Here is a 72,089-nt window from a genome sequence, read left to right on the forward strand (position 1 = left end):
AACGAGATGGTACTGACCTCGACCTACTAACATTACTGACCGACATAAACATTAATGTCAGCCACTACTTCAGATACTGTTTGATAGCTTCCTATCCCGTTAGGACTTTCTAATCACATTTATAGATTGTTTCATTACAGGAAAATTGCTTCTAGTTCTTTTATTTCGAAAATGCTAGGATTTAAAAAATAAGGAAATAAAATAAAAAAGTAGAACCTGATATTTAGAGTGATGTCTCATTCGTTTTACTCAATATCATAATAAATACTGTTGTTATATTGACATTACTATTTTTACAGACACCTCGTGATCAAGACAGTAAATACCGAATCAAATGCGACTTGTGAAAACACTAGCTAGGAAATCAAGTATGTTGCTATTCAGAAATGCGAATAATCCAACCTCTGAAACCATGAGTCGCGTGGGTTTCCGATGATGGCAATGATCATGCATACAGTTACGTTGCGTGTAAAGATTGAGGTAAGTAAATTCGTGTTTGTTTTGACATTTAAAAGTAAATGATTCTCACGGAATATCCATAAAATACAATGCACCTTACAAAAACTCTGTGTATGTTAAGTCTGTGTAACGCATTAAAAAAATTACGACGACGATGATAATGATGATGATGATGATGATGATGATGATGATGACGTTGTTGTTGTTGTTGTTGGTGTTGTTGTTGTTGTTGTTGTTGCTGTTGTTGCTGTTGTTGTTGCTGGTGTTGCTGTTGTTGTTGTTGTTGTTGTTGTTGATGCTGGAAAATTGATATCTGTACAGATACAATGTACCTTACAAATCTGTACAGATACAATGTACCTTACAAAAAAGAGTTATGTCCCTTCGCATACGTTACCATCCTATTAACCAGATACTACAGATACCTGTACATCCTAAAATCAAAATAGCTTTAAATCAAAGTCGGATCAAGACACATGAATGCCTCTAATGAAATTGCTTAAGAAAGAAAACAACTATGAAATCCATGTCCTGTACATCAGTTATTACGACTAAGTCCTAAAATAACCTCCAATCTCTGAGCTAATATTAACAGGACATATTTTCTCTGGTATGGTTTCTTTCTTCCAGTCGTAGTTAGTCTTCTTGCATCTCAATTTTTGACACGTTTGTTGTATTCTCCATACCCAGTTACCTTTTTCTGTATATCCTCCATCCTCCATACCCAGTTACCTTTTTCCTGTATATCCTCCATACCCAGTTACCTTTTTTCTGTATGTCCTCCATCCTCCATACCCAGTTACCTTTTTCTGTATATCCTCCATCCTTATACCATACCAGTACTTTTCTATACCTCATACCAGTCCTTTTGCTGTAACCTCCTTAACAGTACCTTTTAACCTCATCCCAGTTACACTTTTCTGTATCTCCATACCAGTTACTTTTCTAGTAATCTAATACTTTACTTTTCTGTATTCCACCATACCCAGTTACCTTTTCTGTAATCCTCCATACCAGTACTTTCTGTATATCTCCATACCCAGTTACCTTTTTTCTGTATATCCTCCATACCCAGTTACCTTTTTCTGTATATCCTCCATACCCAGTTACCTTTTTGTATATCCTCCATACCCAGTTACCTTTTTCTGTAATCTCCATACCAGTTACCTTTTTCTGTATATCTCCATTCACCAGTTACTTTTTCTGTATCCTCATCCAGTACCTTTTTTGTATACCTCATACCGTTACCTTTTTCTGTATATCCTCCATACCCAGTTACCTTTTTCTGTATATCTCCATACCCAGTTACCTTTTTCTGTATATCCTCATACCCAGTTACCTTTTTCTGTACATCCTCCATCCTCCATACCCAGTTACCTTTTTCTGTATATCCTCCATACCCAGTTACCTTTTTTCTGTATATCCTCCATACCCAGTTACCTTTTTTCTGTATATCCTCCATACCCAGTTACCTTTTTTCTGTATATCCTCCATACCCAGTTACCTTTTTCTGTATATCCTCCATACCCAGTTACCTTTTTCTGTATATCCTCCATACCCAGTTACCTTTTTCTGTATATCCTCCATACCCAGTTACCTTTTTTCTGTATATCCTCCATACCCAGTTACCTTTTTCTGTATATCCTCCATACCCAGTTACCTTTTTCTGTATATCCTCCATACCCAGTTACCTTTTTTCTGTATATCCTCCATACCCAGTTACCTTTTTCTGTATATCCTCCATACCCAGTTACCTTTTTTCTGTATATCCTCCATACCCAGTTACCTTTTTTCTGTATATCCTCCATACCCAGTTACCTTTTTTCTGTATATCCTCCATACCCAGTTACCTTTTTTCTGTATATCCTCCATACCCAGTTACCTTTTTCTGTATATCCTCCATACCCAGTTACCTTTTTTCTGTATATCCTCCATACCCAGTTACCTTTTTCTGTATATCCTCCATACCCAGTTACCTTTTTTCTGTATATCCTCCATACCCAGTTACCTTTTTCTGTATATCCTCCATACCCAGTTACCTTTTTTCTGTATATCCTCCATACCCAGTTACCTTTTTTCTGTATATCCTCCATACCCAGTTACCTTTTTCTGTATATCCTCCATACCCAGTTACCTTTTTCTGTATATCCTCCATACCCAGTTACCTTTTTTCTGTATATCCTCCATACCCAGTTACCTTTTTCTGTATATCCTCCATACCCAGTTACCTTTTTTCTGTATATCCTCCATACCCAGTTACCTTTTTCTGTATATCCTCCATACCCAGTTACCTTTTTTCTGTATATCCTCCATACCCAGTTACCTTTTCTGTATATCCTCCATACCCAGTTACCTTTTTTCTGTACATCCTCCATACCCAGTTACCTTTTTTCTGTATATCCTCCATACCCAGTTACCTTTTTCTGTATATCCTCCATACCCAGTTACCTTTTTCTGTATATCCTCCATCCTCCATACCCAGTTACCTTTTTTCTGTATATCCTCCATACCCAGTTACCTTTTTTCTGTATATCCTCCATACCCAGTTACCTTTTTCTGTATATCCTCCATACCCAGTTACCTTTTTTCTGTATATCCTCCATACCCAGTTACCTTTTTCTGTATATCCTCCATACCCAGTTACCTTTTTTCTGTATCATCCACTACCCAGTTACTTTTTCTGTATATCCTCCTACCAGTACCTTTTTCTGTATATCCTCCATACCCAGTTACCTTTTTCTGTATATCCTCCATACCCAGTTACCTTTTTCTGTATATCCTCCATACCCAGTTACCTTTTTTCTGTATATCCTCCATACCCAGTTACCTTTTTCTGTATATCCTCCATCCTCCATACCCAGTTACCTTTTTCTGTATATCCTCCATCCTCAATACCCAGTAACCTTTTTCTGTATATCCTCCATACCCAGTTACCTTTTTCTGTATATCCTCCATACCCAGTTACCTTTTTTCTGTATATCCTCCATACCATTACCTTTTTTCTGTATATCCTCCATACCCAGTTACCTTTTTCTGTATATCCTCCATACCCAGTTACCTTTTTTCTGTATATCCTCCATACCCAGTTACCTTTTTCTGTATATCCTCCATACCCAGTTACCTTTTTTCTGTATATCCTCCATACCCAGTTTACCTTTTCTGTACGTCCTCCATACCCATCGTTACCTTTTTTCTGTATATCCTCCATACGCAGTTACCTTTTCTGTATATCCTCCATACCCAGTTACCTTTTCTGTATATCCTCCATACCCAGTACCTTTTCTGTACATCCTCCATACCCAGTTACCTTTTTCTGTATATCCTCCATACCCAGTTACCTTTTTTCTGTATATCCTCCATACCCAGTTACCTTTTTTCTGTATATCCTCCATACCCAGTTACCTTTTTCTGTATATCCTCCATACCCAGTTACCTTTTTCTGTATATCCTCCATACCCAGTTACCTTTTTCTGTATATCCATCCTCCATACCCAGTTACCTTTTTCTGTATATCCTCCATACCCAGTTACCTTTTTCTGTATATCCTCCATACCCAGTTACCTTTTTCTGTATATCCTCCATACCCAGTTACCTTTTTTCTGTATATCCTCCATACCCAGTTACCTTTTTCTGTATATCCTCCATACCCAGTTACCTTTTTCTGTATATCCTCCATACCCAGTTACCTTTTTTCTGTATATCCTCCATACCCAGTTACCTTTTTCCTGTATATCCTCCATACCCAGTTACCTTTTTTCTGTATATCCTCCATACCCAGTTACCTTTTTCTGTATATCCTCCATACCCAGTTACCTTTTTCTGTATATCCTCCATACCCAGTTACCTTTTTTCTGTATATCCTCCATACCCAGTTACCTTTTTCTGTATATCCTCCATACCCAGTTACCTTTTTCTGTACATCCATACCCATTACCTTTTCTGTATATCCTCCATACCCAGTTACCTTTTTTCGGTATATCCTCCATACCCAGTTACCTTTTTCTGTATACTCCTCCATACCCAGTTACCTTTTTCTGTATATCCTCCTCCATACCCAGTACCTTTTCTGGTATATCCCTCCATACCCAGTTACCTTTTTCTGTATATCCTCCATACCCAGTTACCTTTTTTCTGTATATCCTCCATACCCAGTTACCTTTTTTCTGTATATCCTCCATACCCAGTTACCTTTTTTTCTGTATATCCTCCATACCCAGTTACCTTTTTCTGTATATCCTCCATACCCAGTTACCTTTTTTCTGTATATCCTCCATACCCAGTTACCTTTTTTCTGTATATCCTCCATACCCAGTTACCTTTTTTCTGTATATCCTCCATACCCAGTTACCTTTTTCTGTATATCCTCCATACCCAGTTACCTTTTTCTGTATATCCTCCATACCCAGTTACCTTTTTTCTGTATATCCTCCATACCCAGTTACCTTTTTCTGTATATCCTCCATACCCAGTTACCTTTTTTCTGTATATCCTCCATACCCAGTTACCTTTTTTCTGTATATCCTCCATACCCAGTTACCTTTTTCTGTATATCCTCCATCCTCCATACCCAGTTACCTTTTTTCTGTATATCCTCCATACCCAGTTACCTTTTTCTGTATATCCTCCATACCCAGTTACCTTTTTCTGTATATCCTCCATACCCAGTTACCTTTTTTCTGTATATCCTCCATACCCAGTTACCTTTTTTCTGTATATCCTCCATACCCAGTTACCTTTTTTCTGTATATCCTCCATACCCAGTTACCTTTTTTCTGTATATCCTCCATACCCAGTTACCTTTTTTCTGTATATCCTCCATACCCAGTTACCTTTTTTCTGTATATCCTCCATACCCAGTTACCTTTTTTCTGTATATCCTTCATACCCAGTTACCTTTTTTCTGTATATCCTCCATACCCAGTTACCTTTTTTCTGTATATCCTCCATACCCAGTTACCTTTTTTCTGTATATCCTCCATCCTCCATACCCAGTTACCTTTTTTCAGTATATCCTCCATACCCAGTTACCTTTTTTTCTGTATATCCTCCATCCTCCATACCCAGTTACCTTTTTCTGTACATCCTCCATACCCAGTTACCTTTTTTCTGTATATCCTCCATACTCAGTTACCTTTTTCTGTATATCCTCCATACCCAGTTACCTTTTTTCTGTACATCCTCCATACCCAGTTACCTTTTTTCTGTATATCCTCCATCCTCCATACTCAGTTACCTTTTTTCTGTATATCCTCCATCCTCCATACCCAGTTACCTTTTTTCTGTATATCCTCCATACCCAGTTACCTTTTTCTGTATATCCTCCATACCCAGTTACCTTTTTCTGTACATCCTCCATACCCAGTTACCTTTTTCTGTATATCCTCCATACCCAGTTACCTTTTCCTGTATATCCTCCATACCCAGTTACCTTTTTCTGTATATCCTCCATACCCAATTACCTTTTTTCTGTATATCCTCCATACTCAGTTACCTTTTTCTGTACATCCTCCATACCCAGTTACCTTTTTCTGTATATCCTCCATACCCAGTTACCTTTTCCTGTATATCCTCCATACCAAGTTACCTTTTCCTGTATATCCTCCATACCCAGTTACCTTTTTTCTGTATATCCTCCATACTCAGTTACCTTTTTCTGTACATCCTCCATACCCAGTTACCCTTTTCTGTACATCCTCCATACCCAATTACCTTTTTTTCTGTATATCCTCCATACCCAGTTACCTTTTTTCTGTATATCCTCCATACCCAGTTACCTTTTTTTCTGTATATCCTCCATACCCAGCTACCTTTTTTCTGTATATCCTCCATACCCAGTTACCTTTTTTCTGTATACCCTCCATACCCAATTACCTTTTTCTGTATATCCTCCATACCCAGTTACCTTTTTCTGTATACACTCCATACCCAGTTACCTTTTTCTGTACATCCTCCATACCCAATTACCTTTTTTTCTGTATATCCTCCATACCCAGCTACCTTTTTTCTGTATATCCTCCATACCCAGTTACCTTTTTTCTGTATATCCTCCATACCCAGCTACCTTTTTTCTGTATATCCTCCATACCCAGTTACCTTTTTTCTGTATACCCTCCATACCCAATTACCTTTTTCTGTATATCCTCCATACCCAGCTACCTTTTTTCTGTACATCCTCCATACTCAGTTACCTTTTTCTGTATATCCTCCATACCCAATTACCTTTTTTTCTGTATATCCTCCATACCCAGCTACCTTTTTTCTGTACATCCTCCATACTCAGTTACCTTTTTCTGTACATCCTCCATACCCAATTACCTTTTTTTCTGTATATCCTCCATACCCAGTTACCTTTTTCTGTATATCCTCCATACCAAGTTACCTTTTTCTGTATACACTCCATACCCAGTTACCTTTTTCTGTATACCCTCCATACCCAGTTACCTTTTTCTGTATATCCTCCATCCTCCATACCCAGTTACCTTTTTCTGTACATCCTCCATACCCAGTTACCTTTTTTCTGTATATCCTCCATACCCAGTTACCTTTTTCTGTATATCCTCCATACCCAGTTACCTTTTTTCCTGTATATCCTCCATACCCAATTACCTTTTTCTGTATATCCTCCATACCCAATTACCTTTTTCTGTATATCCTCCATACCCAGTTACCTTTTTTCTGTATATCCTCCATACCCAGTTACCTTTTTTTCTGTATATCCTCCATACCCAGTTACCTTTTTTCTGTATATCCTCCATACCCAGTTACCTTTTTTCTGTATATCCTCCATACCCAGTTACCTTTTTCTGTATATCCTCCATACCCAGTTACCTTTTTCTGTATATCCTCCATACCCAGTTACCTTTTTCTGTATATCCTCCATACCCAGTTACCTTTTTCTGTATATCCTCCATACCCAGTTACCTTTTTCTGTATATCCTCCATACCCAGTTACCTTTTTTCTGTATATCCTCCATACCCAGTTACCTTTTTCTGTATATCCTCCATACCCAGTTACCTTTTTTCTGTATATCCTCCATACCCAGTTACCTTTTTCTGTATATCCTCCATACCCAGTTACCTTTTTCTGTATATCCTCCATACCCAGTTACCTTTTTCTGTATATCCTCCATACCCAGTTACCTTTTTTTTCTGTATATCATCCATACCCAGTTACCTTTTTTCTGTATATCCTCCATTCCATGGTACCTTGTAACCCCTATTTGTTGCATCATTCTCCATTCCCGGAGTGTTTTGTTGTAACCCCTATATCTATAACTAGTTTTTTTATTGATTATTTTTGCTCGTGTTTCCGCCAATCTCAGGATATGTTGTAAAATCCTCCATCCGCAAGATTTTTTTTTTCTGTATCCTCCATTCCCAAGATTATTTTCTGTATCCTTTCCAATAATGTCTTTTTTTGCTGCATCCTCCATTCCTAGTAAGGTTTTTTTTACTGCATCCTCCATTCCTAGTAGGTTTTTTGACTGTATCCTCCATTCCAAAGATCATTTTATTGATATCATTAATTCCAAGGATTGCTTTTTGCTGTATCATCCGCTTTTGCTGTATCCGTCGTTTTTGTTGTATCCACCATTTTTGTTGTAACCATTGCTGAATTTTCCATTTTTGTTGTATCCACTATTTTTGTTGTATCCACCATTTTTGTTGTAACCACCATTTGCTGAATTTTCCATTTTTGTTGTAGCCATCATTTTTGTTATCACCATTTTTGTTGCATCAACTATTTTTGCTGTATCACGTTTATTTGGATTGGAAAATATGTTTAGTTTAGTCTATGTAACGCAAATACAAATGTCGTTGAATCAAAGTCGGTTCCAGACACATATATCCCTCTAATGACATCGCCTAAGAGAGAAATAATATATAATCCATGGCCCTGTAAATCAGTAACTACGAGTAAATTTCCAATCCTGAAATAACCATCAATTTCAGAGTTAATATTAACAGAAGATATATATTCTCTAGTATGGTTTCTTTCTTTCAGTCTTAGCTAGTCTTTTTAACACGTTTGCTGCAACCTTATTATTTCGGTTTTTTTTCTCTGCATCCTCCGTTCCAAAGATACGTTTGCTATGATTTACATTCCCAGAATGTTTTATTGGATCCTCCCTCAACAAGACACGCTTGCTGTATCCTTTATTTCAAGGACTGGTTTTGCTATATCCCACATTTCCAAGATTGTTCTGCTGTATCTTATATATTCATAGAAATTGTTTTTGCTATATCCGTAATTCTCAGAAAGTCTTTGTTTGCTGTATCCTCAACCCAAGTATTATTTAGCTGTATCCTCTATCCCAGTAATATTTTAGCTGTATCCTCTATCCCATTATTATTTTAGCTGTATCCTCTATCCCAGTATTATTTTAGCTGTATCCTCTATCCCATTATTATTTTAGCTGTATCCTCTATCCCAGTATTATTTTAGCTGTATCATCTATTCCAGTATTATTTTAGCTGTATCCTCTACGCCAGTATTATTTTAGCTGTATCCTCTACGCCAGTATTATTTTAGCTGTATCCTCTATCCCAGTATTATTTTATCTGTATCCTCTATCCCAGTATTATTTTAGCTGAATCCTCTATCCCAGTATTATTTAGCTGTATCCTCTACCCCAGTATTATTTTAGCTGTATCCTCTATCCAAGTATTATTTAGCTGTATCCTCTATCCCAGTATTATTTTAGCTGTATCCTCTATCCCAGTATTATTTTAGCTGTATCCTCTATCCAAGTATTATTTTAGCTGTATCCTCTACCCCAGTATTATTTTAGCTGTATCCTCTATCCCAGTATTAATTTAGTTGTATCCTCTATCCCAGTATTATTTTAGCTGTATCCTCTATCCCAGTATTATTTTAGCTGTATCCTCTATCCCAGTATTATTTTAGCTGTATCATCTATCCCAGTATTATTTAAGCTGTATCCTCTATCCCATTATTATTTTAGCTGTATCCTCTATCCCAGTATTATTTTAGCTGTATCCTCTATCCCAGTATTATTTTAGCTGTATCCTCTATCCCAGTATTATTTTAGCTGTATCATCTATCCCAGCATTATTTTAGCTGTATCCTCTATCCCATTATTATTTTAGCTGTATCCTCTATCCCAGTATTATTTAAGCTGTATCCTCGATCCCAGTATTATTTTAGTTGTATCCTCTATCCCAGTATTATTTTAGCTGTATCCTCTACCCCAGTATTATTTTAGCTGTATCATCTATCCCAGTATTATTTAGCTGTATCATCTATCCCAGTATTATTTTAGCTGTATCCTCTACCCCCGTATTATTTAGCTGTATCCTCTATCCCAGTATTATTTTAGCGGTATCCTCTACCCCAGTATTATTTTAGCTGTATCCTCTATCCCAGTATTATTTTAGCTGTATCATCTATCCCAGTATTATTTTAGCTGTATCCTCTATCCCAGTATTATTTTAGCTGTATCCTCTATCCCAGTATTATTTTATCTGTATCCTCTATCCCAGTATTATTTAAGCTGTATCCTCTATCCCAGTATTATTTAGCTGTATCCTCTATCCTAGTATTATTTTAGCTGTATCCTCTATCCCAGTATTATTTAAGCTGTATCCTCTATCCCAGTATTATTTAGCTGTATCCTCTATCCCAGGATGCCTTGCTGTTTCCAACATTCCAGGATATCTTTGCTATACCCCCATTTCCAAAATTATTTTGCTATACCCTCCATTTCCAGAATGGGTTTTTTTCTGTATATTCTACTCCACTAGACGTCGACGTCGACGACGACGACGACGACGACGACGACGAGGAGGAGGAGGAGGAGGAGGAGGAGGAGGATTATCAACGTAGAATTTTCTAGAACGAATAAACCAACACAATTGTAGTCATAGGTGTAATGAAGGACCTACGCAGGGGCTAATCAAGAATATAACGAATATTTTACAAGGGTTCACAAAAGAGGAAACACATGTTTTACTACGGGGTTTTACTTCATTCCTGTATTTGTACATGTACATGTATATTAAACTCTGATTACCACATATTAATCGAATTTAAATGAGTGCATTGTTTAAACTAATTGGTCTATAGATTGTTGGATTTTCACAATATACATCGTCGTTATCGCTCGTATGTCATTAGCGATACCCAGCTAATTTTTCGGGATTTCTCGCTAAGCTACGGCATAAGTCTCTCAGTAGTCTATGTCTTCGGAACGTTTGAAAATTGATCCATTTTTAGCCGTCAGGGCCAAAACTGTCAGTAAGGTTTATCAACTTACCTTGGTCCTGACAAACGACTGAACAATTTCAGAAGACCAAATCACGACTTAGCGGGGTTTTTCGTGATCCCATTAAACCATTCAGGCGGAAGGATTTGTTTACAGGGCCGCAGTGTTACCCGTCCTTTCAGGGATTCTTCCGCGCTAGTAGTTGGATCATAGGGCTTAGAGCCCGCGGCCTACTGTGCAGTCGATCTAAAGTATAGCCAGTGCTTTATTGCTTACATTGTCCTATTACATAGCTGCATTTTACTGTGAATGCAGAAGTAAAGGCGGATTAATCTCATATATAGAAGAAGCAAACAGGCGTACTAAGGTGACTAATCCGCGCTAGGGGCTAGTACTTATCACTGTAATGGTCACCGTCTAAGCTGTCAACACTCAGTTCCCTGTCTACACAACAATGGAATCCAACTCCCTTTTATTTACTGCTTGTAAGGCTTTGTCATGCTCCCAACACACTCAGATATCGGAATTCATAATCCATATTTATTTATTATTCAAAATGTAAATAGAAGTCGTAAACTTGGAGTTAACTTTCCCCCCGAACACCGTTTGTCACTTTGATTTCACGTGAATACCTTCTATACTTTTGTTAGTGTCTGTTTCATCATTTCGGAATCCCAGTTAGTGACGTCCTCCAGACATATATCAGTCATATCACATGCTATCTCAGATATATACCATAAACGTTGGTATGTGGTTGGTATCTGTATGATACTGACCGATGCTCTGCTACAGACAGATGATTAGTATTCAGTGATGATATCTACGACGGTTAAAACTTGGTATACAGTAAATAATTTAAGAGTTTTCGAACATTATCAAATATCCATTTAACTAATCCATATGTTCCTTTAAAATGATAACGTTTTGAAGTTGTTTAGTAGTGTGTACTTTCTGCATAATTGAAGTGTGTGCATTTCATATTGGTGATACTGCGTATGTTTCACGCTGACATTCCCATTTCCTGATAGTTGCGTCCTACTTCCAAATGTGTCTTTGGTGTATATATATATGTCACTGTTGATGCATTATCCAGGGGTTTACACCCTACATGTACATCATGACAGACATTGATTCATAACGGAAATATTTTAATGTAATTTCCGGAGATGCAGATTGTTGAAACCTATGGTCGGGAATATATCACGAATTTATATAAATCTCCTGGTACAATATGACGTGTTTGATGTTCATTGATAAGTGGATGGTTCCGTAGTGTCACCAGCCTGGTCACTTTTATGATGTGGCATGTGGCATTGAAACCTGGATTATTTTGATATGTTTTTCCTTTTAAGAAGAATACAGTTTTCGTTAATCACATGTATTCTCTTTTAGTGTATTTAATCATTCATGTTTGTACTAAGATTAATGTTACCAGTCATTGGGTGGATATCGGAATGTGTACCAAAGTCAGTATTATCAGTCATTGGGTGGATATCAGAATGTGTACCAAGGTCAGTATTATCTTCAGTGGGTGGATATCGAGGTGTGTACCAAGGTCAGTATTATCAGTCATTGGGTGGATATCGAGGTGTGTACCAAGGTCAGTATTATCAGTCATTGGGTGGATATCGAGGTGTGTACCAAGGTCAGTATTATCAGTCATTGGGTGGATATCAGAATGTGTACCAAGGTCAGTATTATCAGTCATTGGGTGGATATCAGAATGTGTATCAAGGTCAGTATTATCAGTCATTGGGTGGATATCAGAATGTGTACCAAGGTCAGTATTATCAGTCATTGGGTGGATATCAGAATGTGTATCAAGGTCAGTATTATCAGTCATTGGGTGGATATCAGAATGTGTACCAAGGTCAGTATTATCTGTCAGTGGGTAGATATCGAGGTGTGTACCAAGGTCAGTATTATCAGTCATTGGGTGGATATCAGAATGTGTACCAAGGTCAGTATTATCAGTCATTGGTGGTCATAAAATACTGAAGTTGGTCGAATATCTGGTAGCATGGAATTCGTTCTTAAGATGTTGAAATGAATGGACTAAAGTGATGAATTCAACGCGACTCATGGAATTGATGTCCAGAAGCCAATGTTGTTATGACAACATGAATGTTACACTTAAATAACGTTTTGTCTGAAAGAGACAATTCTCTTGAGAAATATCCCAGATGTTATCGTTTCCGAAACCTTTATCTAACATCTTCTTTCAATTGTTTTAGTTCACTATACATGTTGGCTTCTTTCATTTCCAAACTTTTCATACTTATAGTACATCTTTGCAATATTTATTTTATAAAAAGATGTTGAACAACTACATCACACCATACCGATACAATTCTAGACGGATAGTCAGATCGTCAAACACGACATGTGTTGAAGAGAATGTAAGTAAAGTAAACAGTCACAAACTCTGACCAATCTTCTCCTCCGCCGAGCTTTACAGAAATGGCCATTAAAATACTGTCAGACAGTATATCTAACCGTCCGTCTATACAATGTATAGCCGGTATACAGTGAGGTAAGAGGAGACATTGTCAGACTTTTGTTGTTTGGCGACATCTCTGGTTTCGTAGATAAATCTATTTCCTCCACCTTCCATCCCTCAAATCCATTAAAGTCAGCCCCTTGTAAAGCTGTGTATCATTGATGGAGTCGTGTTTCCCGGGGTGGCGACCTCTCCACATCTATGTACGTTAGAATTACCTATTTCACGACATCCGATAATTATGTCAATGAATATGACGGTGTGTGCGTGACGACTGACACGAGAAGCGACGGTATGGTTGTAGGTTCAAATCACAATGAAAACGTGGAAATGTAAAACCACCGTCCCGACCATAGGCATGTTGGTTAACAGTTTACTAGCCATACACGAGGACAGGAGGAAGAATAATAGTTTAATGTGCACTGTGGAGAACAGTTTTCCAGCTTTCGAAGCTAGTGTAGGATTATATTATCCTAGGTGATATGACTTGTAATTCATTAATAAATTACACAGAACGTCCAGAGATGTACTTTGGTCTGGTTAGAAATATACAACAACACTCTCGTCATATGTTGTAATGATATAACTGTAATGATAGTAATCTTTCTAACCATGGGTGACGTTATATAAATTTAGATAAAACCTTACCCATGGTACAATAGTGCATTTGACGTTATATGTATTTAGATATTATCTTAACCATTGTACAGTTGGGTATTTGACATTATATATATTCAAATTATACCTTACCCATGGTACAGTGGGATATCTAAAGTTATATGAATTTAAATAATACCTTACCCATATTGAAGGTCCTGTCATCAGCTATGGTTTAGTATTATTGAGGGTCCTGTCATCAGCTATGGTTTAGTATTATCGAAGGTCCTGTCATCAGCTATGGTTTAGTATTATTGAAGGTCCTGTCATCAGCTATGGTTTAGTATTATTGAGGGTCCTGTCATCAGCTATGGTTTATTATTATTGAAGGTCCTGTCATCAGCTATGGTTTAATATTATTGAAGGTCCTGTCATCAGCTATGGTTTAGTATTATTGAGGGTCCTGTCATCAGCTATGGTTTAGTATTATTGAAGGTCCTGTCATCAGCTATGGTTTAGTATTATCGAAGGTCCTGTCATCAGCTATGGTTTAGTATTATCGAAGGTCCTGTCATCAGCTATGGTTTAGTATTATTGAAGGTCCTGTCATCAGCTATGGTTTAGTATTATTGAAGGTCCTGTCATCAGCTATGGTTTAGTATTATCGAAGGTCCTGTCATCAGCTATGGTTTAGTATTATTGAAGGTCCTGTCATCAGCTATGGTTTAGTATTGTTAAAGTTCCTGTTGAAAGTCCTAATATCAGTTATAATCATTGATGCTCGAGTTTGAAAAGCGCGTGTTCTTTATTTCGTGATTCAAGAGATGGTGACCTGGTTTTAGTTGTCCTGTACAATATAATCCTGGTGTTAGTTGTCCTGTACAATATAATCCTGGTGACCTGGTGTTAGTTGTCCTGTACAATATAATCCTGGTGACCTGGTTTTAGTTGTCCTGTACAATATAATCCTGGTGTTTGTTGTCCTGTACAATATAATCCTGGTGTTTGTTGTTTTGTACAATATAATCCTTGTGACCTGGTGTTAGTTGTCCTGTACAATATAATCCTGGTGACCTGGTGTTAGTTGTCCTGTACAATATAATCCTGGTGTTAGTTGTCCTGTACAATATAATCCTGGTGACCTGGTTTTAGTTGTCCTGTACAATATAATCCTGGTGACCTGGTGTTAGTTGTCCTGTACAATATAATCCTGGTGACCTGGTGTTAGTTGTCCTGTACAATATAATCCTGGTGACCTGGTGTTAGTTGTCCTGTACAATATAATCCTGGTGTTAGTTGTCCTATACAATATAATCCTGGTGTTAGTTGTCCTGTACAATATAATCCTGGTGACCTGGTTTTAGTTGTCCTGTACAATATAATCCTGGTGTTAGTTGTCCTGTACAATATAATCCTGGTGTTAGTTGTCCTGTACAATATAATCCTGGTGTTAGTTGTCCTGTACAATATAATCATGATGCTAGATGTCCTGTACAATATAATCCTGGTGTTAGTTGTCCTGTACAATATAATCCTGGTGTTAGATGTCCTGTACAATATAATCCTGGTGTTAGTTGTCCTGTACAATATAATCCTGGTGTTTGTTGTCCTGTACAATATAATCCTGGTGTTAGTTGTCCTGTACAATATAATCCTGGTGTTAGTTGTCCTGTACAATATAATCCTGGTGTTTGTTGTCCTGTACAATATAATCCTGGTGTTAGTTGTCCTGTACAATATAATCCTGGTGTTAGTTGTCCTGTACAATATAATCATGATGCTAGATGTCCTGTACAATATAATCCTGGTGTTTGTTGTCCTGTACAATATAATCCTGGTGACCTGGTGTTAGTTGTCCTGTACAATATAATCCTGGTGTTAGTTGTCCTGTACAATATAATCCTGGTGTTTGTTGTCCTGTACAATATAATCCTGGTGACCTGGTGTTAGTTGTCCTGTACAATATAATCCTGGTGTTAGTTGTCCTGTACAATATAATCCTGGTGACCTGGTGTTAGTTGTCCTGTACAATATAATCCTGGTGTTAGTTGTCCTGTACAATATAATCCTGGTGTTAGATGTCCTGTACAATATAATCCTGGTGTTAGTTGTCCTGTACAATATAATCATGATGCTAGATGTCCTGTACAATATAATCCTGGTGTTAGTTGTCCTGTACAATATAATCATGATGCTAGATGTCCTGTACAATATAATCCTGGTGTTAGTTGTCCTGTACAATATAACCCTGGTGTTAGATGTCCTGTACAATATAATCATGATGCTAGATGTACTGTGCAATATAATCCTGGTGTTTGTTGTCCTGTACAATATAATCCTGGTGACCTGGTGATAGTTGTCCTGTACAATATAATCCTGGTGTTAGTTGTCCTGTACAATATAATCCTGGTGACCTGGTGTTAGTTTTCCTGTACAATATAATCCTGGTGTTAGATGTCCTGTACAATATAATCCTGGTGACCTGGTGTTAGTTGTCCTGTACAATATAATCATGATGCTAGATGTCCTGTACAATATAATCCTGGTGTTAGTTGTCCTGTACAATATAATCCTGGTGACCTGGTGTTAGTTGTCCTGTACAATATAATCCTGGTGACCTGGTGTTAGTTGTCCTGTACAATATAATCCTGGTGACCTGGTGTTAGTTGTCCTGTACAATATAATCCTGGTGACCTGGTGTGTAGTTTGTCCTGTTCACAATATAATCCTGGTGACCTGGTGTTAGTTGTCCTGTACAATATAATCCTGGTGACCTGGTGTTAGTTGTCCTGTACAATATAATCCTGGTGACCTGGTGTTAGTTGTCCTGTACAATATAATCCTGGTGTTAGTTGTCATGTACAATACAATCCCGGTGACCTGGTGTTAGTAATTTTGAATTCACGTAACTCGATAATGAGAGACATATTTTCAGGTTCGTCAGGGTTATGGACAAAAGATCCACCTAAGCCGATATTGCTCTTTTAAGAACCTACTTTATGATTTGTGTGTTTCTTGTTTATAATATTTTGTGGTAATCAATGCTGTGTCATACTTATCAACAGCTTGAACAACAATATATTTGTCTGTGCGGGAATGGTTTTTGCTATTGCGTTAGCGTTAGGCGACAATGTAAATAAATTTGTTCAATTTATTTCACATTTAAAGAGATGTCATTCTAAACGCGACAAAATATTAATCTGTCAAAGTTTCGCCAATGTGAAGAAAGCATGACTTGGTAAAACTAGATATTTATTTGACTAGATTATAGTGTGCCTTGCTCAACACATAGGATACACTGTAATCTTGTTTCTATGAGGCGGGTGATTAAAATTCTATTTAATGATATCTGACTCGCTGATTACATCCTCCAACCATTAGTTATCTGTCAGACACGAACTCATATAACAGGCATGTGGTGGAAATTCTAACACATTTATGATAACATGACTACTCGAAAATAACAAATACGTTTAACTTAATCTTATAAAAGCATTACCAATTACTAATTTCTCCTCTCTTGTCCGTGTAGATTTCTCCAGAGTCAAAGTGACATGGCTAGTCCTATGACAATAGTTGCCTGTGTGTGTCATATCCAGGTAAATCCCTCTGGGATAGACACTTACTGAGCGCGGATTTGTAAACGCTCCCTTCAATCGTTTAATGGCCAAGTAAGTTCCTGTTGATCCTTCGTTTTCGGACAGGAGTCTACAGATTTTTTAATTTAAATATCTCTTGTCGATGTGATGTCGTAAATTTTGAGTAAGGTTTATCCCTGTGGATTATATAGCACTGTGTTTGCCCAGCGGTTTGCCAGTTTATAGCTGTGTGCGAGGCGGCCTGTTATCACTATAAACTTGTGCTGGTTGTGGTACACACTGTGTACGGCCATACCTGGGAACTTCTTTGTGAGTACCTGTAACACCAAAACGACGAGCTGTATAGGATACCTTCTCTCTGTCTTAATGGTAAGATCATTTTAGTGTGTACACTGTTTATATTCATATTTGTTGTTTATTCATTTGTGTATTTACTGTCTGTGTAATGACCCTCGAACTGTATTCTGAACCTCGACGACTCATTGAGAGAGGTGCAGTAGACTTTTATATCAGTTATATATTTTCATTCATTTAAGTGTTCCTACCATTTGTCGAATTTTACTCTTTCTAGTTATTCTGAATATTAATTTATTAGTGTTGTACTTTATTTTAAAAACGACGTTAATCATGACAGGTGCACGTTTTCCCTCTGTTGTCCACACATACACAATGTATAAGAAGACATCATAAAGACAACGTTTTCTCGTACATTGACTCTATCTATCTATAGCCAACTATTGCATGGTTACTGTTTGGATTGGTTGTGTGTTTTACAGGGGAGGTTTCTCAAGCTACTACTCACTTCCTCCACATGTGTTCTGTACTTGTTTACACAACTGTAGAGTCCAGACCTCGGTCAGAGACCAGTAACGTACATCTCTGTTGGCGAAGTCTTTAAACATCACATTACAAGACATTTTGGAATGATCACAATCATGTTGGGAACGAGTCAAAATGATTTAAGAACATTTGCTGATTCTAAAATTTACAAATATGTCAGAAAATTGCATTCGGTAACAAACCCGCCCAACTTGAAAAAAACAAACCCTGAAGTCAAGTGGACATGTACTGGTGACGATGGTATATATAAAGTCATAATGGTGAAGATAGAGTTGAATAGATTGTCATGCTTACTTGTACATCATCAACAAAAGTATTCATAGACAGTATAAAAAGTTCTCTGGAAGATTCAGTAGTGGTGTATTGTATCTGTGGTAGATATTAGGAGATTTAGCAGTGGTGTATTGTAGCTGTGGTAGATATTGGGAGATTTGGCAGTAATATATTGTATTTGAGGTAGATATTGGGAGATTTAGCAGTGGTGTATTGTATATGTGGTAGATATTGGGAGATTCAGCAGTGGTATATTGTATCTGTGGTAGATATTGGGAGATTTAGCAGTGGTGTATTGTATCTGTGGTAGATATTGGGAGATTTAGCAGTGGTGGTGTATTGTATCTGTGGTATATATTGGGAGATTTAGCAGTGGTGTATTGTATCTGTGGTAGATATTGGGAGATTTAGCAGTAGTGGTGTATTGTATCTGTGGTAGATATTGGGAGATTTAGCAGTGGTGTATTGTATCTGTGGTAGATATTGGGAGATTTAGCAGTGGTGTATTGTATCTGTGGTAGATATTGGGAGATTTAGCAGGAGTGGTGTATTGTATCTGTGGTAGATATTGGGAGTTTTAGCAGTGGTGTATTGTATCTGTGGTAGATATTGGGAGATTTAGCAGTGGTGTATTGTATATGTGGTAGATATTGGGAGATTTAGCAGTGGTGTATTGCATCTGTGGTAGATATTGTGAGAGTTAGCAGTAGTGGTGTATTGTATCTGTGGTAGATATTGGGAGATTTAGCAGTGGTGTATTGTATCTGTGGTAGATATTGGGAGATTTAGCAGTGGTGTATTGCATCTGTGGTAGATATTGTGAGATTTAGCAGTATTGGTGTATTGTATCTGTGGTAGATATTGGGAGATTTAGCAGTAGTGGTGTATTGTAGCTGTGGTATATATTGGGAGATTTAGCAGTGGTGTATTGTATCTGTGGTAGATATTGGGAGATTTAGCAGTGGTGTATTGCATCTGTGGTAGATATTGTGAGATTTAGCAGTAGTGGTGTATTGTATCTGTGGTAGATATTGGGAGATTTAGCAGTAGTGTATTGTATCTGTGGTAAATGTTGGGAGATTTAGCAGTGGTGTATTGTATCTGTGGTAGATATTGGGAGATTTAGCAGTAGTGGCGTATTGTATCTGTGGTAGATATTGGGAGATTTAGCAGTAGTGGTGTATTGTATCTGTGGTAGATATAGGGAGATTTAGCAGTGGTGTATTGTATCCGTGGTAGATATTGGGAGATTTAGCAGTAGTGGTGTATTGTATCTGTGGTAGATATTGGGAGTTTCAGCAGTGGTGTATTGTTTCTGTGGTAGATATTGGGAGATTTAGCAGTGGTGTATTGTATCTGTGGTAGATATGGGGAGATTTAGCAGTGGTGTATTGCATCTGTGGTAGATATTGTGAGATTTAGCAGTAGTGGTGTATTGTATCTGTGGTAGATATTGGGAGATTTAGCAGTAGTGTATTGTATCTGTGGTAAATGTTGGGAGATTTAGCAGTGGTGTATTGTATCCGTGGTAGATATTGTGAGATTTAGCAGTAGTGGTGTATTGTATCTGTGGTAGATATTGGGAATTTCAGCAGTGGTGTATTGTTTCTGTGGTAGATATTGGGAGATTTAGCAGTGGTGTATTGTATCTGTGGTAGATATTGGGAGATTTAACAGTGGTGTATTGCATCTGTGGTAGATATTGTGAGATTTAGCAGTAGTGGTGTATTGTATCTGTGGTAGATATTGGGAGATTTAGCAGTAGTGTATTGTATCTGTGGTAAATGTTGGGAGATTTAGCAGTGGTGTATTGTATCTGTGGTAGATATTGTGAGATTTAGCAGTAGTGGTGTATTGTATCTGTGGTATATATTGGGAGATTTAGCAGTGGTGTATTGTATCTGTGGTATATATTGGGAGATTTAGCAGTGGTGTATTGTATCTGTGGTAGATATTGGGAGATTTAGCAGTAGTGGTGTATTGTATCTGTGGTAGATATTGGGAGATTTAGCAGTGGTGTATTGTATCTGTGGTAGATATTGGGAGATTTAGCAGTGGTGTATTGTATCTGTGGTAGATATTGGGAGATTTAGCAGGAGTGGTGTATTGTATCTGTGGTAGATATTGGGAGTTTTAGCAGTGGTGTATTGTATCTGTGGTAGATATTGGGAGATTTAGCAGTGGTGTATTGTATATGTGGTAGATATTGGGAGATTTAGCAGTGGTGTATTGCATCTGTGGTAGATATTGTGAGAGTTAGCAGTAGTGGTGTATTGTATCTGTGGTAGATATTGGGAGATTTAGCAGTGGTGTATTGTATCTGTGGTAGATATTGTGAGATTTAGCAGTATTGGTGTATTGTATCTGTGGTAGATATTGGGAGATTTAGCAGTAGTGGTGTATTGTAGCTGTGGTATATATTGGGAGATTTAGCAGTGGTGTATTGTATCTGTGGTAGATATTGGGAGATTTAGCAGTGGTGTATTGCATCTGTGGTAGATATTGTGAGATTTAGCAGTATTGGTGTATTGTATCTGTGGTAGATATTGGGAGATTTAGCAGTAGTGTATTGTATCTGTGGTAAATGTTGGGAGATTTAGCAGTGGTGTATTGTATCTGTGGTAGATATTGGGAGATTTAGCAGTAGTGGCGTATTGTATCTGTGGTAGATATTGGGAGATTTAGCAGTAGTGGTGTATTGTATCTGTGGTAGATATAGGGAGATTTAGCAGTGGTGTATTGTATCCGTGGTAGATATTGGGAGATTTAGCAGTAGTGGTGTATTGTATCTGTGGTAGATATTGGGAGTTTCAGCAGTGGTGTATTGTTTCTGTGGTAGATATTGGGAGATTTAGCAGTGGTGTATTGTATCTGTGGTAGATATGGGGAGATTTAGCAGTGGTGTATTGCATCTGTGGTAGATATTGTGAGATTTAGCAGTAGTGGTGTATTGTATCTGTGGTAGATATTGGGAGATTTAGCAGTAGTGTATTGTATCTGTGGTAAATGTTGGGAGATTTAGCAGTGGTGTATTGTATCCGTGGTAGATATTGTGAGATTTAGCAGTAGTGGTGTATTGTATCTGTGGTAGATATTGGGAGTTTCAGCAGTGGTGTATTGTTTCTGTGGTAGATATTGGGAGATTTAGCAGTGGTGTATTGTATCTGTGGTAGATATTGGGAGATTTAACAGTGGTGTATTGCATCTGTGGTAGATATTGTGAGATTTAGCAGTAGTGGTGTATTGTATCTGTGGTAGATATTGGGAGATTTAGCAGTAGTGTATTGTATCTGTGGTAAATGTTGGGAGATTTAGCAGTGGTGTATTGTATCTGTGGTAGATATTGTGAGATTTAGCAGTAGTGGTGTATTGTATCTGTGGTAGATATTGGGGGATTCAGCAGTGGTGTGTTGTATCTGTGGTAGATATTTGGAGATTCAGCAGTGGTGTATTGTATCTGTGGTAGATATTGGGAGATTTAGCAGTAGTGGTGTATTGTATCTGTGGTAGATATTGGGAGATTTAGCAGTGGTGTATTGCATCTGTGGTAGATATTGGGAGATTCAGCAGTGGCGTATTGTATCTGTGGTAGATATTGGGGATTCAGCAGTGTTGTATTGTATCTGTGGTAGATATTGGGAGATTTAGCAGTAGTGGTGTATTGTATCTGTGGTAGATATTGGGAGATTTAGCAGTGGTGGTGTATTGCATCTGTGGTAGATATTGGGAGATTCAGCAGTGGCGTATTGTATCTGTGGTAGATATAGGGAGATTTAGCAGTGGTGTATTGTATCTGTGGTAGATATTGGGAGATTTAGCAGTAGTGGTGTATTGAATCTGTGGTAGATATTGGGAGATTCAGCAGTGGTGTATTGTATCTGTGGTAGATATTGGGAGATTCAGCAGTGGTGTATTGTATCTGTGGTAAATGTTGGGAGATTTAGGAGTAGTGTATTGCATCTGTGGTAAATATAGTTCTGATACAATTATGGATACATCTGTATTTTATTCTATACTTACCTGTTTCAGTTTTTGAATATATTATAATGTTTACAATCCATTCCTGTAGAAAATAACACCCTGCACTTGCTTTACACCGGAATAGATTATATTTACATAACTAAATCGATTATTGTTTCCATGAATCAATTTAACCTATATCTTATTGTAAATGTCGAGATCAGATTAAATTAAACAAATAATTCACATAAAACTATTTAAAAAAATGCTAACATCTGTTAAAATTAAAATAGATGACATCGAATCCTAATCAAATGGTCGGCATCAGAGCTAGATTCCATGAAGATCAGAGAGATGCCATTTCTATGGTACAATGTATATTTATTCCATAATGCATAAAATAATCATTCCTGCGATTACATACTGTATAAAAACGTATCGTTCTATCATCGTGTAACTTTTGTATCAGATGTGATTTCTTATACGGAGATTTTACAATAGCACTGTTATATCGGCACTAAGTTGGTAAACAAGTGGGTGGAACAAAAGGCTTTTGACTTTCTTGAATTATATCTACAATCTATTGTCAACAATTGCAGTGGGAAAATAGAAATCATACAGCAAATAGTTAATCAGTTTAACTTGTTGTTGATGTTTCCATTTTAATGCATTATGATATTGTTTTAACGATAATAATTTTTTTCTTCGCATGCAATTTTCCTTTATTAATGTCCATCGAGTTATTAACTTATTATCGATTCAATACTAAATAAATGATAAACGAAATGATTTTTTAAACATAATACAATATTTAGCTATAAATAGGACATATTTCACTGATAATGATAAGTGGAATTCCATCATTAAACATTTTGTTTTACATTTATTGTATGTTGCTTTACCACTAAAACAGATATATAGTGTTTGGTTAAACGGATTGCATTGCTTGAATTCTACGTTATCATAGTTGTTTTATCAAAATGTTTAACAGCAGAACAGAATATGTCACTGGTTTTAAAATACTTGATAAAATTTATTTCACATATTTATCATTTATCGTGGTGCTTAAAACTATACCAGAGGTTTGTGTTCTTTTAATACTAAACCAACATTAACTCTAGACATTAAGATGTAATACTCGTATACCGTGCTTTTTTGTTGTTTTTTCTCTCTCGTTGTTGATTCCTTATCTATATTTTATGTTAGATATAAATTATTTTGTCTAAGTGAAGGATTGACACAAAAGTGAAATATATCCAATAGATGCACGCTTAATTGTTTTAACAGTGAATTAAATAGGCGGTAGTCATGATTTTAGGATGATTGCTGGAACATACGTGTTTTCCCCCTTTTTCAAGGAACATTCAGAAACGTTGCTGGTTTTAAGATACCTCAAAAAGTAGGTTTAAAACTTCAGTTTTTCTTTCCATATTTGATTCACACTTCACTTAATTTTTACCATAAAGAAGTTTGTATGCAAACTAAGGACTCCAGTGATGACAAAACAGTCGTAGTTAATCGTTTGCCAGTTTTCAAAGCAGTCGCTGACTATATCAAGTCTGTTAAACGTTCAGTTAAATATCAATTTAATTTCAACATTTAATTAATATATTCTACCGTAAGGATATTCATCTGTTATGCAACATAGCTACATTGTTGTAAGTTACAGTGATAAATTTGGTGGGCTTTTCAATCCGGTAACACGAATTTACGTAAGGTCAAAAATACACTTAATATAGTGACGTCCGACAAAACGACATCATTTAGTGACGTCTAAACCATTGTTTATATCACTATACCAGGTGGAATTTATGAGAAGTATGATAAGATAACTGTCTGTTTTGTTTGGTAAGGTTACATGTATATACAAATGTACAATGTAATAACAATGCAGAACAAATGGAAGCTACACAATGGGCGGAGCCATGCAGGGGGTAAACCATTAACTAAATACTTGTCTAAATACACTGTAATCGTCTAAGATTACTCCATGATGTTTAAAACTCTGTTGGATTTTATAAACACATTCTAGAACAGTAGAGAACCGTGTAGAGAAACGTTTTACATCAGGGCCGTATAAAAGTCTATGGATGTCGTTATACCTCAGGGCCGTATAAATGTCTGTAGGTGTCGTTATACGTCAGGGCCGTATACAAGTCTGTAGGTGTCGTTATACGTCAAGGCCGTATACAAGTATATAGGTGTCGTTATACGTCAGGGCCGTATACAAGTCTGTAGGTGTCGTTATACGTCAAGGCCGTATAATTTAATTTTGTATGAAACACGCATTTTCGTTGGCTGAAATAATTTTGTTATACCTCCATAACAAAATTTTTGACGTTGCGAAATGTAACGCAATTTTTGATTGGCTGATGACGTTGCGTTATAATTTATCACAGAAAAGAGTTCGCCAAAGAAAGTGAAATATCTTGGTGTGTATAAGACAAAATTAAATTATAAGAATTAACATTAATTATTTTTTCTGTTATACAGTCATAACATAAAAAAACTGGAGTGTACTCTCTTCATAAACCGCTTCGCGGTTTATTTATCAGGGCCGTATACAAGTCTGTAGGTGTCGTTATACGTCAAGGCCGTATAAAAGTATATACATGTAGGTGTCGTTATACCTAAGGGCCGTATAAAAGACTAGGTGTCGTTATACATCAGGGCCGTATACAAGTCTGTAGGTGCCGTTATACGTCAAGGCCGTATAAAAGTCTATTGGTGTCGTTATACCTAAGGGCCGTATAAAAGACTGTAGGTGTCGTTATACATCAGGGCCGTATAAAAGTCTGTAGGTGCCGTTATACGTCAAGGCCGTATAAAAGTCTATTGGTGTCGTTATACCTACATGTAAGGGCCGTATACAAGTCTTTAGGTGTCGTTACACATCAGAGCCGTATAAAAGTCTATAGGTGTCGTTATACATCAGGGCCGTATAAAAGTCTGTAGGTGTCGTTATAAATCAAGGCCGTATAAAAGTTTATAGGTGTCGTTATACATCAGGGCCGTATAAAAGTCTGTAGGTGTCGTTATACATCAGGGCCGTATAAAAGTCTATGGATGTCGTTATACATCAGGGCCGTATAGAAGTCTATAGGTGTCGTTTTACATCAGGGCCGTATAAAAGTCTGTAGGTGTCGTTTTACATCAGGGCCGTATAAAAGTCTATAGGTGTCGTTATACATCAGGGCCGTATAAAAGTCTGTAGGTGTCGTTATAAATCAAGGCCGTAAAAAAGTTTATAGGTGTCGTTATACATCAGGGCCGTATAAAAGTCTGTAGGTGTCGTTATAAATCAAGGGCCGTATAAAAGTTTATAGGTGTCGTTATACATCAGGGCCGTATAAAAGTCTGTAGGTGTCGTTATACATCAGGGCCGTATAAAAGTCTATGGATGTCGTTATACATCAGGGCCGTATAGAAGTCTATAGGTGTCGTTATACATCAGGGCCGTATAGAAGTCTATAGGTGTCGTTATACATCAGGGCCGTATAGAAGTCTAGTAGGTGTCGTTATACATCAGGGCCGTATAAAAGTCTATAGGTGTCGTTATACATCAGGGCCGTATAAAAGTCTGTAGGTGTCGTTATACATCAGGGCCGTATAGAAGTCTATAGGTGTCGTTATACATCAGGGCCGTATAAAAGTCTGTAGGTGTCGTTATACATCAGGGCCGTATAAAAGTCTATAGGTGTCGTTATACATCAGGGCCGTATAAAAGTCTATAGGTGTCGTTATACATCAGGGCCGTATAAAAGTCTATAGGTGTCGTTATACATCAGGGCCGTATAAAAGTCTGTAGGTGTCGTTATACATCAGGGCCGTATAAAAGTCTATAGGTGTCGTTATACATCAGGGCCGTATAAAAGTCTGTAGGTGTCGTTATACATCAGGGCCGTATAGAAGTCTATAGGTGTCGTTATACATCAGGGCCGTATAAAAGTCTATAGGTGTCGTTATACATCAGGGCCGTATAAAAGTCTATAGGTGTCGTTATACATCAGGGCCGTATACAAGTCTATAGGTGTCGTTATACATCAGGGCCGTATAAAAGTCTATAGGTGTCGTTATACATCAGGGCCGTATAAAAGTCTATGGATGTCGTTATATATAAAAGTCTAGATAATTTTGAATGGCGTAGTAAAGTTAGATCAGAAAAAAACACCATTCGTTTGATGGCTTTGTCAAACTGAATCATTAAGTTTGTAAAACATATAAAATGCAGCGTTTGTGTAAAGTACGGTAAACTTTGAATAAGTAATTTGTTCCAAAATGCTCGATTCACATTGCTGGTTCCCTTGGTTACATTATAAATGTAGTATGTGAAGGTAATAAAAGTGAGCCGAAATCGTACAAAACATGCATTATACAGAGCAATAGCATGTCAGTCTGGTGTAAAGTTTTAAGCATAGTGACGTTCAAAATGAATACCATCTTGTTTAAATTAGATTTCTTTTGGAGTTGTATATAAATAGGTCACTTTTCCAAACCGGAAGTGTCATATTTCGCCATGCATACAGCGGATCTATCATCTATAAGGAACTAAACCTTCAAATCTCGTCATGGATAATATCCCGCGACATGATACAGTGGGCCTGTCCCACCACATATTTTTATCTGTCTTATAAAACAGCTCGCACGTCTAAGTTTCATAATATGGCCAGGTTTTATGTGTGTAGAATAGCTGCCGCCCTGTGGGCTTCTTATGTTTATAAAACAACGGGAGATAAGGGAGTTGACTTGTCGGAGTACCTGTCTCTACGTGAAAGTTACCCGGACAACTCGGGGTCCGTATACCCGGCTACAACACTACTCACTGGTATTTTGGTTTTAAGTGAACACGAACCGGTTTTTAAGTGTCCCGTTTCCTCACGATTACTGAAGCCTCGTCCTCCCCCGATGTTACCCGGGTTCACATTTCTAAACTACACGTGTGGTAACCTGTTAACTTTATATAATTACATGAACATATATTGCGAAATGAGTAAATGTCTTTTCCTAAATGTTTATACTGGAAGGGCGACCCTTTCATATCCACGAACACTGATAACTTTAGATAGAAATCAATGAAGCTTACTGTTAATAAAATATGAACGTCGCCGACAACGATAATAATTGAGATATTATCCATCACACAAAACTGTCCCACCCCATAAAAACGGGGATATACAGGAGGAGTGTCGCCTGTGTAGACTTTAACCAGTGTCTGGGTAAAATTATATATCATTTCTCACAACCTAGCTATAACATTTACTTTCCTGGAATGCTTAGACTACATAAAGTCTTATTATGTACCGGTATTATATAATGGAATACGCTTATTTGATATATATATTTATATATATTTATTATCGTTGTTAGATGAGTATTGATCACATGATTAAGCGTACCTGCTGCCACCCTGAGATCAACGTCTTCCAGTAATGTGTTAAGTTACTAGATCCCCAGTCGTTTACCAAACATAAAAGACGATTGATTAGGTTAAATACACTACAAAGATATTCATACTTTGGTGTTTGATTGCCTTATACCTTTTATAAACTCCTATTTTATCTATCCGTATACCAAATGTCATCATACTGAAAACGTTTGTGAACAGATTTCCAGCAGAAATATAATGTAATTGAGCTAGTTCTCGGTAACAGACTTAGGCTGGCTAATGTCTACTCGAGGTTGTCTAAAACCTTACACAGACGTAATTTATAGACCCGAGAATGGTGCCTCGCCGCCGGCATGACATATCACCTTATCACTTCATTTTCTGTTGCTTAGAAATAATCTCACCACAATTTTCAAGCAGAATAAAAATCACCGAGCCACATGACATGATTCTAATCTACAGAATAAAATACCTACTTCGTAATATCAAAGTGAGAACTGCAATTTTAATCGTGAAAATTAATTCTGAAGCAACATGTAAATGTTTATACCCTATTAACGCACTAAAGATGTGATGTGATATCAGTATATCATGTCATCATGCCAGCTAATATTGTATTATCAACCTGTTACAAAGTATCTCTACATCTTACTTCGAATATTATATAACTTAATAGGTGTTCCCGGAGAACGTTGCACTGGTATTCTGACACGACTCGAGCTCCCTTAACAGACACCTCGCCACAGAAACAGCGGTAGCTTTTTTCACAGTTAGTTTAAAACAAACTTTTTAAATGAAAACATTTCTTTTCCACGTTAAACGATAAAAAAGATCAACGAATTGTTCGTTGGAAGCATGTAATGGTATTTTGAGCTTTATAACCTTATGATTTGTAGTCATGTCCTCCTAGGATTTGTAGCCATGTCCTCCTAGGAGTTGTAGTCATGTCCTCCTAGGATTTGTTGTCATGTCCTCCTAAGATTTGTAGTCATGTCCTCCTAGGATTTGTAGCCATGTCCTCCTAGGATTTGTAGTCTTGTCCTAGGATTTGTAGCCATGTCCTCCTAGAATTTTTAGTCATGTCTTCCTAGGATTTGTAGTCATGTCCTTCTAAGATTTGTAGTCATGTCCTCCTAGGAGTTGTTGTCATGTCCTTAAAGGATTTGTTGTCATGTCCTCCTAGGATTTACAGTCATGTCCTCCTAGGATTTGTAGTCATGTCCTTAAAGGATTTGTTGTCATGTCCTTAAAGGATTTGTTGTCATGTCCTCCGAGGAGTTGTAGTCATGCTCTCCTAAGATTTGTAGTCATGTCCTCCTAGGATTTTTAGCCATGTCCTCCAAGGATTTGTAGCCATGTCCTAGGAGTTGTAGTCATGTCCTCCAAGGATTTGTAGCCATGTGCTCCAAGGATTTGTAGCCATGTCCTCCTAGGAGTTGTTGTCATGTCCACCTAGGATTTGTAATCATGTCCTCCTAGGATTTGTAGTCATGTCCTCCTAGGATTTGTAATCATGTCCTCCTAGGATTTGTTGTCATGTCCTCATAGGAGTTGTAGTCATGTCCTCCTAGGATTTGTAGCCATGTGCTCCTAGGATTTGTAGCCATGTCCTCCTAGGATTTGTAGTCATGTCCTCCTAGGATTTGTAGCATTGTCCTCCTAGGATTTGTAGCCATGTTCTCCTAGGATTTGTAGTCATGTCCTCCTAGGATTTGTAGCCATGTCCTCCTAGGAGTTGTAGCCATGTCCTCCTAGGATTTGTAGTCATGTCCTCCTAGGAGTTGTAGCCATGTCCTCCTAGGAGTTGTAGCCATGTCCTCCTAGGAGTTGTAGCCATGTCCTCCTAGGAGTTGTAGTCATGTCCTCCTAGGATTTGTAGCCATGTCCTCCTAGGATTTGTAATCATGTCCTCCTAGGATTTGTAGTCATGTCCTCCTAGGATTTGTAATCATGTCCTCCTAGGATTTGTTGTCATGTCCTCATAGGAGTTGTAGTCATGTCCTCCTAGGATTTGTAGCCATGTGCTCCTAGGATTTGTAGCCATGTCCTCCTAGGATTTGTAGCCATGTTCTCCTAGGATTTGTAGTCATGTCCTCCTAGGATTTGTAGCCATGTCCTCCTAGGAGTTGTAGCCATGTCCTCCTAGGATTTGTAGTCATGTCCTCCTAGGAGTTGTAGCCATGTCCTCCTAGGATTTGTAGCCATGTCCTCCTAGGAGTTGTAGCCATGTCCTCCTAGGAGTTGTAGCCATGTCCTCCTAGAAGTTGTAGTCATGTCCTCCTAGGATTTGTAGCCATGTCCTCCTAGGATTTGTAGTCATGTCCTCCTAGGATTTGTAGTCATGTCCTCCTAGGATTTGTAGTCATGTCCTTAAAGATTTGTTGTCATGTCCCCCTAGGAGTTGTAGTCATGCTCTCCTAAGATTTGTAGTCATGTCCTCCTAGGATTTTTAGCCATGTCCTCCAAGGATTTGTAGCCATGTCCTAGGAGTTGTAGTCATGTCCTCCTAGGATTTGTAGCCATGTGCTCCTAGGATTTGTAGCCATGTCCTCCTAGGAGTTGTTGTCATGTCCACCTAGGATTTGTAATCATGTCCTCCTAGGATTTGTAGTCATGTCCTCCTAGGATTTGTAATCATGTCCTCCTAGGATTTGTAGCCATGTCCTCCTAGGATTTGTAATTATGTCTTCCTAGGATTTGTAGCCATGTCCTCATAGGATTTGTAGCCATATCCTTAAAGGATTTCTTGTCATGTCCCCCTTGGAGTTGTAGTCATGTCCTTCTAGGAATTTTAGTCACGTCCTCCTAAGATTTGTAGTCATGTCCTCCTAGGATTTGTAGTCATGTCCTCCTAGGAATTTTAGTCACGTCCTCCTAAGATTTGTAGTCATGTCCTCCTAGGATTTGTAGCCATGTTCTTGGATTTGTAGTCTTTTCCTCTGGGATTTGTAGTCATGTCCTCCTAGGATTTGTAGTCATGTCCTCCTTGGATTTGTAGTCTTTTCCTCTGGGATTTGTAGTCATGTCCTCCTAGGATTTGTTTCTATTTAAAACATAGTAATTGTTCCTGGAATATAACCAACAATAATATTAGTCAAGTGTTAACTCCTGGTTATTATGAATTATTGTGTTATTGAAAGATGTTTTCTTGCTTAATACCACATCACACGTCTTACTTAATACCACATCACACGTCTTACTTAATACCACATCATACGTCTTACTTAATACCACATCATACGTCTTACGTAATACCACATCACACGTCTTACTTAATACCACATCATACGTCTAACTTAATACCACATCATACGTCTAACTTAATACCACATCATACGTCTTACTTTATACCACATCATGCGTCTTACTTAATACCACATCACACGTCTTACTTAATACCACATCATACGTCTAACTTAATACCACATCATACGTCTTACTTAATACCACATCATGCGTCTTACTTTATACCACATCATGCGTCTTACTTAATACCACATCATACGTCTTACTTTATACCACATCATACGTCCTACTTAATACCACATCACACGTCTTACTTAATACCACATCATACGTCTTACTTAATACCACATCATACGTCTTACTTAATACCACATCATACGTCTTACTTTATACCACATCATACGTCTTACTTAATACCACATCATACGTCTTACTTTATACCACATCATACGTCTTACTTAATACCACATCATACGTCTTACTTAATACCACATCATACGTCCTACTTAATACCACATCATACGTCTTACTTAATACCACATCATACGTCTAACTTTGACATCGTTATATCATTATGTGACAGATGATATACAATTTGTAATTAAAATTAAAGCTACATTAACGATCGTTCACCTAAACATCTCTCTTTGCCTTTGTCGATTGTACATCTTTTTTTTCCAAAACATTACCGTTTGGTATTCCGGTAAAGAATAAACTTTAATATGTCTTAAATATATAAAATGTCTTTAGAATATACATGTCATCAATATTCAGTCGCGAAAATAATGACGGAGAAAATTAACTTATCAAAGTATATCTGTATGTAACCCAGTTATTTATCTGTAATTTCTCGTAACCCTCCATGCTTTAATAGGTAAAGCTTTTCTCTCGGTCCTAACATTACTAAAGATCAAAAACAGAATAATTAATCTGGAAGTCTTATACCTAACTTTCCCTATCATAAAAAACATGCGAACCAGTATGCGAGTCTCCCTGTATGCAGTACTACTGCGCATGACCAAACCTGTATCTTCTCGATAAAGGCGTGCATTCAATGATGTTGATTAAATCTACTTCCGGTTGTTGAAAAACATATCTGTAGTTCTTGAAACCCAAAACCCTTAGACTTGGCATGAGTGTATGGATGTCAATGTCTTAGATGTTATCGCGCGGATATAATTCTGTAACGTATGTTGTAATGCTGTTCCTTATTTCTGCATCCATCTAATCTATCGGACTTTATGAATCTCGTCTGGATTACGCATTTATGTTTGAAGAAAAACAGCATTGGAACTTTTAATATCGAAATGTGTGTACATGAAACCTAGCATGTTTAAAAAAAACTCCAACAAGTGAGTCATTTATTACGAGACTTGGAATGTTTAAGAATGCATTCTAGCTTTCTCAACACAACAACTGTTGAGTTGGCGCCCCTCTGTTATCAGCCCCGAACCATCAATTAACATAGCTTGTCTGGTCTTTAATGCAGGTGCAGATTCGTCCCGATCAATCACATAGGTTTGTCACAATTTAAATGCTAAATTAAAGATATTTCTTTGGACCAAACTTTTAGATATTATCTTTTATTCCCAGTTTCTCCAAAAGTTTGTCATTAATTTGTATATCAATTTCCATGTATCTCGACTCGAGTCTGTTTCGCTTTCCAATAGTTCGCCATGGTGATTCAGTATACCAGTTTGGACTCTCTAGCGACACTCACCAGAGTGTTGAGGGTGTTCCTTCTGGTGGGTAAAGTGAAATCAGTGACCGAGGTAGTCTGTGATTATTAACAATAATACAGGGTGATATAACAATCCTATAAAATAGCGTGACACCATTTGATTGGGAGACAAAGTCAACGATGAAAGTAAGTTATATTTCAAATTACATACTGAAATACGCAAAAAGATTTTACAAAGAAAACATACAAGTTTCGTTAATGTAATAGATATGAACTTAGGATCGGATACAGTACCCCGTATATAGCAAATAACGGATACAGTATCATGTATATAACAAATAACGGATACAGTATCATGTATATAACAAATAACGGATACAGTATCATGTATATAACAAATAACGGATACAGTATCATGTATATAACAAATAACGGATACAATATCTCGTATTTAACAAATAACGGATACAGTACCCGTATATAACACATAACAGATACAGTACCCCGTATATAACAAATAACGGATACAGTACCCCGTATATAACAAATAACCGAAACAGTACCCCGTATATAACAAATAACGGATACAGTACCCTGTATATAACAAATAACGGATACAGTACCCCGTATATAACACATAACAGATACAGTACCCCGTATATAACAAATAACGGATACAGTACCCCGTATATAACACATAACCGAAACAGTACCCCGTATATAACAAATAACGGATACAGTACCCTGTATATAACAAATAACGGATACAGTACCCCGTATATAACAAATAACGGATACAGTACCTGTATATAACAAATAACGGATACAGTACCCTGTATATAACAAATAACGGATACAGTACCCCGTATATAACACATAACCGAAACAGTACCCCGTATATAACAAATAACGGATACAGTACCTGTATATAACAAATAACGGATACAGTACCCTGTATATAACAAATAACGGATACAGTACCCCGTATATAACACATAACCGAAACAGTACCCCGTATATAGCAAATAACGGATACAGTACCCTGTATATAACAAATAACGGATACAGTACCCGTATATAACAAATAACGGATACAGTACCCCGTATATAACAAATAACGGATACAGTACCCCGTATATAACAAATAACGGATACAGTACCCCGTATATAAGAAATAACGGATACAGTATCCCGTATATAACTAATAACAGATACAGTTCCCTATATATAACAAATAACGGATACAGTACCCGTATATAACACATAACCGAAACAGTACCCCGTATATAACAAATAACGGATACAGTACCTGTATATAACAAATAACGGATACAGTACCCTGTATATAACAAATAACGGATACAGTACCCCGTATATAACACATAACCGAAACAGTACCCCGTATATAACAAATAACAGATACAGTTCCCTATATATAACAAATAACGGATACAGTATCCCGTATTTAACAAATAACGGATACAGTACCAGTATATAACTAATAACGGATACAGTACCTGTATATAACTAATAACGGATACAGTACCCCGTATATAACAAATAACGGATACAGTACCCCGTATATAACAAATAACGGATACAGTACCCCGTATATAACAAATAACGGATACAGTACCTGTATATAACAAATAACGGATACAGTACCCCGTATATAACAAATAACGGATACAGTACCCGTATATAACAAATAACGGATACAGTACCTGTATATAACAAATAACGGATACAGTACCCTGTATATAACAAATAACGGATACAGTACCCGTATATAACAAATAACGGATACAGTACCCGTATATAACAAATAACGGATACAGTACCCCGTATATAACAAATAACGGATACAGTACCCGTATATAACAAATAACGGATACAGTACCCGTATATAACAAATAACGGATACAGTACCCCGTATATAGCAAATAACGGATACAGTACCCCGTATATAACAAATAACGGATACAGTACCTGTATATAACAAATAACGGATACAGTACCCGTATATAACAAATAACGGATACAGTACCCCGTATATAACAAATAACGGATACAGTACCCCGTATATAACAAATAACGGATACAGTACCCCGTATATAACAAATAACGGATACAGTCGCCGGTACGACTGTTAAAATCGTATACTTCCATTACATACAGCGATACGTTGAATCCACTGAATCCACGTCATACAGTCGATTAAAGTTTTGTCGATGTGTTATGGTACAAATGATACACGGGTACAGTTGCCTACCGCAGCTCGGGGCCAGGTCTGATTCTTATCGGGGAGTCTGTCGGGCTGCCTTGCACTGGAACGAAACAATCACTACCTTCAAATCACTCAAACTTAAATATATACATACGTATAATGTCACGGTAAGAATCCATTTGTGGAAGCTTAATGTTAATTGTGCGCCCGATGACGAGACAATTTGTAGAAAAAATGTCAAAACGATTGCTTTAGAATTAAAAACAAACCAGTGTTATTATGCCATACTCTTTGTTGTTGTCGATGTGTTCTGTTTAACAGTAAGCTAAGCTGACATTGGAAATATCGTTTCTGTCGTGAAAACAAAGTAACGCGCAACAATTGCAATAGAAAAATACCTACGTTGTAAAAATTGTAAATAACGCCGTTATGATGGAACCAAACTTATTAAATAATGAATCAGAGCAATAGATGTGTAAAAACGAATTACAGATAAACATAAGTTATATATCTAGTTTAAAACTGCAATACAATCAAAACATCACTTCTATGGTTTCATAATACTATCCACAAAGGTAATGTAGAATGTTTGTGTAGTCTATTTGTGTAACTTGTGGTTACGCCCATCGCCTGTGAGCCCGTCACCGAATTTCCCATCCCGGGGTCCACTCTGCTGATCAAATGATTGACATGTAAGGTCCATATCAGCAACGCATGCTGAACACTCTCAGATAGCTAAATAGCTTTATCAAAACCAGTATCTAAAAAATCACCCCGGAACGACCCGTACTTATCGGAGCTTGCAATTTACCGACAGAGGAAATTACGCAAGGCGGTAAAATGGATTTGATGGATGCACGAGACGGATTAATGTACGTAAAAAACCGGTAGATAGAAAACAGAAGTGTTGGAGATAAGACACAGGTCGAGATTTCTACAAAATCTACTAAATTCGTCCATAGCCGGGTCAGGTTCATACAGAACAAATAAAGCTGACTCAAACTTGAAACACGATTCACAACAACGCCACTTCTGAACCGTTCGGTTGTAATGTTCTTATCTTGATAAGTTTAGGACACAGATAATTTTTCTTCAGAGTTGCGAAACAATATATTGTTCAGTGTTTAATGATCAGAGTTCATTATGTTTGCGATAAAAAAATGCATGGTTCATGTTTGTCTGATGTATATTTTGCCATTTATTATCCCAGTTAAACACCCAGGTGTATCCTTGCAATGATCAGTTGTCAGACTGGGTAACACTGTTCAACATTTAGGTGAATATTTGGAGGGTTCAATGTGACATTATTGATTCAAACGCCTCTTGAATGAATTCAAATTGCTTGCGGATATAACTTTTTCAATCAAACTGTTCTATACCAACTGTTGTTGAATAATTTAGTATTACTCAGTGGTCATGATAAATTAGCGATACAAAGCAATGCTTTGGAAAATGTTTATGAAATTTTGCGATTTAAAGAGTTGTTCAGTGTTAACGATACTCTGAGTTTGCGATGTAAAGATTTGGGCAATGTTCATGATAAATCAGACAGACAGACAGACAGACTATGTCAGTAGAGAGTTCGTCTGTGTCAAGTAGTAGATGTTGTAGTCTTCGTGAGAGTTGACCTATTTGTTTCGTCTAATGCATCGTCGCTCTTCTCCTCTCTCTATACCTGATACTTGTTTTTGGTTTCGTCATTTGGTAATATCAGTGTGTATTAGCTAGTATGTATATGTACATATGAAGGTATTGGTCTCATGCATCACGAGATGACGGTTCTCATTGGAGATGAAATACCATGACGTATAATTTGTCCAGGTTAAGTTATCGTTATCCTAGCCGAAGGTCACGAATTCCTCATATAATTGATATGAGCAACATAGACGTTAGTTTGTCGAATATATATACGGCATTGTACTTTAGTGAGATAATCCCCAAGTATTACGGATCTATCTGGCGAGTACGTATGTAGAAAAATAGCCGGAGGGATCGGTTTTTGTTTGATCTCTCACCAATACACTGACTTTATTCTCTTTAAGATTAAATTTAAGTACTGTGATGGGGCAGCTATAAATCTCCGTGTCGCCAATTCTAATTGGATGTCCTACCCTGATAGCCCATTTGTACCTCAATACAGCACATTGCACGACCAGTTGTAATCCCCGCCCGTCACTCTCGCTGCCTTTTACAAATATACACTGTTGTACATAGCAGACGCCCAGCCCGGCTTTGTCATCAGGCTACGTTAAATGGCGTCGGAACAAAAACACCTTGTCGCTTTAAGACTAACACTTGAACTAAAATCTTTGTCAAAAGCATTCATCACGGCGCTGTCAAGACGCTATAAGAAGCTAGAAAAGAACAAATATTTTGAGAGCCCGTCTTTATATGCTTTTGTGAAGAGATCAAATTTACTATTGACAATTTTCTACCTGGCTTTCTTTTCTCCATTACAGGTGTGTTAAAGGACTATCTCAAGCGAAAAAACAGTGTTTAGTGCTACAAAGACGAGGAGAAGTTAATACACTGGAGACCATACAGACTGTCTCTATATGATGGGACCATCGCCAGGCATGAAAAGCGGAGAAATGATGGACTCGAGGTTACCACAAGGCCGTGACTGGGGGACAAAGGACCAGTGAGCTCTAACACCCGGGCTAACGTACCCCGTCAGCACTCGTCCGTACCACTATCAAATATCGTCGGTAAGAGGGCTGTAATGATAGCTTGTCAGTCGCAGCCGTCATACCACGCCACAGTCTATCCACCCGGTGTACACACACTTGTATACATGTGAACTGTCGGCTTTGTCAAGAAAGTGAACATTTTTCTACCTGGATGAATGATTACCTATAGGTCATATGCAGTCATTATGCCTCGATTGAAAAAAAGCGAATAAGAGAAAATAAACATAATTGGATTTTTTAAATGTTCTTTCATCCGCGTGTTTGTAGAGATTTTCAATCGTCTAATGCTATCGTATAGTGTTGAACTTATTCCCTGCCAGAATATAAGTCGTGTCAGTGTGTTTGACTTGATTTATCCCGAGCATACGAGTGTCTCACACCCAACTGGCCAAGAGAGCAATTTAGCTGGATAATATTTTTGACTGGAGAGATAATTATAGGTTTGTGAACGATCGACCGTTATTGACAATGAGGCCTATGTAGACCCATCAGAACGCGGTATTTCTTCAGTGTTTGGCGAACCATCGAGGTCTTCAAATCGCAAATATACAGCCAAGCAACACAGGAAAAGCCAATGGAGTAAAGAGAAAGTTTTCCTAACACATCCTGTTGCTACGAACCTGAGACAAGGTCATTATACACACTGAACGATAGTGAGGGATAGCTAAGACTTTGTTTAAAAGAAACTTTGACATCCAAAGGTAGAGAGTGGGGTTGTGTTAAAAATCGCCGAGATTATCGAAGTGTGTAACATAGGTCGCCATCCTGGCAGTGTGCAGCCAGACGTTGATGCTCGGTATGTAAACAGTGTATGTGAAGCGCTGCTGATAGCGAAGTATACCCAGTACGTACCCGATCACTCGGAATAATGACGGGTCGTCCGTGGCTTACCTGTCAACCTTCATAACGTTTAAATGAATATTGTTCTTGCCGCGACAAACCCCATCTCACGGTCAATTACTCGGGAACAACGCAGCCATTTTAGGCCGCTTACACCGTTCAGGAATCAAACTGTCGGAGACCTATACGGTAATTCGATGGCGGAACAAATGATTAGTTGGTGAACAATTGTAATTCTGAGCTATACGACTCCTTCGATAGTTTCTGTTGGTGTTCAACAGACCTGGATTAAAACTAAGACGTTTAGTAGATAGCTGACAGTGTCTAACAGTAATGGTGTAGGTGTCCAGTCAGTCACATATCGCAAACATGTTTAGACTGTGACACCAGTTATGTCTGACAGCATGTTTGAGTATCGGGAGATTCGGGAACCTCCTCGAACTAACTGTAGCCAACTTCCCGACTCATGGCACTTCAAAGGACACGTACATACGGCTTCTCTGGCTGTGTGTACCGTGCTCATCATATTCGTACTTGTACTGGGCTGTGTGGGCAACGGAATTGTTCTCCTATCTGCTCTTAAATGGAAGAAGCTGCGAACAAACTTCGATGTGTTGGTGCTAAACTTAGCAGGGGCAGACTTCCTTACATGTACGTGTTTGGCCCCTATATTTATGTTCCTCTTGTATTCGGACCCTCCGACTCCTGTAACGTTTTGTGGGAGTATCCTGTTCATGGGGACGGTCAGTGGAATGCTATCGCTGTTGACCTTGGTTGCTATTGCCCTCCATCGCCTGTCCCGTGTGATCGGACGGGCCAGGGGCTCATTAACATTAAAACGTACTGGGGTAATTTTAGGGATGATCTGGATTGTGAGCCTGTCGGTTTCCTTAGGCGGGACGCTTCACGTGACGTTGGACTGGAATGGACAATTGGGAACGTGCCAACCTATTATCAACAGTCCCAATCGCTTTCAGCAAAATTTCGTCTTATTCTTCTTAGCACCTGTGACAATAGTGAGTTTCGTAGTGATCACTTTGTCTTATTCTGTGATTTGCTGGACAGTTCAGAAACAGGGGAGGTTGATTCCAGAGAGCGGATCGTCCCCGAAATTCCCCGGAGATAGTCACGACAGCCAAACTTCGGAATTCCTCCGGGACAGTCCACAAAAGGGCTGTAGTCCTGTGACCCGCAATTGTTGTACGTGTTCCAGCCAAAGCTTTGTGAACAAGGACAACAAAGCATTGACAATGTGTCTGGTAGTCATTTTTACAATGGGACTCTGCTGGGGACCTTTAATTATTTCGCAGTTTATCGAAATCATCACAGGAGAATCCATTATTCTTTATCAAGTGAAATTATGTGGAATAGCTTTAGTGTTTCTTAATAGTGCTCTTGACCCTTATATATACGCCCAGCATATTGGTCAAATGAAACACAGGTACAGTAGATGTTTTAATAGTCTAGTCACATGCAAATCAGTCAGTCAGCGAGTTGTGTCAAGACTACCTCGCGGTAGTCAATTAGGAGTGGACGTATCCGCCAACAAACGGACTAAGTCCATTCGGGGTGGTGGGGGGTCCACCGACAATACAAAGACAGCCGCATTAGTACCTAGTAGTAACATTAAAAAACTGATAGAGAAATGTGTGTCGCCCTCCACTACCACAGTTAACCAGGCCAGTGTTTACAGACACAACCTGCTCCTCCACACCAACTCATGCAAACACCACACAATCTCCCCCCGGATTGCCGACTGCAGTACGTACGTAGTGGAGGAGGGGTCAAGAGGGGTCATCAACGGCTCCTGTAGCCAAACGACATCAAAGGAAAACCAATGCTTAATGGAGTAACGCACCATTATTATGACGTATATTGTGACATGCGCAGTGGAATATCCTGGATCATGACAGGAAGTGCCTATCACAGTATATAATTCTAGTAACATATTTCATTATGAATTAGTCTTGTAAATGTTTATGAAATCTTATAAAACTATTTTAACGCAAGTTAATATATACAATTTTATGCTTACTAAAATGTGCATTAATGGTTGTATAATATGTTTTTGGAACTTTATCGATACATATATCTTTACAGTGGAATCACACAGATAGTGATAGTGTGTGTTGACAGGCTATATATACCATTAATTTGGATTATATGCAATACTTATGCGAGTGTGCCTTGGCAGTATAGTTGAGATGGTCGTTAGCTGGTTAAGAATACATCAGAATAAACACTGTATTTCTACCATGTTCAATAATAGGACAGTTAAAATGTATGTGCTACACCTCGTGCCAGTTAAAACAGCACCAGGAAACGTATCCAATACAAAATTCTCGAATCCGTAATTGGGTTACAGTAAAACCATATTTTAATTTACGACACTCGGGTGTGTACCTGTAGTTTTTAGTGGTCCATCATATAGACAGTTCATTCCCACAAAGGTAGTTTAAATGCAGCTACTTTCGGCATGTTCGTTTGGGGTTTTAAATGCCTAGAAAGTGTCCCGACTATATAACGCTGGGTACAGGCGTGAACTGTGCACATTGGTATAAAGACGCCCTTGGGCAGTGTAATTCACCATGCATGCTATTAAGGTTCTTTAAAAATCGTTTATTTTGATATTGAATGATTCAACAATTGGATATGTTGAATGTTTTATTTTCGAAACCGATATGTCGCCTTCAAACATATGCAGCTATATGTGTAATTTGGGGATCATTTCGTAACTAAAGCAATTAATGAAAAAATGATGTCTGGAAATTTAATTTTGAGTGTTCTGTGTTTAGTTTATCTGTTTCCCCCTTTTTCAAAAACGGACGTCACAGCAAAGTACATATACTAGTAACACTAAATTCCCTTAAAATAGACGTCATAGCAAAGGTACATATACTTGTATAAGTAAAAATAAATTCCCTTAAACTGGACGTCACAATAAAGATACATATACTAATTACACATTCTAAATTCCCTAAAATTGACACCAAATGGAAATATATTTTCTGTCAGAATGGCTCTTTAATGAACCCGTTCTGTCTCGCGTTTTTCGCACAGAAAGGTATAGACTGCACGTGTCTCTGCATTAATTAACGTCAGTGATAGGCAGCCAATATTTGTGTAGTATTAAGGTGTCCTGGGTATAGCCGGCCAATATTTGGGTAGCACTAAGTAGTCCTGGATATGACCCTCCATTCAACGCCCCCTCCACACTTTAGTACCAAACTTTAATGTCGCTGTTTGTCTTTAAGATGAGTACACGAATAATGATAAGTCAAACAAAAATGTTATGGTTGGTCGCGTCGAACTTAGTGTACTTTAGAGAGATTCCTCGGGGCTTAATCAGCTATGGAACCCACTGTAGTATGAAAATGGGTGATACTGATGAAGTGTGGCATTGAATGATGAAGAAATATGTCATGAGATGTTGATGAAATGTGACATGGGATGATGAAGTGTGACATCGGATGATGAAGTGTGTCATGGGATGATGAAGTGTGGCATGGGATGATGATAAGTGTGACAAGGGATGTGATGAAGTGAGACATGGGATGTGATGAAGAGTGACACGGGATGTTGATGAAGTGTGTCATGGGATGATGATGAAGTGTGACACGGGATGATGATGAAGTGTGGCAAGGGATGTTGATGAAGTGTGGCATGGGATGTTGATGAAGTGTGTCATGGGATGATGATGAAGTGTGACATGGGATGATGAAGTGTGTCATGGGATGTGATGAAGTGTGACATGGGATGATGATGAAGTGTGGCAAGGGATGTTGATGAAGTGTGACATGGGATGTGATGAAGTGTGACATGGGATGTTGATGAAGTGTGTCATGGGATGATGATGAAGTGTGACATGGGATGATGAAGTGTGTCATGGGATGTGATGAAGTGTGACATGGGATGATGAAGTGTGACATCGGATGATGAAGTGTGTCATGGGATGATGATGAAGTGTGTCATGGGATGATGATGAAGTGTAACATGGGATGATGAAGTGTGTCATGGGATGCGATGAAGTGTGACATGGGATGTTGATGAAGTGTGTCATGGGATGATGATGAAGTGTGACATGGGATGATGAAGTGTGTCATGGGATGTGATGAAGTGTGACATGGGATGATGAAGTGTGACATTGGATGATGAAGTGTGTCATGGGATGATGATGAAGTGTGACATGGGATGATGAAGTGTGACATCGGATGATGAAGTGTGTCACGGGATGATGATGAAGTGTGACATGGGATGATGAAGTGTGACATCGGATGATGAAGTGTGTCATGGGATGATGATGAAGTGTGACATGGGATGATGAAGTGTGACATCGGATGATGAAGTGTGTCATGGGATGATGATGAAGTGTGACATGGGATGATGAAGTGTGACATCGGATGATGAAGTGTGTCATGGGATGATGATGAAGTGTGACATGGGATGATGAAGTGTGACATCGGATGATGAAGTGTGGCATGGGATGATGATGAAGTGTGACATGGGATGATGATGAGTGTGACAAGGGATGATGAAGTGTGACACGGGATGTGATGAAGTGTGACATGGGATGATGAAGTGTGTCATGGGATGATGAAGTGTGACATCGGATGATGAAGTGTGTCATGGGATGATGATGAAGAGTGACACGGGATGTGATGAAGTGTGACATGGGATGATGAAGTGTGTCATGGGATAATGATAAGTGTGACAAGGGGTGTGATGAAGAGTGACATGGGATGTGATGAAGTGTGACACGGGATGTGATGAAGTGTGACATGGGATGTTGATGAAGTATGCCATGGGATGATGAAGTGTGTCATGGGATGATGATAAGTGTGACAAGGGATGTGATGAAGAGTGACATGGGATGTGATGAAGTGTGACACGGGATGTGATGAAGAGTGACATGGGATGTGATGAAGAGTGACATTGGATGTGATGAAGTGTGACATGGGATGATGATGAAGTGTGGCATGGGATGATGATGAAGTGTGACATGGGATGATGATGATGAAGTGTGACACGGGATGTGATGAAGTGTGACACGGGATGTGATGAAGTGTGACACGGGATGTGATGAAGTGTGACACGGGATGTGATGAAGTGTGACATGGGATGATTAAGTATGCCATGGGGTGATGAAGTGTGTCATGGGATGTGATGAAGTGTGACACGGGATGTGATGAAGTATGCCATGTGATGATGATGAAGTGTGACACGGGATGTGATGAAGTATGCCATGTGATGATGATGAAGTGTGACATGGGATGATGATGAAGTGTGACACAGGATGATGATGAAGTGTGACATGGGATGACGATGAAGTGTGACATGGGATGTGATGAAGTGTGACACGGGATGTGACATCAGTGTGACGATAAGATTTAATCGTCCAGTGAAAACCCGTGAATGTAAGTTACGTCGTGATTTAAGAAGTGTGTATGCGTGTGATATCGGGGATTATTAATAGCATATCGTTTGAGATGTCTAAAAGCCATGAGAAACGACAATAAAAAACTGATTAAACAAATCAGATGTGACAAAAATATTGTAAGACATGCGTGGAAAGAGAGAGAAGAAATTTTGAAATACATGCTTTGATTATTTACAGAGAATTTGGTGCAAGTAAATGTTGTGTAATAGATATTTTGTGTTCATTTTATAAGATAAAAAATAAATCTTGATAATACATAAATCAGTTTCCATGTGATGTTTTTTTGTGATACCTGAGCCTACACTTGATTTGATGATTAGCGTTTGGTGTATAATCTGAGCTCCAATCGGACACCTCGGTATTTACCTACAACAGTCGGCGTACAGGTACACACAAAGACACAGTGTATCTGGTGCAATACTAGACAGCGGGAGCTAAAACTGACCGAGAGTCTAGGACAATTAAAGTCTGGGGGAAATGTTCACTATAAATGTATCGATATTACTAACGTAACAGGTGCGACTCTCCTCCAGGAACAAGTTTACCCACCTCCACTTAACGTGTGAAATTGGCGTTTTATTTCAAAATTTTCAGACGCAAATATCTTAAATTTTTCATTCAAGCAACAAGGGTCCCTCTGATCATGGTGTTTATTTCGTTCATCTGATTTTTTTTACGTATTTTGTAATATTATATATTTTATTAAATATTTGAATCCATGAATGAAATACTTATTGGGAATTATTTGAAAGTTATACTGAAGTGTGCAATTCAGATAATGTCATTGATGATAAAATTGAAATAAAGACCATTTTCTTTTAAATGTTTGGAAAATGTATCACTTTAAACACTACATTTCTAGAAATTACATCTGAAGAGCCCCCTTCTGTTGTTTGTCTCTCCGTTAAACACGAGGTTTGTTTGATAATATCAAGCTATTTTGTTTTGTATAACTATATCCTTTCTTTCTTCATGTTCAAAAGAGGACAACTGGAGAAGGTAGTGGTATATATTTGTTTCCCAGGTTCTTCAGAATGTTAGAATTTGTCGAATGTGTGTTCCACAAAATTCACGAAATTTTGAAGCGAAATGAGTCTGTCATTCAGAGTGAGAGAACCAGACATAATCGGACAGATCTCGAAGATTTGTGAGAGTTTTTTTTTTTTTTTTTTTTTAGCTTTTCGTAGATAAAAATGTCGGAAAGGGGTTGTGGAGGTGCCCTGATCACGTGGCCGCTCAAACAGGACTTAGGAGAGGCGTGGCTAAACATACGGACCAGCGGTCTGTCGGCAAAACACATCTCGGGAGTACCTCTGATTTTTCAAAATTTCGAGAAACATTTTCAAAAAAGTTTAGCAGGTCTATAAACAGCCATATCTTGCTTGCAATTGCTATGTCAAAGACACAAGCACGAAAAAAAATGTGATTAAATTAAGAATATCTTTATAGATATAAATCGAAACATTTACAGAATCCGACACATCGGCGTTATAGTTGGATGTTCCTGGTTTTCGGCAATGCCCGAGCGAGTCTAACAGACGCCGACAGTTTTATGTGATTGCCCTGTAAAACATATATCAGAGTTGCAGACCAACTACACAGTCATAAATGTATCAAAGCCTCGCTTTATCGTCAGGTTTTCTCATTCTTCTTCTCGCCACGTCGCCCATTTGAAAATTTATGATATATTAAAAACGTCACTGATTACAGACTAATTTATTGACATAGTACATACGTACGTTTTTGTTAAATATGTTCACACATGTGTTTGCTCATCTAACGGCTGTTCTCAGTACGCATGTACACAGTCAATGTATGGCACCAACCTATGGCTCCAATGTATGTGTACAAAGTATGGTCAAAATGTATGGTACAGTATACAACCAAATGGATCGCTGCAATGTAGTTGTACAAATTACCATTTGACGGGTTGAACCTAGATTGACATTGTTGACGGCTCTTCCTGACGTATTACCATTTGACGGGTTGAACCTAGATTGACATTGTTGACGGATCTTCCTGACGTATTATACCATTTGGCGGGTTGAACCTAGATGGACATTGTTGACGGCTCTTCCTGACGTATTACCATTTGACGGGTTGAACCTAGATTGACATTGTTGACGGCTCTTCCTGACGTATTACCATTTGACGGGTTGAACCTAGATTGACATTGTTGACGGATCTTCCTGACGTATTATACCATTTGGCGGGTTGAACCTAGATGGACATTGTTGGCAGCACTTCCTGACGTATTCCTGTAGAATGGTTTGGACGAGGAAAGATCGTTGATATGGTTTCTGATAGTTTTGTCGTTACACGGGTTGGACTTGGTCAATTCTCTTGACGGATTTTCAGGTCTTATTCCAGTTTTATATTAAAAAAATAGTCAGAAATACCTAGTATATATATTACTATATATAGGTATTTCTGACTATTTTTTAAATATAAAACTAGACATGCCCCTGTGGTTGGATTAGGTTGATATCTTGTGATAGTGCCATTTACGGCCACCATGTTATCAACAAATCTACGTTGAAAACGAATTGTTCGTGACATAGCCACTGTGAAATTTCCCCTTTTAATTCGATAGCGACATCGTTACACTTTAGCGTTAAGTACTGAATGAGAAAAAAACTTCTCTGTTCCCTAGGGATGAGGACCTAATTAACTCCTTTGTTTGAGGATCAATTCCCTAGGGATGGGGTATATAATTAATCCCTAGGGTCGAGGATATCCTCCTTAGAGGAGGGGATCTAATTAATTCCTAGGGTCGAGGATATCATCCTTAAGGATGGGAATCTAATTAATTCCTAGGGTCGAGGATATCCTCCTTAGGGGAGGGGATATAATTAATTCCTAGGGTCGAGGATATCGTCCTTAGGGATGGGGATCTAATTAACTTCTTGGTTGGATGATCAAATCCCTAGGGCGGAGGATTTGATTTATCCCTAGGGTTGGGGACCTAATCCTTAGGGCGGAGGATCTGATTTATCCCTAGGGTTGGGGACCCGATCGTTAGGGCGGAGGATCTGATTTATCCTTAGGGTTGGGGACCCAATCCTTAGGACGGAGGATCTAGTTAATCCCTAGGATTGGATAACTAATCCCTAGGGCGGAGGATCTGATTTATCCCTAGGGTTGGGGACCTAACCCCTAGGGCGGAGGATCTGATTTATCCCTAGGGTTGGGGACCTTATCCCTAGGGCGGAGGATCTGATTTATTCCTAGGGTTGGGGACCTAATCCATAGGGCGGAGGATCTGATTTATCCCTAGGGTTGGGGACCCAATCCTTAGAACGGAGGATCTGATTTATCCCTAGGGTTTGGGACTTAATCCCTAGGGCGGAGGATCTGATTTATCCCTAGGGTTGGGGACCTAATCCCTAAGGCGGAGGATCTGATTTATCCCTAGGGTTGGGGACCCAATCCTTAGGACGGAGGATCTGATTTATCCCTAGGGTTGGGGACCCAATCCCTAGGGCGGATGATCGGATTTATCCCTAGGGTTGGGGACCTAATCCTTAGGGCGGAGGATCTGATTTATCCCTAGGGTTGGGGACCCAATCCTTAGGACGGAGGATCTGATTTATCCCTAGGGTTGGGGACCTAATCCTTAGGGCCGAGGATCTGATTTATCCCTAGGGTTGGGGACCCAATCCTTAGGACGGAGGATCTGATTTATCCCTAGGGCTGGGGACCCAATCCTTAGGATGGAGGATCTGATTTATCCCTAGGGTTGGGGACGTAATCCCTAGGGCGGAGGATCTGATTTATCCCTAGGGTTGGGGACCCAATCCTTAGGACGGAGGATCTGATTTATCCCTAAGGTTGGGGACCTAATCCCTAGGGCGGAGGATCTGATTTATCCCTAGGGTTGGGGACCCAATCCCTAGGGCGGAGGATTTGATTTATCCCTAGGGTTGGGGACCTAATCCTTAGGGCGGAGGATCTGATTTATCCCTAGGGTTGGGGACCTAATCTCTAGGACGGAGGATCTGATTTATCCCTAGGGTTGGGGACGTAATCCCTTGGGCGGAGGATCTGATTTATCCCTAGGGTTGGGAACCCAATCCCTAGGGCGGAGGATTTGATTTATCCCTAGGGTTGGGGACCTAATCCTTAGGGCGGATGATCTGATTTATCACTAGGGTTGGGGACCTAATCCCTAGGGCGGAGGATCTGATTTATCCCTAGGGTTGGGGACCCAATCCTTAGGACGGAGGATCTGATTTATCCCTAGGGTTGGGGACCTAATCTCTAGGGCGGAGGATCTGATTTATCCCTAGGGTTGGGGACCTAATTGTCTCCTAGGTTTGAGGATTAAATACCCAGGGTTGAGGATATGATTTTTCGTATTCTTCCATTTGTTTCCATAGGAACTAATGCTGGTCCAGAGTTAATTTTGGCAATAAAGGACTCGAGTTGCAGGTGAGCCGTAAAACAATACGAAATCTTACTTACATTGTACATGTAGGTGATAACGAAATGGATACGGCCTCACGGAACCTATTACATGATGCGGAAGGTCCGATTCTAATTCTAGGTTTTCGTGTTATTTATCCGTAGGTTAGGTTAACACAGTGCATGTACATTACAGCAGGTATATTTGTCACAGGAGGAATAATTCGAACGTGATCATTGAAATCACACTCAAAGAGTGATTTAAGAATCCTCTCACGCAGCATTTTACAAAAATGAAAGATATTAAAGTAGCAATATTTATTTTTTTAAATCAGCGGGCACTATGGGGCACTGCACAGGAAGACAGCATAATGAATCCGCCGGGTACATAGTTGTTTATACCAGTGTGTCGATACCCCGTGACGGTGAACACAGTCGGCCTATACAGGTATGGCCTACACAACACGCTGTGTTCAATGATTAAGGAGACGTTTTGTAATACTCTTTCTTTTCAAAATTCCAATTAATGTACACAAAAGGTAGTCATTTCATATTTCGGCACTGTTCACTTTACAACGTTCTCAATCGGCCACCATTGAAAAAGAAGATTTCTGATGAAACCATTTTAGGTTTAAATCAACATGGAGGATCTTCGGGGCCACAGAACGGTTTTCAGGCCTGATCTTATTTCCATAATCCAATTCAGATTTTATTTTATATGATATATTCATATTTCTAAATCATTTTCTTGTTCAAACAGACGGGATACGCCGTCTCTGTATTGCCCATTAAGTTGTCAATTACCGAGTGTTTGTGAAAAGCTAGGATACTTTATCGCACGTATAGGGTCTCACTTGATCATTCTATATAGACATTTACATAGACTTCATGTCCATTTAGCTGTTTCTGAAAGAAGCTGTGTGAACCCAGGCCCAGTACTGCTTGATATTGAGACCCGATTGAGTTTCTATCTGCACCATCAGAAGAAACAAAACTTTTACAATGACAACAGTACTGTGGCCCTTAACGAGCATCTGACGATGGAGTAATTAAGTATACATGTAGAAAGCAAAATTACAGCAAAGTTCCTCCTTTGGGCCCCATTGGTCTCACACGTCTCATTCATATAAGATATGAGGGGCCTCCCCCCATAATGTTTCACACAAAATTTGGTTGTTATCCACTTATGGTTAAGGGTGAGTGGTCGGACAGCTTCATTAATATAAAGCATGATCGCCCTCTCCCAATGATGTTTCAAACCAAATTCGATTTTAATTCATTCAAGGCTTAAGGAGGAATATAATTTTTAAACAAAATTTCAGGAAAGGTAACATTTTTGAACCCCATTCTTCTGGCCGAAAGGGTCACACCAAGCGTCATCTATATAAAATACAAAATGTATGTTCGTCCTCCCCCAATGATGTTTCACACCAAAGGATGTAATCCACTCAATGGTTCAGAGGGTTTAACATGTAAAGCAAAAATTTACCAAAGTTCCAATTTTGATGGTCCCGCCCCTCTGACCCCAGGGATTATGACAGCCTCATTAATGAAAACATAAGATTTCCCTCCCTCAAGGACTTTTCACACCATATTTAGTTGGGATCCACCCAAGGGTTAAGAAAGAATAGAGTTTTAAAGCAAAATTTCAGCGAAGTTCCCCATTTATGGCCCTAAGTCTCCGTCCTCTGGGGTCTGACCAGCCTCATTTATGTAAAATATGATCGCCCTGTCACTTCACATAACACCCCATAGAGTATATAAATCTCTGTCACCTCCCTCACATTTCACCGTATATAACAATCTCACCACACATAACATCATAAATAATACTGTCACATCACAAAACAGCATTTATTACATTTTTACCAGTGAAATATCGAAAGTATTCATTCCATAAAGAAATATGTTTCACTGGTGAAAAATGTCACTTTTTATGATTTGAACAATCAAACCAATACTAACAAACGACAATGGAAATATTCTCTTTTGTATTATCACAGAGGGAGATCTTTTAACGATGACTATTAGTATGCAATGTAACATATTAGGTATAGCAAAATATTATTGTTGTACGTGTAGTTCAGTCTGCCGAAGTGCATTGCAGTCCAGCCTGCCAAATGATTGCTAATATTACAGGACCGATACGTCTTTAAATAGAATGTGTTGTTTAATTTGTAAAGAGTGCATATATTTTATTTCAGTCATAATCTTTTAGTTGAAATAGGAAGAACCAAACATTATTTTGAGAGTTTTATCTATAAACACATGGAGATAATGCGAGCTTTGATGCATCGATCAAAAAGGCCCATGATTCAAAACGGCCATTAGATCTTCTACAGCTCAAAATTTATATAGAACACATATAGGTCAAACATTTATAGTTTTTAAAATTGTAACATTATACTGAGAGAGAATATGTATGTGTATCTGATAACACGTGAGGCCTACACCGATTCTGGCTAGGGACTGAGCCGTATATACGAGTTTTGTCTGACAGAATTACCTCCCTTCCTGGCCAGTACATGTATGTCGGACAGAATCGTCTCTCTTCCTCCACGAGTTACGTCTGACATCATTGCATTTTTTTTGCATTAATGTACACCAAATTGTGTGATTTATGATGAACTTGTTGTATATCCCATGTGGTCAGCAGAAGTAAAATAAAAAATGAAAGGTTATTGGTCACGAATCCTACAATCGAAAAAAAGTAGATTTAATTATGTCAAGTATACCATGTTATATCATGTTTTTGTTGTTGAAAAAAATCCTTTCTTGAGATTTATACAAACTGTTTTAATGAATGTGGATTGACGAATAACAGGTAACCCTGAATGGGTAAAACTATCTGTAACACAAATATCATATGACCAGTTTTTACAAGAATTTAGCAGTGAAGTTTTTAATTCCTCTAAATCTGTTTGTTATATAATTGATACAAATTATTGTGATTTAAAAAATTATTTAGAATTATTATTGAATGAAGTACGGTAATTCATTTTTGGCTGGTGAAGTTGTTTTGACCAAAACAACAAGAAATACGTCGCACTACCTTTCGGTGTGGTTTCTTTTAATTCGTGATACAATAAACACAGAATTGATACATTAAACAGAAATAAGAAGCCAGGTGGTTGATATAAAAATGTACAGTTTATGATTCTGAAAACTAGATTTTCGAATTATATATCTTAAAATTCTTTTCAAAATTTCTTGATTTTTTTTTTCTGTGATGAAATTAGATATGTAAAATTAACAATGTACAGGCCCCGTATATTACTTCTATTAAGTCTGTTTGATGAATCCATAATATTTTTTTGGTTTTATTTAACCCATTTATGATTTTTCTACTTTACAAAGTTTCAATGAATTACCTCCCTTTAACTCCTTGTGAGTACACTGACGTTTGTTTCCTACATGAATAAATATCATCCTCTCACACACCATTATATCTTATATCTGTGGGTATGCAGTGCTTTCGATCCCTCTGTGAAATTATGAACACAAATAGACCTGATTAGATATTAATTTTTAACGTTGATGATGTACCAAGATAAAATTAATCAGAAATGTATAAGCGACTTAACTAAATTCAAAAAGTGGATTTGTGGATGCTGATTTAGAATGACTGTTTTATCAACTAAAAATATGATATCGTAGGACACTTCATCTTTAGATTACCAGAATAGGTAACGAAAACATCCCTTTAAATGTCGATCACATGTACCCTGTCATAACTTGTTATCAGGGACACTACATACTCTTTAACATCATCTGCTTACATAACCCTCTATCTGTATTACAACATAACCAGCAAGGTTAGCTTACATATACAAGCTATAAATTCTGTAATTATAAACTTCCATTTCGAGACTACCTGATTCCCCTAAACATGGCGTTTACCTGTCTCATTTGATCCCATATTAAAGTCTGTCCACATTATCACGATTTCCGTGACGTATAGGTCGACTACTGATGGAAACAATAGTAACACAATATTTAATGATAGATACAGACTGATAAAGTCCATGGGAAAGTCTATGGGAAAGTCTATGGGAAAGTCTATGGAAAGTCTATGGCGAAGTCTATGGGAAAGTCTATGGGAAAGTCTATGAGAAAGTCTATGAGAAAGTCTATGGGAAAGTCTATGGGAAAGCCTATGGGAAAGTCTATGAGAAAGTCTATTGGGAAGTCTATGGGAAAGTCTATGGAGAAGTCTATGGGGAAGTCTATGGGAAAGTCTATGGGAAAGTCTATGGAGAAGTCTATGGAGAAGTCTATGGGGAAGTCTATGGGAAAGTCTATGGGAAAATCTATGGGAAAGTCTATGGGGGAAGTCTATGGAGAAGTCTATGGAGAAGTCTATTGAGAAGTCTATGGAGAAGTCTATGGGAAAGTCTATGGGAAAATCTATGGGAAAGTCTATGGGAAAGTCTATGGGAAAGTCTATGGGGAAGTCTATGGGAAAGTCTATGGTGAAGTCTATGGGAAAGTCTATGGGAACTCGATGGGAAAGTCTATGGGGAAGTATATGGGGAAGTCTATGGGAACTCTATGGGAAAGTCTATGGGAAAGTCCATGGTCGACATCATCATCTCATCTTAAAATAATCCATTTCTTCCTGCGATTTGAAGTGAGTATAGCGCGTGTCGAGGATAAACCAGAAGACGCTTACCCAAGGAACGCCTGGTCTTAGTCTCCAGGGAACGCCTGGTCTTAGTCTCCAGGGAACGTCTGGTCTTAGTCTCCAGGGAACACCTGGTATTATTTCCCAAGGAACGCCTTGTCTTAGTCTCCAGGGAACACCTGGTCTTGGTCTCCAAGAAACACCTGGTATTATTCTCCTTGCACTTTTTTAAGGATCTCCGTAAGTTTTCAGTTCTGCTGTAGGTCCATTGAGTCTAATTGTGTCTCCTATATTGAACATTTGTATGTCTGTATATTATACGCGTGTTTCATACACAGTACATTTGTATGTCCGTGTAGTATACACGTGTCTCATACACTGTATATTTGTATGTCCGTGTAGTATACATGTGTCTCATACACTGTATATTTGTATGTCTTTGTAGTATACACGTGTCACATACACTGTACATTTATATGTCCATGTAGTATACAGGTGTCTCATACACTGTACATCGAACATTTGTGTTCCCATATAACTGACAAGTGTCTCATATACTGGAATTCAGTAGTCTGTGCTTTTATACAAGCCTTGTCTCAAGCATTTGGATATCCGTCTAGTTGGCATATGTCTCATTTGTATGTCTGTATAGTTGACACTCTCATTAGCTTTCGCAAATGGAATACAATTATAAACAGACAATGCTGGAAGACAGAAAGACAGACAGAAACCAGACAGACAATGCTGACAGAAAGAAAGTTAGGCAGAAACCAGACATACAATGCTGGAAGACAGAAAGACAGGCAGAAACCAGACAGACAATGCTGACAGAAAGAAAGACAGGCAGAAACCAGACAGACAATGCTGGAAGACAGAAAGACAGACATAAACCAGACAGACAATGCTGGCAGAAAGAAAGACAGACATAAACCGGACAGACAATGATGACAGAAAGAAAGACAGGCAGAAACCAGACATACAATGCTGACAGAAAGAAAGACATGCAGAAACCGGACAGACAATGCTGACAGAAAGAAAGACAGGCAGAAACCAGACAGACAATGCTGACAGAAAGAAAGACAGGCAGAAACCAGACAGACAATGCTGGCAGAAAGACAGACAGTAACCATACATACAATGCTGGCAGACAGAAAGACAGACAGAAACCAGACAGACAATGCTGGCAGACAAATACTAGGAAAACAAAACAAAGACGTTTTCACTGAAGGAACGATTACTTTTTATTAAGAACATCATGTTACCATATGCTTTATACCATATAGATATGCGTTTAGATAATGTTTCAAACATGATATGCTGATAATTTTTCAACAAGTAAAAGTTGCTTCGGAATACAACAGAGAGTCAATTAAATACGTTTTATATAATCCGTCTTTTCCACCTGTATATTTACTGTATATTTTCCTCAAGAACAAGATCTATAAGCTTTACATCGGATATACATGTAACATAATAACATTAGTACTCTAGTGCTATTATTATGACAAACTTATATTTAAAGAGTTATTTTGAAAGATAACCATGAAAAGTTTAAGGCGAATTGTTTTAATAATTTCGACATTAGCAGAGTAAATTCTAAAGCTTATAACAGAAATTGGAAAACAAATAACATATCGATAAGGTATTCTAGGAAAACAAAAATATATTAGATACTCAATACACAAATGATGATGTCGATATATCTATTTTTTAAGAACCTGTTTGTAACTTAACTGTCCATAAAACAATGTAACAAGTTGTAAGAGGAAATAACTGATTAGGAAAGTCTTGCCCCCATTAAAAATGAATACTAATAAAACTACAGGAACATATTTGGAAAGATATCAATAGGTTTTTATGACGAGGGACTTCTGCCTATATGTAAAGTAACATCAAGGTATCATTACATGTATTAAATTAATCAAGGTATCATTACATGTATCCACTTAACCAAGGTATGATTCAACATGTATCCACTTAATCAAGTATCATTATATGTATCCACTTAATCAAGGTATCATTACATGTATCCACTTAATTAAGGTATCATTACATGTATCCACTTAATCAAGGTATCATTACATGCATCTACTTCATCAAACTTATGACGATAAACTTCTTTATATTACAACATTCCATGCATGATGATATGTATTCCGAAGGAAGCTTATCGGAATTATGTGTAAACAAATATATTACTTTCAACTTAATGTTGATTACAAACTTCTTGCAAAACAAATAAATCAGTTTTAAACATATTATCAATACAATCCACAACGACATCATAAAAAGTCGATACAGTACATTGTAGAAAGCACCAGACTGGATTAGGAATAAAAACAAATGAACAAGAAAATGTATCTGGATGGTTGTTACTTATTTATGTTGATGAAGCTTCTGACTCTGGAGTTTTATTCTTTCTTGAAAATGTTTTACTTTGATGGCTTTGGTCATTTTTAAAATGGATAGACATTTTCCATAAGGATAATTCATGTGTTTGTAACTAGTCAAGGTTTTAATGTTTGACCTGATCAGTCCCTTAATCACCATCACAGTTTAATAATGTATATAGCAAAGTGTAAATATAAGTAAATTAACTTATCAGGACATTTTTGCAAATATAACATAATTGAAAAAAAAAACTATTGATCATTAATGTTCAAAATCATTAATGCTAATGATAATAATGGAGCGTTGATGTCATACCTATTACTTTTGAAAGCGCATCCAACGGTAAATTTGAAAAAAAATAACTTGAATCCTAATTAAATAACTCTGATGATATTTGGTAATATAATAATAATATATCCATAATGTACGGTATGCTTCCATCCATTTTTATCTTCTTTTTTTTTCTTTCTTTTTTTTAATTTTTGTAATAGACACTTCATATTGTACACCATTATGTATCTGATCTGAGGAAATGTAAGGCAAATTATCCTGACGCTACAATGTAAACAATTTAAAAGGATAAAATAAAATATGGAGGTGTTTGGTAGCAATTATGTTCATTTTCAAATAACTTAAGGCAAACATAGTAATTGCGCGAGTACAAGATATATGTCACAGGAACAATTTAATTAATTAAAATAATAAGTTAATATAAGATTGTGAATTGTCTATACACGTTACATGTACTTGTCAGTGCTGTGTTGTAATGTGGAAAGTACCTTGTCTAATTTTAGTAACGTAGTGTCATGTACGTGAAGTCCATACTGTGTATGTCCATATTTAAGGATTGATTGTCAATTTTGTTGCTTGCATGGACTGATGAAGGGAAGTGAACCTCGTGCAAATGAAGTGAACTGCGAAGCAGTTCATGTACCATTTGCACGAGGTTCACTTCCCTTCATCAGTCCATGCAAGCAACAAAATTGACAATCAATCCTTATATTTACGTTAACCAAATTTAAAACTTCGCCACCAGATTGAAAAATTCGGTCGCACCAGTGTGACGTAAGTGCGTCACTTTGTAACATTGTTATACTTATCGTACATGTGTGCACAGTAGTGGAACAGCAGACAGTCAAATATTCTCGTCGCCAAGGCAACACAAAATATAGTGCCATACACGTTTTGATTATTCCGATGTTGATACACATAAATACGATATTTTCAAGGTAAAATATTTTTTATATTAACAAATATTTATGATATTGTATAATAAAAACTTAGCAATACCCATATAAATACGAATGTAAAGTGCAGTGTTGACAGTATAGTATGTGTGTGATTTGGTCACTCGAGACACAGGGACTCTGTTAAAAATAATGATGGGATGCAGAGGCCGAGATATTCAGAGCTCGAGAAAAAGTGTAACAATGTGGATTTTAGTCGCAGGTTAGCTGGTGATGTACATGGTGTTCTTGAAATATTGGATTTCATTGTCGCACTGGCGTTTTGGGATGTAAATTCTGATAAAAGTAAGTGAAGAAACATTGATTTGAAAATTGGCGGTATTCGACGGCCGGAAACTTGTGTCCTCCATATGTTTAGATTGAGTCAAATTACGACAATAATGTGTCCCTGTTCTCGATATAGCATACTTCTGCTACCAGTCTGTTTTGTGTTGTTAAATAGTGTTTAAATTGAGGTTTACTTTCTGTGACCACTGAAATGGTATTAAGCATGGCATTCGAGATACAGCTAACGTTATACCTACTGCGCTACGTAGGTCATGAGCTCGGTGCTATCGAGAGTGTCAGTGTTCTGTCAGATCCTGTTTTCTAAACTGTCTGCATTATACTGCCATTTTTATTAGCACATAAAGCGGCTATTCCACTTGTGTTCATATACGTTTATAACAATGTTACACAATTCACAAAGTGAAAGTGCATTCAAGTCTGAGGCGGTACAGAACTCGATCGCCATTGTAAACTCAGTGAATGTATTCACACGCCGGCAAGAAAGTGATTCGTCTCTCAGAACAGGAGCACGCGACCCAAAATCTTCAACGGGAAATGAAGTGATCTGAGTTTACTATGTTCATTGAGGCGGAGCGAAGTGAAAATGTAAATATTTGGTGGTGTTTACGACTTATATGTAAATTAGGGTATGAAAGTGTAAGAAATCGTGCAAGAGTGAGAGCGAGAATAGTAAAACCGGTGAGTTAGGGTAGAACGCCACAGTAGCCGTTCATAGGTCGGTAGGACATATCCTCTGGGGTCCGGTGACCAATTATGTAACAGACATGTGTACAGACTTTCCGTTTTACCAGACATAACAGTCTTAGAAGGGGTTTTATTTTGTACCAAGTTATGTCCTAATCTCCGGTAATAAAATATAGTAAGAACCAGCAGGAGTGTGCTCGTTTTCCTTCCTGTAACATTTTGCGCCCATGCAGGGACTCGGGAATGATACTCATCGGTGTTTGCGAAAGCATCGCTGCTACCCCTGGAAACTCGAGGACGAGTTCTTTCCTAGTAGGGGAGTATTATAATTCTGGTAGATACTAGCCGCAATATACCGCTCGGCTTGAGAGATCTTCTCTTTAGCTCGATCGGTTGAGCGTAAGACTAGTAAGCCAGAGGTCCCGGGTTCGATCCCTAGTGGAGGCTGTGATTTAAATTTAATTAATCATGCGCTCTTTTACATTTATCAAAATGAAAAAGAATAATACAGAAGAAAAGATAGAACAAATAATCTTAAATAAGATAATATACCCGAAGTAAAAAAAACCAATAAAGAGTTAAACTGATTTAAATAAGTAACTATACATTGTTAATGTGATTATGAGATATCAGCGAACAATTAAATTGAACGACAAGCTAATTTAGTCCATAGCATTATGATCATGATATGATCAAAATAAATACATTTGTAAGTAAATAAAAATACACATATATGTATCGAATTTCATATATAAGTAATACACTTACAGGTAAATTTACCTGTGGGCATTGTGACACAAATACAATTTGAGGCGTTAAATAGTAAGCTGTCGTCATTGAATAGCAAATTGTCTTCATAGAAATATTAAATTGTCATCATACAAATTTATGCAGTTTAACACTTCGTGTTATACCTTGTTCATTTTCGATCTGAAGTGGTAATCGGTTAATGACGTGTGACTAATCTCTATCCCGGACAGGAGATGGGAAATGTCCGAACTTTAGCAATCACGCAGGAGAATAGAGTTTCTTTATGATTTTGATATTCACGTAATATGCATAAAACTTGTTATTGTTTTGTAGCCGGCACATTTGTCTGATGTAAGGATACATTCTTGTCGATAACTACATGTAAATAGTAGCATTTAGCTTCCTACAGATGCTGGTATCGGTCTTTATTGTTTTCCCATCTTCATACACGTTTCAGAATGTTCTCAATCCTTCAGTTAGTCTCAGGTTTCGTCAGACTTACTCTCCTTCCTACCGTCTTGTGGTTTAACAGGAATTCTAGAAATGTTTTCATCTCCTCTCCTTCCAACAGATAATCCACAAGTTTCCCAACTGTTTCCTCACCCATTTTTAGGAGTTCAGCCTTATCTTTCCCCAAAAAATCAAGCAATACCTTGTCTTCGGTCTCCAATACGCTATTTAAAATCATAAACTCGAGATTTCTAGAATCCCAGAGGAAAACGTTTCCATTTTTCTCCCTAAATTTTCTGATAAAATTGGGATCAGAATCAGGCGGCAAATCAAAACGTGTTTCAGCGCCTGACTTTATCACCAACGGTGAAGGAAGTTCCGGTTTTATGATCGATTTCACTTTTTCCTTTTCCTTTTGGGTTTTAACCGCTTTTGAAAGGATGCTACAAACCATTTTTATACTTGTTTTTAATGACTTGTTTTTTTCCTTATTCTCTGGATATTGGATTACTACGTCCGCATCGAGGAGGAATAGAAATGGTACTCTAAGACCTTCTGCCACTTGTTTCAGGTGCGTATATCCTCCTTGTCCTTCCATGACAATTAATTGAGTTTTAGTAATTATTTCTTTCAATTTTGTCAGGTCCTTTTTGCCAAAACCATTCAGATCTTCGGCTTCCAAAACCTGATCGAATACCCATCCAATGACCGATTTGTCTGTAATACCTTCAACAAACAGTACAGCTGCAGAGTACAACATTTGCTTCAGTTGGTCCTGGTGTTGGTAGGTATTTTGGACAACTTTACCAAAGTTATTAATGAAGTGTTTGAAGTTACCGTTATCAAACCTCTCTCTCCTGCAAACATGCAATCGGGACATGACCCGTCTGTTTATCATCTCTTGCTGGTGGGAAATTAATATGACTGTCTTCTGGTCCGTCTGGTCCTTGCATTTCCTGATCAATATATCCCGTAACTTCTGAACCATTTGAGGATGCATTGCTCTATCCGGTTCCTCCAGCAACAATGTTTGGAATTTCTTGTGTGCAAACATCAAGGAAAATTGCTTTGCTTCGATTATCCCTTCCGGAACCTTTAGTAATGGTATGCCCCTCTGGCCATCATTAACAGTTATGATTGAATTCCGACCATTTTGATGTTTTTCGAAGGTATATTTCAATGGATTAATGATTGTCAGGAATATTTTTTCCGCCATTTTTTTGTCGACATCTTCAGATCCAATAAGCCGCTGAAGTATCTCAGCATTGTTGGAAGCTGTAACGTAATGCTCATTTCTTTTCCCCATATTTTTAGAATGGTTCCACTGTATTGGTCCAGGAGAACGTATTGGTAAGGTAATGGCAATAGCTTCATTTAGTGTCTGGAGCACAGTTTCACAATCAGAGAGAGCCCCCTTAGAATATAAGTCGTATAGTTTCTTGAGTACATCTTTACACTCAGAGAGAACCCCTTCAGTATCTCCGCCGCCTAGTTTCTCGAGTACAGTTTCACAATCAGAGAGAGCCTCTTTAGTATCTCCGTTGCGTAGTTTCTGGAGTACAGCTTTACAATCAGAGATAACCCCTTCAGTAACTCCGTCGCCTAGTTTCTGGAGTACATCTTTACAATCAGAGAGAGCCCCTTCAGTATCTCCGTGGCGTAGTTTCTGGAGTACATCTTTACAATCAGAGATAACCCCTTCAGTAACTCCGTCGCCTAGTTTCTGGAGTACATCTTTACAATCAGAGAGAGCCCCTTCAGTATCTCCGTGGCGTAGTTTCTGGAGTACATCTTTACAATCAGAGATAACCCCTTCAGTAACTCCGTCGCCTAGTTTCTGGAGTACATCTTTACAATCAGAGAGAGCCCCTTCAGTATCTCCGTGGCGTAGTTTCTGGAGTACATCTTTACAATCAGAGAGAACCCCTTCAGTAACTCCGTCGCGTAGTTTCATGCGTACAGCATTACAATCAGAGATAGTCCCCTCAGTATCGTATAGTTTCTGGAGTACAGCTTTACAATCAGAGAGAACCCCTTCAGTATCTAAGTCGCCTAGTTTCTGGAGTACAGCTTTAGAACCAGAGAGAGCCCCTTCAGTATCTCCGTCGGGTAGTTTCTTGAGCACAGCTTTACACTCAGAGAGAGCCCCCTCAGTATCTAAGTCGTTTAGTTTCTCGAGTACAGGTTCACAATCATGGAGAGCCCCTTCAGTATCTAAGTCGCATAGTTTCTTGAGTACAGCTTTACAATCAGAGATAACCCCTTCAGTAACTCCGTCGCCTAGTTTCTGGAGTACAGCTTTACAATCAGAGATAGTCCCCTCAGTATCGTATAGTTTCTCGAGTACAGCTTTACAATCAGAGAGAGCCCCTTTAGTATCTAAGTCGCATAGTTCCGTGAGTACAGCTTTACAATCAGAGAGAACCCCTTCAGTATCTCCGTCGGGTAGTTTCTTGAGTACAGCTTTACAATCAGAGATAGTCCCCTCAGTATCTAAGTCGTATAGTTTCTCGAGTTCAGCTTTACAATCAGAGATATTCCCCTCAGTATCTCTGCCGCGTAGTTTCTCGAGTACAGTTTCACAATCAGAGAGAGTCCTCTTATAATCTAAGACGTGTAGTTTCTTGAGTACAGCTTTACAATCAGAGAGAGTCCCCTTATAATCTAAGACGTGTAGTTTCTCGAGTACAGCTTTACAACCAGAGATAGTCCTCTCAGAATATAAGTCGTATAGTTTCTTGAGTACAGCTTTACAATCAGAGAGAACCCCTTCAGTATCTAAGTCGCCTAGTTTCTCGAGTACAGCTTTACAATCAGAGAGAGCCCCCTTGGTATCTCCGTCGTATACTTTCTGGAGTACATCTTCACAATCACATAGAGCTTCTTCAGTTTTTCCTCTTTCCATCAGAACCATGTCATTGATGCGTTTAAAGTAATGTGTATGTTTATGTGTATTTGTGCCTTTGGTTATAAGGCCTTCCATTGCTTTTAATATGGCTTTTTCATTTCTTGTTAAAGTAGCTTTGAAACGATTATAGCAATCAAGATAACAATGTGTTTCCTCTTTGTCTGTGATGCACACAACTTTGTATATCTCCCCCTTGTTTTTATGTCTATCGACATAGAGAGAATACAGGCCACACCCCTCAGGCAATTGGTCTGATAGTTTCTTTGTTATTTTGAATTTGGAAATAACGAAAGCATCATCATTTGTGTTAGTTACACACGAATGTGAAGTGTTTACACTTTTTGATAAGCATCGCCTTGTCAGTTCAAAAATGGCACTTTTCCCCGTTGCGTTCGCCCCAACAATGAAAGAAGCACCGTCTTGAAATTCCAGTGATTGATAATCCTCAAAGCATAAAAAATTCTTGATAGCAACAGTTCGAAGCATTCTGTTTCTGAAAATAAAAATAGAAAATTTTACCTTACGAAAACTCAATATACTAAATTGAAATATGTTCAAAATAAGAAATAAAGTTTTGAGTAAATGTACATTATTTTTTATCACGCAAAAGTTTGTCGCGCGCTTTATACGCCGTGCACATGCAATAGCTAACGGGGATCTGGAATAGACAGGAAGACATCTATTTTACATACATTTTATAGATGTCTAATTTACGGTTTTTACATCTCTTTTATACTGTTTTTACATGTCTGATGTACTGTTTGTAAAAGCCTCATGCACGTTTTTTTAAAGCTTATATACCGTGTTATCATATTTTCTATACGATGTTTAGAAGTCTTGTATACGGCTTGTTATGTCACATCTACGGTTTTTAATGTCTCATATACGGTTTTTACACGTCTTATACACAGTTTTTTATATGTCTGATATACGGTTTTTACATGTCTTATATAAGGTTTTTACATGTCTTTTATACGGTTTTTAAACGTCATGCAAACGATTTTTACATCTTTCATGTACGGATTTTACACGTCTTATTTACAGTTTTTATGTCTAATATTACCATTTTCACACGGAATACGTTTGGTTTCTACATGTCTTTTAATAAAATACACTGGTCGATGTGACCGGACGGTGTTGAAAATGCTCTGTAATTTTATAATCCGATTGCCCTCAATGAAGTTATACTAAAGACCATGTTAATTAGTATGTGTAATATGCATATCCCTCATGTTTGTCAGTGTAAATAACGCCTTCGGCTCTCTTTGAAAATACAGGCCATTGTAGATTCATTAGGAAATCAAAAACGTTGTAAATATTAACCCAATTAAACCTATCTTAGCATATGTAAAAATGACCTTCGATGCTGTCGAAATTCCTGTACTAGTCCGGGTGGTTGTTCTCACCGACTTGGACAAGAAATGGATCAGACAGATCAGGATTGCACACCTCTTAAATGTGTATCAGACAATTGACGTTACATTTGCAGAATTGTAAAACAATTAGGTTATTGAAATTTTATTATACCAATAACTAATTAGATTTGTATTATCAAGGACCACGCGGGTGTTGACCCTTGTCGCCACAATACGTAATGTCGTCCAAGTTATACTGTGTATAGGACGGTTTGTCAAAAATTACAATTGCGAAACAAGTTATACAATAGCACGAAACATATATGCCATAAAACGTGTATATTGATCGAGGTCGATTACTTTATTATAAGAAGACATTTGGTCTTTTTCACCCAAGGTGACACCTCTGACCTTGATAATAGATAAATTACTTTATTTTGTCGGGCGTCATCCCAGAAAGATACCATTTGAATATCTTGATTCTTGTCCTTTCATACAATCCAAAGAAGTCGTTTAAATATTTAAACAAAGTAAACATTTGTCATCTTGAATATGGATCAAAGATATTTTAACCAAATGATGTTTATTCCGGCGAACCCCCAGTCAAATATCTTGATTCTTAGTCCTTTGGTCAATCAAAGGAAGTCATTTGTATGCTTTAATAGGTTTGACCCCTGCTACTTTGAGTAATTTCTTTTCGCAAATCGATCAGATTTTATCCTAAGAACATACAATTACCAGTCTTTTGTTCTTTCTTTCTTGTTATTGTCATTCCTACCAAATGAAGTTATTGAAGGCTATAACCAATTTTACACTTGTTGGCCTTGTATATAAGTCAAAATAAAACTTAGAAAGGCTAGAAAACAGAACATACGAGTTTTAGTATAAAGGAACAAGTTGACGAAAGCTGGACGAGGAACACCTCTGAATTCCGAAGATATCAGTACCGAAATTCTTCTTAAACCTTGAGAATCAATGATATAAGTGAACAACTTGAAGTTACTATATCATATCGAGTAAAGCACTGTCAAGCCACAAATACGAGGGAGATCACATTACATTTTCTGCAACATGAATAATATTGCATTAAATGCCACTAGATTAAGAAATACAGGTTCATATATCTCGTAAATTTAACCATATCTCTTTTGCCTAAGTGTTCCCTTATCACTTTCTATAAACGAGAAAGATCTGCCTTTGTAATTAGTTAACGAAGTACCTTCAATGTGTTCACAAATTCGTGTGAAAGAATATAGTCGTCAAGGGTGCCAACATGATTTCCTCAATACATTATCATTCTAACGGATCATATCCCTTAATCTAAAGTGAGTGACTTACTGTGACATGTACGTGTATAAATGGTACTAATTTGTTCTTAGTGAGTGACTTACTGTGATACGTACATGTATAGAGAGTACTAATTTGTTAGTGGTGAGTGACTTACTGTGACACCTACATGTATAGAGGGTACTAATTTGTTAGTGGTGAGTGACTTACTGTGACACATACATGCATATAGGGTGCTAATTTGTTAGTGGTGAGTGACTTACTGTGACACGTACATGTATAGAGGGTACTAATTTGTTAGTGGTGAGTGACTTACTGTGACACGTACATGTATAGAGGGTACTAATTTGTTAGTGGCGAGTGACTTATTGTGACACGTACATGCATTTTCCAAGTAGTCGGATGGAGCAAATTGATTACGCCTCAAAATGCAACGTAAGCTCGTTTCATTATGTGTGTGCAGTGGCACGTGCAAGAATATCAAACAATCTCTTTTTCCCTATTCACTTGGATATATTTGGCTAACTTATCATCAACATAATGGACAATGTATGTGTTCAGGGGTCCATCATTACAAAGCTGGGTTTATCTGATTATGTCATTAATCATAATAGATGTTCAGAAAAACACAGTGACTTAATTATGTAACCTTTATGTAAAATCATCATATTGGTAGCTGATTTCGAATGAGCTACAACATACTTATTACCATTAATGTTACTGTGCTGTATACATGTACATACATGTCAAAATCAAAATGATTATCTAACTTAACTAAATGGTTATTTGACTTCAGACTTATTGGAGAGCGAATGATTAATTTTATATCTATACAACCATTCTGTGACATACACTATTTGCTTTTTACCCTTCTTGCACTTGATACTTCATGATTTATGTATACCATTAAATAAAAAGTATTTATTCTTCAATACAAAAACGTGTATACTCACATCTATCTTTATTGAAAACTCTCTTTAAGGTTAGTTAATAACGGTTTTATAGAAAGCAAAACTCAGTACAAAATATGAAGCAAAAATCCTCGCGAGATCAGGTTATTTTGACAAGACACGAAAATGTACACGAACGTTTAAATGGCAACGATTTAGTAAGAGAAAAGATACATTTCACGATGAACGAAATTATGACGTATATCGGGAGAAGATTCAATAAATATCTAATTCAATAATGTACCTATAAAATAAGTACCAACTATTTCCTGGTTTAAAGTGTCAATCCTAATTTTTTGCAGCTGAATGGCACACAAACTTTAGCTTTATTATGTTTGAAGATACATGTACATGTCTCAGGAGTTGTTTCCTGTCGACAATTTTAGGACAAAACTCTCTGTTATAATGCTAGTTTACTTGTTTTTACTACAAATATGTTTGAAATATTAAAGCGTATTAGGGACCAACCAACCAATTGTTTTCCCATAGACTTTAGTGTTAACATTGTTAGTATTTCATTCAAATTTTTGAATTCAATATGACAATTGTGGTCTATAATAAAAGTTTAGGGTTTGATATAACACCTAATCAAAAAAAAGTTGGGTCCTTCAGCTCAAATTTTCTTCAGGGTAGCCATTTTGAAAATGGGTGAATTTCGCAGTAAAAATTCTCAAAAATATTAAATGTTTACCTGTTTATTATTATTACCTGAACTTTTGGGAAAAAATCAATCGGACTTACGAAATATATATCAACACTCTTATTGATAGTTACCTATCAGGCTACTTACTGGCCGATCAGTGACTGCCAGACATTTTATCCTTTGCTCAACTTTCTATACACAGGAGCTGTTTCAAAAATCATTTTTTTCAATTGGTTGGTTGTTCCCTATAACATCTTTCACATTTTTCAAATATAAATTTTCTGGAACAGGATGGAACCATAGGATATGCTATCAAAATATGCAGTGCCTGACTGTAAGTGTTAGGCTGGTAGGTTAATTTTTCTATTGGTACCGGAGATGAAATTCTTAAGAGAAAACGACATTAAAATTGAATTAATTTTGAAATGTTAATTTTAATATCTTGATAAGCTTTGAATTTAAAGTGATGGCTTGTGATTAATAGCCGAATATAGATATCGTGCTACTCAGAAATATAAACAAATAAGATATATAATACAGATCAAGGGGAGATAATTCAATGTTATCTCCTCCACCCCCTAATTTCTGGACTTTTTGTAAAAAATGAAGAGGGACAAAAAGGCCGGTCGAGAAAAAAAAATCAGGATTAGAGCCATTATTTAAATAAAAGAGTCGAAACACAGGCACATGACATGGAACCGGGTAAGTGATCACAAAACAACCAGGTATATAACCAAACACTCAAATTTTCTCCAGGGTAGCCACTTTGAAAATGGGTAAAAATTCTCAAAAATTTATCTTTGGCTCAACTTTCTATAAACAGGGGCGGTTTCAAAAATCTATTTTTTCAATTGGTTGGTTGTTATATTACAAGTAAAGCGAAGAAGTATAGCTACGTGAGAAGAGCGAGAATTCGTAGCGTACTGCTTGAGTTATAGAATCGTACAAATTTTTCAAATTTACCTTTTCTGGGACCGGATAGGACCACAGGGTATGATGTCCAAATAGGAAGTGGCTGGCTGCAAGTCTTGGGCTAATAGGTCAAATATTCTATTGGTACCGGAGATGAAGATTCCTATTAGAAAAAGACATGTAAATTGAAACAATTTTTTAATTAAAATATAAATATCTTAATGAATTTCGAATCTAGACAGATATCGTTTGGTCATACAAGAGTATTGATATTGTACTACTAAAAAATATAAACAAATATGGTATAGCCTTACGATCAAGGGGAGATAACTCAATACTATCCCCCACCCCCTTATTTCTTTCCTAATCTAAAAAAAAATAGGACAAGAGCAATTATTTATATAAATGAGTCAAAACACACACACAGAACAGTGAGCCGGGCTAGGGACAAGAGAAATACTAAAAAAAAAAAAACACCAAAAATCGAATCGGGGTAGTGACAAAAGAAGAACCAAACACATCACCGAACACCGAACCGGGCTAGGGACTAGAGTACAATTTAAAAAACCAACAAAAATCGAACCGGGGTACTGACTACAGAACAACCAGACACACCACGGGACTACTAAACACACTTTATACAGCTACCACTGAAATACAATTTACAATATATTTGCGTATTACCCTGGTCTATGGCCTCCTTTACACTCTTTACACTCTACATAGGCCCATATTTTCATTATAAACAATCCCAGAATCTAATTTCCTCCTTAAAATCTGTCAAAATACCTCCATAATGAAAATCTCAGCCGAACATGTGCAGATGGGTCCCGTCATCTGGTGTCTAGGGACGCTGAATGGCATAAAATGTCAAATCCGGTAGCTCCCTATAGGAACCACAGAACCAAATGATTTCCCATAGACGGTAATGTTAGCGTTTACCACTACACTGTTTAAATGGAGTTTTCAACACTGGTCCACTAGCCATAATTTTGAAGAATGTCAGCTCGGAAACCTGTAAATAGAATGATTAAAAATTCTACTAATTTGAACTTTTTTCATATGGGGGCCACCATCTTGTATTGAATTCAATACTCAGTGTGTGTGTATATATATTGGACAAAAGTGTGATTATAGTGGACACACATCATGAACTTTGTCAGTATTACCGCAGCTAAGCAAGTAGTCTATCTAAATACACGGAAGTCACATTAAGCATATGCTTAGTGTTTCAATGTAGCTTATTAGAACACCTTCGGCTATCTAGTGTTTAAGAAAACAAGAACGTTGTAAATATTAACCCAAATAATTCCATCTAAACATATGTAAAAAATACCTTCGATGCTTGTCGAAATTCCTGTACTAGTCCGGGTGGTTGTTCTCACCGACTTGGACAAGAAATGGATCAGACAGATCAGGATTGTACACCTTTTAAATGTGTATCAGACAATTGACGTTACATTTGCAGAATTTTAAAACAGTGTGGTTGTTAAGATTGTATGTATAACAATAACTAATTAGATTTGTATTATCAAGGATCACGCGGGTGTTGGCCCATGTCGCCACAATACGTAATGTCGTCCAAGTTATACTGTGTATAGGACGGTTTCTCAAAAATTACAATTGCGAAACAAGTTATACGATAGCACGAAACATATATGCCATAACACGTGTATATTGATCGAGGTCGATTACTTTATTATAAGAAGACATTTGGACGTTTTTACCAAAGGTGACACCTCTGACCTTGTCATAGATCAATGACTTATTTTGTCGGGCATCATCCCAGAAAGATACCATTTGAATATCTTGATTCTTGTCCTTTCATACAATTCAAAGAAGTCGTTTGAATATTTAAACAAAGTAAACATTTGTAATCTTGAATATGGATCAAAGATATTTTAAGCAAACGATGTTTTGGTTTATTCCGGGGAACCCCAAGTCAAATATCTTGATTCTAAGTCCTTTGGTCAATCAAAAGAAGTCATTTGTATGCTTTTATAGGTTTGACCCCTGCTACTTTGAGTAATTTCTTTTCGCAAATTTATCAGATTTTATCTTAAGAACATACAATTACCAGTATTTTTTTCTTTCTTTCTTGTTTTTGTCATTCCTCCCACTTGAGTTAACTCAATGCTAATTCCCCACCCCCTTATTTCTTGCCTAATCTAAAAAAAAATAGGACAAGAGCAATTATTTATATAAATGAGTCAACACACACACACACACACACACACACACACACACACACACAGGACAGTGAGCCGGGCTAGGGACAGGAAAATACAAAAAAAAAAAATACCCAAACCAAACACATCACCTAACACCGAACCGGGCTAGGGACAAGAGTACAATTAACAAACCCAACAAAATTCGAACCGGGGTACTGACTACAGAACAACCAGACACACCACGGGACTACGAAACACACTTTCTACCACAATACCCCTTGTTATTCAACTCTCAGACCATCAGTTAATCATCACAGCTGTTGATTAACAATCTGTTTATACCACACGTGGTATAAACTCTGTACGCATTTTGATTGGCTAACACGGTGAACTTTGACCCAAGCTGCAATTGTTATTGACGTCATCAATAATCTAATGACGTCACATCATCGGGTCCCGGACGTCACCGGTACACTTTATTTGCATACGCGAAATTATACTTGGCCACGTTTCCCTTTGATTCAAGCCGATATTATTGTGGTAGAAACAGGTCACACGACTCGAAATTGTTGGATATGGAATTTATTTCACACTCGTAAGTTATTTTTTAAAAGTTGCAATGTGAAATAAATTCCATATCCAACAACCACTCGTTGTGTAACCTCTATTTATACAGCTACCACTGAAATACAAACTATATTTGCGTATTACCCTGGTCTATGGCCCCCTTTACACTCTACACAGGCCCATTGTGTTCATTGTGTTCACAAATTCTTGTGAAAGAATATAGTCAAGGGTGCCAATATGTTTTCCTAAATACATTATCATTCTAACAGATCATAGCCCTTAATCTAAAGGGAGTAACTTACCGTGACACGTACATGTATTAAGAGTACTAATTTGTTAGTGGTGAGTAACTTACCGTGACACGTACATGCATTTTCCGAGTAGTCGGATGGAACAGATTGATTACGCCTCAAAATGCAACGTAAGCTCGTTTCATTATTTGTGTCCTGTGGCACGTGCAAGAATATCAAACAATCTCTGTATACCTATACACTTGGATATATATTGGCCTACTTATGATAAACGTAATGGACTATATATGTGTTCAGCGGTCCATCATTACAAAGCTGGGTTTATCTGATTATATCACTCATCACAAAAGATGTTCAGAAAAACACAGTGACGTAATTATGTAAGCTTTATGGGAAAAATCATGATATTGGTAACTGTTTTCGAATGAGCTGCATGTCAAAATCAAAATGATTAAACTAAATGGTTATTTGACTTCAGACTTATAGCAGAGCGAATGATTGATTTAATATCTACACAACCATTATGTGACATACACTATTTGCTTTTTACCCTTTCTTGTACTTGATACTTCATGTTTTACGGATACCATTAAATAAAAGGTAATAGTGTTTGAATACATACACGTGTATACTCACATCTTCCTATACTAAAAACTATCGTTAAGGTTAGTTAATAACGGTTTTATAGAAAGCAAATATCACTACAAAATACGAAGCAAAAATTCTTTGACGAATCCTCGCGAGATCGAGTTATGGTGACAAGACACGAAAATGTACACGAACGTTTAAATGGCAACGATTTAGTAAGAGAGAAGATACATTTCACGTTGAACGGAATTATGACGTATATCTACAGAAGATTCTATAAATATCTAATTCAATAATGTACCTTTAAAATAAGTACATTGTACCAACTATTTCCTGGTTACTATTTGCACAGGGATACCAGATACACTCAGACCTAGATCGAGCCGAGTTTTACACTGATGCAAAAAATCCTTCAAATCCTATGAGCCATTTTTTTCGGCTCCCGAATCGCCATTATATCCGGCAAATAGGCGAATTAGCTCGTGTTATCATTACGTTCCGTAAGGAACGATAACGAGTTATCGCCCCTTACTACACTTAACTATTTAATATTTTCCTAGGTACTGAGGGATCGCACAATTACCCAAATCAGCACTTCTTTGACAAAAGAACAATGGAATTATAAATCTAAGAAACCAAAATCAAACCGACACTACACTTGCAAAAAATGTATACAACATTTATAGAATATACAAGAGCTTACTCGATAGTGTTTTTCACGAACAGCTCACTCCGTCATACCCTCCTGACAACTAATAATATAGGAGGTCGTATCTTGCTATTGAGATAATATCTATTTTTGTTTCATGTGCACATATCTCGCTGTCATGTGTACAGCTGATTACCTCATATATATGTTATCAATGGTATTTTATAATCATGTGTAGAAATCATGGTCTCGTGGTCAAAGTTTGACTAAATACATCCTTATCCCCAACCAGGAAAATATAGATAATTGAACAGAGCATTCATATTTCAGATTTCACGTGTACCTATGAGAGAGCGGGAGAGGGGGTGGCGGGTTGATGGCTCTATGAAATAAGAACAGTTGATTTATTTTGACAGAAATCAAAAATATTTTAACACCATCGAAAAGAAGATAGTTTCATGCCTTAATGTGATTTATGATGGATGACGGCTGATAAGTGTCACGAAGCTAAAGGGATGGGTGCATTAAGGGTCATGTTTGGCACCAACCAGATTTTAAAAATTTTCATATAATTTATATTACAGCATATGCCATGTAAAAAAACGCAATTTTAAAGTAATTTGGTAAATGGTTACCTAGCAAAAGCTCTAGCAACCAATGTATCATATGGATAGCTTTTTTTCAATTCCCCGAATTTGAACCTAGTTTATGATTATTAATTCAAACGTATGCCGAGTATTATTACCAATGTATTGACAAATTGAACATAAAACACAATTTGTTTTAAGTAAACCCCAATCAACTTATTGATTTTCCATAGTAACCGATTTCTCTCGATAGCAACAGTACTATAATAACATAAAAAACTAAATATCAAGTTGTTGGATCGACTACTTACTGTATACTTTCATAAACACATGTGTTTCATTTAAAATGCATACCTATATAACACCATAAACAATGCTATTTATCAACAATTTTGCCTTAACAACGCATGTTTCTCCAAAGC

The 72,089-nt window shown here is 37.6% G+C and overlaps 1 protein-coding gene across 1 annotated transcript; it reads left to right on the forward strand.

The window, feature by feature from the left end:
• Window positions 1-17,396: 17,396 nt before the first annotated feature.
• LOC117324051 (probable G-protein coupled receptor 75) lies at window positions 17,397-44,226 on the forward strand. Its single transcript, XM_033879664.1, has 2 exons — window positions 17,397-17,750; window positions 37,454-44,226. The coding sequence occupies exon 2, from the start codon at window positions 38,917-38,919 to the stop codon at window positions 40,375-40,377; it is 1,461 nt and encodes a 486-aa protein (XP_033735555.1). The 5' UTR covers window positions 17,397-17,750; window positions 37,454-38,916; the 3' UTR covers window positions 40,378-44,226.
• The last annotated feature ends 27,863 nt before the right edge of the window (window positions 44,227-72,089 follow it).

Source organism: Pecten maximus, chromosome 3, assembly GCF_902652985.1.
Source record: "Pecten maximus chromosome 3, xPecMax1.1, whole genome shotgun sequence".
Taxonomy (NCBI): domain Eukaryota; kingdom Metazoa; phylum Mollusca; class Bivalvia; order Pectinida; family Pectinidae; genus Pecten; species Pecten maximus.

Excerpts from the sequence above, each read along its gene's own strand:
- LOC117324051 (XM_033879664.1), top strand. The coding sequence starts at position 38,917 with ATGTCTGACAGCATGTTTGAGTATCGGGAGATTCGGGAACCTCCTCGA.